Source organism: Pinus tabuliformis, chromosome 5_2, assembly GCF_031772625.1.
Source record: "Pinus tabuliformis cultivar Carrire ecotype Pingquan chromosome 5_2, CPIR1, whole genome shotgun sequence".
NCBI lineage: Eukaryota > Viridiplantae > Streptophyta > Pinopsida > Pinales > Pinaceae > Pinus > Pinus tabuliformis.
In genome coordinates this window covers 166,596,431-166,668,519 of record NC_142306.1, presented here as the reverse complement: position 1 = coordinate 166,668,519, position 72,089 = coordinate 166,596,431, and positions in this window count along the sequence as shown.

Below are 72,089 nucleotides of genomic sequence, written 5' to 3'. Positions count from 1 at the left end.
GTGTGCATGTGAAAAAGAACCATACATGTGGGTACTAACTACTTTTAATTATTTAAGAGAGAACGACTTTGTTGGATTAGTGATTATAACTACATTCCCTTCATTGTTAATAGTGTAAGAATCTATTCTAGTATCATGAAAGTGTAACCATATACACATTGATGTAGCTACCCATCTCAATTAGTTAGCTAGAACGATGGAAAATGGCCAACTTAGAAATTCTATCTGGCCTCATGGACTTATTGTTTTCTATTTTGTAGATGTGTTTGTTGTTCTGACTTGATTGTTTTCTATTATTTGGTAGATGTGTTTGTTGCATCTACTTGATTGTTGTTTTCCATTATTTTGTAGATGTGTTTGTTGTTTTGTTGCATCCTATGTCTCCTATTAAATTGTTTAAAGCTATGATCATATTTTGTTTAGATTTTAAATTTGTTGAAGCTTGAATCTTACCTCTGGATTGATTGGATATAGTATAAGTCTATTTTTAGGTGTTGGTGCAAGATGGTGAACAATGTAAATATGTTATTCATTTCATCATGGAGGGTAATGTTTACAGAGTTATGGAAGACATTGAAGCTTAATTATCATTCCTATTCTATATATATTATTATTTTTTTACTTGCATGGAATTTTACAATAATTTTGTAAAATTTATGATGATTTCTTGCACATCCCCTTCCGGATTTGGTTATTGGATTCACCAAGGGTTTAAGTTCATTTAGTCAATGAACTATTACAATGTCTATTATTGAACATTACTAGATTATTTCTTATTTAATGAAACATGTAGAGTTTAGTTTTAACCTTTTATAAAACACACATAAGCAATACTCATTCATTTTCCTTCCAGCTAGTTATGAAAATATTCCTTAATCGCTTATAAACACTAGGCCTGCTACAATCTTTACTTCTATTCATTTAAATTACATAGTCACAATGTTATTTATTGTTTATTTTCTTATATATTTAAAAATTCATGACCTATTTGTACATTTGTTAACTTTTAGTCTAGGACTCTATGGTTACAGGTAATCGGGAAACCATATCTTGTTCTTTGTGATTTATTACATGGAATCTAGGACTAGCTTTTTGAACACCCATGTGGATAAATTCCCTAGAGGGATTTAGAGGTTTAACCTAGGTTTAAATCCCAACCTCACCCTTGCAATGTAATATGTCTTTACTAAATTTTAATTATATATTCAGAGACAAATCAACACCCTTCCCTTTTTTAAGAACATTTTTTTTTATCAATCACTTACATTGTATTACAGGTTCTAACAAAAATAGAGACACAAGTCCCCTAAATCCACTTTCTTTTCTTCAAAATTTACTTAACAAAAGGATTTTCCTTATTAAAATGTGTACCACCTGTAACACATGTACTATTCTCTTCTCCTGATAGTTGCAACCACAAAATTAGCAAGAAGACGTCTATTATGGAAATTTTCATTATTAACTTGAAATCTCAGAATTCTTCTTACCTCATATGGAGTTACCTATCAGGTATTCTTTCATAAATAGGCTAGAGGCTTCCTTCCCAACCTTGAATTGTCATGCACAAAAAATGCCCCCCCGAGCTTTCCCTCCAAATTTTAGCTAAAACTAGGAAGATGATTGGAGTTTGTATCATCCACACCCTATGCATTGTCTTGCAGACCTTTTTCTTGGGTTTACTAGTCTTTCTCTCCCACTGGTAAGGGTTAGTCAGATATTTTATATATCTCCTGTTGGGAGCGGGATCCCCCAAGAGTAGTTTTCGGGCTAAAAGCCCATGATTGAGTTAAATTTTGTAATAAAATAGTAAAGTCTCTGCATTTTGTGGTCATAGAGAGCGAAGGTGTTATGTGTCATAAAGGGTAGTCCACCCTTAGTTTTGTAAAGTAAAGTCGACTGTAAGAGATCTACCCATGGTCCATGGACCATGGGATTGTATAAAAGGAGCTAAGCTCTAAGTAGTTTTATAGATATACAATGATGGATAATGTAAGAGAGTCATAGCTTGGAAGCAAGAAGTTTAAGTCTTGGGTTGTAGCGTAGGTAGAGGCTCTACAGGTGAGTGCCAGAGGCCTAGAGTAGAAGTTCGCAGCTGAGTGCGCGAACCCTTGCAGCTGTGCGCGCAGGGTGGACAAAGTCTGTAAACACTTGGAAGATATTAATTTTTTTCCCGTAAGAAAAAATTGTAATTTTATTCAAAATTGATAAAATTACATTTTGTAGATGCCTGGGGCATATTCAGATGGTTGTTCCTATATTAACAGGCAGCGAGCAAAGAAAAATACACAAAATAACAGGTGACTGTTCCTGTAATGACAGGAAGCTACAGAAATAGAGAAAATAAAAGAGAATAAGAAAGCTGATCCAACATGATTAAATTTTCCTACCCTTCTTCTTCTCCACACGTCGCCAACCACCAGTGTCCGGGGTGGAAGTAATAATGGTTAGCTGATTTTCCATTGGGATCAGTTGAAGTTCTTTGTCCGATTCTAAGCCCTCTGATCCATGGGTTCGTTTGATGCCGCTTATTTCCATTTGTGGCTCTTGTTGCAGATTTGTATAGTGTGTTCCCAAGTGAGTAGTTGGGGGAATCTCTCCCTGTGTATATGTCTGTCCCATTTGATATTCAGGTTCTGTCTGGGTCTCTGTAGGTTCCTCATTTATATCTTCTTCTTCCAATGGTTCAGTGTGCTGCCAGCCCTTAGGCTTTTTATGCTGTTTCTTAGTTCTCCTGGGGTCCTTTCGAGCAGCTGGACAATCATATTGGAGGTGCCCTGTTTGCATGCATCCCCAGCACCGGAACGCTGTGTTTTCATAGTCTAGTTGTTGTATCCATTGTGAATTATTGAAGTTCAGTGTGATGTGGTCAGGTAGTCTCTGACTCAAATCCACTTCTACACATATTCTGGCGAATGTGAATATTCCCCTGATAGCTCTGTCTTCGTCCATTTTTAGGCATTTCCCCAGGGTATTCCTGATTGCAGCTAATACTTTTTGATGCCAAAAGTGTAGAGGAAGGCCATGTAGCCTTACCCACACAGGCATTGTTGAGACTTTCATTGTGTTGGCGTCGAAATTAGAAAACCAGGGGGTGAGAAATAGGCCAGCATTGCCCCAGAACCAAGGCCCTTGTTTGATGATGCTGTCTCGTTCTTGTTCTGTGTTGAATCTAACTATGAAGTACCCTTTGGGACATAGGTAAATTTCACAGTTTGTGGTCCATGTTGTATAGATCCACTGGTGCAGGGCATCTGATTTTGGCCAGAAACCATTAAATCTACAAATGACTGCAGTTTTAGACAAATCAGAGTATAGACTGGTTACCTCTGGCATGGAGACTAGTAGCGTTGGTGGATCTGGTTTTTGTTCAACAATGTAGGGTCCTGGTAGCTCTGATGGTGGAGCTGCTTTGTTCTTCATTTTCTCCCCCCCTCTCACTGCATCCCGAAAGGAGCTTGCATTTTTTGAGCTAGTTCCGGTGCTTCCACCTCTCAGTTGGAGATTAAGAATAATGGTTGAATCCTTGGCAATGCCGTAGTGCTGTAGGGTTTGGTTGTCCTGCAGACTGTAGCCTGAATATATGAGGTTTTGATGTTGTGCTGGGGTTCCAAGGTGACTCTGGATCTCTTTTTTTAGCGCATGGATGCATGTTCCTTTACTGAGCTGCATGCAGAAGTGTTTGCCCCCAATCGATTTGATGAAGATCTGGATCGGGCCTGCGTCCTTGCGGAGTAGATCAATCCTAAGGAGACCTCGTTTTGTTGTATCTGGCTGTTCCTCTTTGAATCCAGATGGATCTACCCTATCCAAATCCTGGTTCGCTAGTTTGTAAGTCGGATCTGGCGTGAGGTAGGCATATCCAGGGTTTAACCCTCGTCCCACTGTATACGAGAACCCGCTGCCTCCAAACAGCCGTTTTCCGGGTGCTGCCTTGGCAGTCACCGTTACCAAATTAGGTTTCTTGAATGCGCAGTGTAATGGGTGGCTGAACTGTTTCGCGTCCCAGATCGGATGGGCTTTCGCTGGCCAGAGTTCTTGGGTACTTGGATCTGGGCGTTTTCTTTGTTTGTTGGGTAGATCCAGTCCAGATCTGGAATGTTTGTATCTGTTCACAGCACGGGGTGGCAGATCCACTGCATGCAATTCAGCGCTAGATCCAGTGGGAAAACCAACAGCTTCTTCAAGTTTTGCATTGTTCAATTCAGTAACAAGCTTTGCAACTAAGAACTTCCCAGTGCCCGCCATAGTGACAGCTCCGCGGCAGCCATTGCCCTCGGCTTGAGCAGTTCTCTGAATTTGGGCAAATAAACAATGTCTGGTACCCTTATTGAACACGGGATCTAGGCGACGCAATCCATCCAACTCAGATCAAACCGATGACGATGCCTTGGAACCGAATGCAGTCTTCCTGCAACCATTATGGACTGTCACAGAGCTGGGGCTGTTTGCCATGGCCGCCATTGCCTGATTCGCTGTAGGAATTTTTATTAATTTGGCAATATACTAAGTTAATTTTTTTATTGATGCAAAATGTTGATTGTCTTGGAATATATTAATAAAGAGAGATATGCTGCAATTTATTTGTCTTTGTTCTGTTGATAAATCTGGATATTTTATGAATTTCCTTTATTGTGCTTATGTGATACACGAATGAATGTAATTATGTTGAATAATTGGACATAATTACAATTATCTGTTTACGTGGTGTTAATTATAATTATTTGATAAAATAAGAAAGCCACTTAGATTAATTAGGGAATTTGCACGGCACGCTGCCATAGTAGCGCGAACGTACCTGAGCAGTAGGTTAGGGCTGCGCGAAGTTCGATCATACACTTTCGCGGAGGTATTGAAGGCTGGAATAGAGGGCTAGTCTTGCAAGCCGTAGAGCGAAGCAACCTGTGCGAAGGCAGGGATAGAGGGAATCAAATGACATCACAACCATCTCAGGGTGCAGAAACTTGGTTCCAGCATACCCCCATACTTCTTTGGGTGAGACTTCAGTCCGCGCTCTGCAGGCTGATGCCGAAAGGGCTAGTAGTGTAGGGATTTGTTTGGCTAATTAACACTGAAACTGGGTCAGGCCCCCTCAAGCCAACAAATGGTTCTATTGCCGGGACTGAAATCTGCATAAGAGATGTGTGATGTTGTATCACTGGAATCCAACTAAGAAAGAGAGTGGAGACTAGTTGGATAGGAAGATCTACGAATTCACGGCACAGGAGAACAGAAACCCGCAACTGACAAAGGAACAGTGGTTGGACAGATACCTATACATGGATATCTATGAGATGTTTTTCTTCTCCTTCCCAATTGAGCTATACGAGTGGATCGCGAAGCTAGAAAATAGCCAAGGAAGGTGGAAACTTGACGGTCCTATTATGTGGACCCCAGAGCTAATACAAAAATTGGAAGCATCGGAGGATAAGATCAACCATGCTGTCAATCATTGGCTCGATCATGTCATAGGAAGATTTGTGACTGAATTCGTGGTTGACACCTCAGTCAGCTACAAAGAGGCGGAGCGGCACTTTTTCAAAGGATCGTGAGGTAAGTATGTGAAATATTTGAATACTTGGATTAAAATGCTATTGTGCAAAAAATGAGTTATGCAACTACCTTGATGTTCGGAACTACACAAAGCGGAAAAAATTACATGAATGAAGGAAAAAAGGGTCCGGAGTGTAGTCCATTGATTTCACCTCCACGAGGTGACAAGGAAGAGATAGTGAAGGTTTCTCCGCGAAGTGTTATTCAGTTAATAAGACAAGGATTCTTGCGAATACCACCTCTGCCCACACCACCTTCGACTTCACCACCATCACCTCCAACTTCACCCGTACCACCTCCAACTCCACTGCAGTTCAGTATGGAAAATACAGTGAAGTTTCCTTTGGGAAATGAAGACCCAAACCAATTCTGGTTGATTGAGAGGGCTATATGGGAAGCTCAAGTTGTTACAGATGATCATATAAAGAAGGCGACACTGGTTAGTGCTCTGTAAGATCATGCGCTAACCTGGTATATTAAGTACTCTAATGATAACTCGAATGCTAGAGTAGCAGACATCGAGTCAACACTGAATAGAGAATTTAGTAGGCCTAAATTTGAGGCGCAGTCAATTGTGGGATTCAAAGAAATCGCGATGCAACCAGGTGAGATGCCTTCGGAACTAAATCAGAGGTTGAAGTGTACAATACGTGAAGCCAACATGAATTTGATAGATGGACAACATCACGAGTGGTTTGTGGCTTCGCTACTACCACATTCAAGGGATGCGCTATCGCAGCAGAAGATAACAACTCAGGCGGAGGCCTTGGAGATTGTGATGAGACTGCATGAAACTCCGCTATAAGATCCAAACCTAGGGGTTCAGCAGATCCATGTGCAGTTGAAGAATCTATGCCTTGAGATGCAAAGTCTAAAGTGGGATAGGACGGTTCGACCAGAGGTGCGCGAGGAGGTATGGTGCTTGAAATGAAAGAGTTAAGGTCATAACAAAGACCATTGCCTGGTATTTGCAAACTATATTGCAGGAGGAGGAATGATGCCTTTAAGGCTAGAATCTAAAGCAAGATTGAGCGCGGGGCTGCACTATGGTGCACTATTTGTCAGGTAGCAGGAAAAAATGCCACAGATCACTCTCATTTGCTGCAGAAGTTTGTACAGACACCGCAACAGCTATTCTGCAACTTTTGTAGGTTGATAGGGCATGATGAGTGTAATCACAGGAGCTATGAATTGATGATGGATAGAAATCCTGCCTATAGGGTTCAGGCCGAAATGAGGCACCTTGGCCAGAACACAGGGATGGCACGGACATGATTTTAAGGGTGCGGAAGAGGCCAAGGAGGAGGAGGACCTGGTATAGGTCGGGGACAATTGATTTGCTACAATTGCGGAGGACCAGGACATTATGCCTACAATTGCACTAGCCCAACAAGTCCATCGTGCAAGTATTGCATGTCGTTTGACCATGAAATGGAATATTTTCCTACGCTGATAGCTAGGATACATGACAAAGGGACGCTACCACCTCCACCGACTCAGAACCTATAGATGATGAGGTTTGAGTCACGTGAAGAGGATCAAAATGTAAATGTAGTTCTCAGAAGTGGAAATGCAACAGAAGATGACAAGGGGAAACAACCTGAAGACAGTACATGGGTTCGCAAAGCTCTGCTAAAGGAGACTAGGTTCGATTTGGAGCGTGCACATGAAACCTTCATGGAAGCTAAGAAGAGCTTCGCTGAGGCCTCCACCTCAGGAAGCAAGGATAATCTTGAGCAGGAGATGGACCCCTCTATGCTCACAACTTTCCTGGAGACCTGTATGAAGTTACTGCATGATAGTAAGGCTATGAAAGGGTTACAATAGCTCATCAATAGATGCATTGGAACCACGCCCGGTGAGCTGCGCGTAGTACAAAAGATTGGAAAGCATAAAACAAGGATGGGATGAGAGATGAGACTGACCGCGCAAATAGGAGAGTATGAAATGGATCAGGTTATTTTGGACTTGGGGTCAAATGCGAATGTCCTACCAAATTAGACTTGGGAACGGATGGGGAGACCCACGTTGCAATGGTATCTGATTCATCTAAGGATGGAGAATCAGCAAAAGATCATCCCCATGGGATGGTTGCAGGGGGTGACCATGGATATTGAAGGTGCAAGCACGTTGGATGACTTTGAAGTAATAGAGAGAATGGATGACAACAATCCCTATCCTACGCTCCTAGGAATTGACTGGGCTACTTATATGAACGGGGTAATCAATATGAAGAAGCTAAAGATGATCTTTGAGAAGAAATTGTTGCATGTAATAGTACCCCTCGATCCTGCTGAAGGATTGCACTATATTAAACCAGTCCACGATTATGAGAGTGATGACGATTTGGATTGTATCTATAAGATAACAACGTGAGACCAATATTGGGTGAATCCAACCACGGATGGATGGATTACATGGGATCACGAGAGTTCCTTCACTTCGGACTCTGATGAAGAGATAGAACACTGGCAGAATCAATTACATGAAGTAACTATGCTGAATTGAAACATGATGACCTGATCATTGCATTTAGTGTCATCGGAGGTAAGAAATATGCCTACTTATGATGGCCTGAATGAGGTAGATATCCTTTTGGAATCTGGATGCATTTGAAAGAGAGGTACTAGAAAAGTAGCACTTCCAAGCGTTGGACTAGGCACTGCGCGCTATGCCCGCAAGATAGTGGGGTACGCATAAGGGAAGCTTTGACAATTGGTGTGAATGTAGGAGAATGATGAAAAATTGCTTCGAGAAGCTGAAGATGTGAATGACAAACAAGTATGATGGGAAGGATGATCCGTGTGTGCATTTGGCCAAATGGGCCTAGGCTTATGGAGAAAATCCCCAACCTAAGTGGGTTCAATTATTTTGTCATACCCTAGATATCGTCCCAACGAATTGGTATGTAGAAACTGAGCTCTACCATGGGACAGGTGAATGGGATATCCTGCACGAGGGATTCATGAGGACATTCAGTTTTGAAGACAGGTTTGATAGTATTGATGAAGCGCTACAAGAGGTGAAAGCAGCAATCTCTAAGATACCATAGGATCCTTTAGACCTGATTCAGCCTAAATGGGCTACTCAACTGAGTCACGCACTAGAATGTTATAATATAACTGCTGAGGAAGAGGATGAGGATCCAAGAAATATTAACATTCCCGAAACAGAGGTCACCATGTGGTTGAGGGACTGCAGATAGAAAACCCTGATATAACCGTGTCGTTGAAAATGAAACAAGTAAACATTGGTACAGAGGTAGAACCCTAATTTGTGAAGATTAGAGACTATTGGGATGATACGATGGTGGATAAGGTCACTGAATTTCTCCACGAATACCAAGATTTATTCCCTACCAAGTTCACGGATCTGAAGGGGATAATCGGGGACCTCGGAATGATGAAGATTATGTTGAAGCCCGCCGCGAAGCTGGTGAAGAAAATACCTTACCATCTCAATCCAAAATATAAGGAGAAGGTCCGCTTAGAGCTAGATAAGATGCTCGTGGCAGGCATCATTGAGCCTGTGGAAGAATCTGACTGGGTAAGTCTAATGGTGGTACAAGAAAAGAAGCAAAAGGATGAAATAAGGATATGCGTGGATCTTAGAAAGCTGAATGACGCTTGTGTACATGATCCTTTCCCGACTCCATTTTCTGATGAAGTGTTGGACAATGTAGGTGGCCAGGAAGCATATTCCTTCACTGATGGGTTCTTGGGATACCACTAGATCAAAATCACCGGAGTATAGGAGCAAGACAACCTTTGCGACTGAGTGGGGTTGTTTTTAGTACACTGTAATGCCGTTTGGATTGAAGAATGTGCATGCGATCTTCTCGAGCATAATTGTGGCTGCATTGAAGGAATTTATTCATAAGTTCCTGGAAGTATATTTTTATGACTGGACTGTGGTTGGACTAGTTAAACGCCATGTAGCAAGCTTGCACTTGACGCTGGATACTTGTCGAAGATACCAGATCATGCTCAATCTCAAGAAGTTTTTGTTTTGTGTTCCTTTTGGGAACTTGTTGGAGCATGTGGTTTGCAGACAGGGATTGATGGTAGACCCCACAAAGATCACGGTGTTACTAAACTTGGAAGCGCCAAAGAGTGTGAAATAGTTGCGTGCTACCTTGGGACATACGAGATATTACAGAAAGTTTATTAAAGGCTATGCCTAGATCACCGCGCCTATGGAGAAATTGTTGAAGAAGGATGTCACATTCTGTTGGAATGATGATTGTAGGAAGAGCTTGGATATATTGAAAGAAAAGATGGTCACCGCACCGATCCTAGTCTTCCCAGATTGGAAGAAAGAGTTTCATGTACATGTCGATGCGTCATGTATATCGTTGGGAGAAGTATTGACACAGGCTGGAAGAGAAGGCTTAGATCATCCTCTTGCATTCGTAAGTCGACGATTATCCAAAGCAGAGAAGAACTATTCCACCACTAAGTGCGAAGGGCTATCTATGGTGTATGCGCTCCAGAAGTATAGGCACTACTTACTGGGCGGCCATTTTAAGATGTATACAAATCAATCCATACTAAAGTACCTAGTCAATAAGCCTTTGTTGCGGGGGGGGGGGGGGAGAATCTGCAGGTGGCTCTTATTGTTCCAAGAGTATGATTTTGAAGTTGTTGTGAAGCCTGGATGACTGAACGCAGGACCAAACCATCTTTCGCGCATCGAAACAGGGGAAGAGCCCACTATTTTGGAGGAGAGATTGCCTGATGAATAGCTATTTATAGTACACATCACAGATGGTCATTTTGAGGATATAGTACATTTCCTAACAACAGGTACTGCACTAGAAAGATACACTATCCAGTAGAAAAAGGAATTAGTGGTGCGCGCGACAGATTTCTCTATCATTGTTGGGCACCTGTATAAGATGGGGACTGATGAGATATTGTGACGGTATGTACCTGAGTTTGAAAGAAATAAATCCTTGTGAACGCTCATGGGGGGGTCGCAAGAGGACATTATGCAGGGAGAGAGACCGCGCAGAAGATTATATGTGTAGGATTGTGGTGGCCAACCCTCCATCAGGACTCAAAATCATATTGCAAGGCGTGTGATGTGTGTCAAAGGAATGGCAAGCCATCGTGGAGGGATGAGATGCCTTTGAATCCACAAATGATATTGCAACCCTTCGAGAAGTGGGTGATAGGTACATTATCACTGTGACGGAGTATTTGACTCGTTGGGTGGAGACACAACCTGTGAAGGATTGCATAAGTGAAACCGCTACAAAATTCCTCTTTGAGCATGTATTGATGTGATTTGGTTGTCCAAAGATCTTGATGAGTGATCACTGTTTGAGTTGATCAGCGCATTAACAGAGGAATTTTAGGTATATCACTAGAAGAGCACACCTTATCACCCGCAGGCTAACGGGACGGTGGAAGAATTCAACAAAGTGCTCAAAAATGCGCTGACCAAGGTTTGTAATGCTCAATGAAGCGATTGGGACCTACACATACCTGCAGTACTATGGGCTTATCGAACGACATGCAAGAAGTTGACTGGACAAACCCCTTTTAGGCTTGTCTATAGTGTTGAAATGGTAATGCCCATGGAATATATTGTTCCTAGCCTGCACATAGCAGTGCTCACAGGTATGATAGATTGCGGAGCCCTAGAGGAGAGGATCAGACAACTGGATGAATTGGAGGAAGAATGATTTTTAGCAGGATTTCACCAACAAGTCCAAAAGCAACACAAAAAGGCATGACATGATTGACACATTAAACTGCACTCATTTAAGCTAAATGACCTAGTTTTGTTATATGATAGTAAGTTTGATAAATTTCCATGGAAGTTCAAGATGCATTGGCTAGGGCCTTATGTCATTAAGGAAATTATTGATGGAGGAGCGGTTCAGCTGGTCAAATTAAATGGAGAACTCTTCCCAGGAAAGGTGAATGGCAGTCACTTCAAGCCATTCACCGATGGTCTGACCATGTGACTAGATGAAGGTAGCACAGTCTTAGTGCTCTAGGCAACTGAACGGAGGCATGGGACTATAAACGACACTGCCCGGGTTGGGGAGCTATGTGATTGGAAGATGGTGCGAGGCAAGGGAGTGTCACTAGGTCCGCAACAACGGGGAGGGAGCTACGCTACCCAGGGAGAAATCGCACAGGTCAGCCAGAAAGTGACCATTGCGGTCACTATTCATGAAAAGACGGCAGGAGTGAGGCTAAATGGAGTGGGCGACCGACATTTAAGACGAAATTTATGGCTTAGATCCTTGAAAATCTGTTGCCAATTCAGCATTAATGAACCGATTTTGGGGGTAATGGTCAAATTTGAATTCAAAATGCCCTATAAATTACAAATGGTTGTCTAGCAAGAAACACTTGCCATTTTGAGAATTGAGTTGTTGAGCTCTGAAGCGCATATGAATCGTGAGCAATATAAGCTTTTGATAGCTACTGGGGTATTTGAGACTTTGCCGACGGACACAGAGGAATTCTTGCATAAGATCATGTCCGTGCCCCCAGAGGTTATAAATACCGAGCAAGTAGTAGAGGAGCTGACACGTGAAATGGACATAGAAGCAGAAGTATCTACTCTAGAAGTAGCCAAATTATTGGCAGAGGTCCCTAAGTCACCGAGAATGTGGAGACCGAAGCCAACCCCAACCAAGGAAGCCGGGAAGGACAAGAATGGCAAGTATCCTACCATACTGGTGCACACCTCGCCAAGAAGAAACTTGCCAAAGCCCACTACACATGAGAAGGGTAAGGCCATAAACCTAGAGCCAAAGGAGGAGGACAATGAAGACATCCTGATGGACAATGAGGATATTGGAGCTGAAGTGGAGGAGGTTGAAGCCCAGGGTGTAGACCCTATTACACGGTTGCCGGAGTATGTCCCTCTGCGCAAGCCTAAGTCCAAGGTCCCAAAGGACATTGATGAGAGTAAGACTCCCCTGCAAACCCCTCTACTACTGGACGAAATTGCTTTTGACGAACCGTGTTTAGCACGGGTGCCGATACTAAAGCTAGAAGACTGGGACTTGGCAGACCACGAGAAGTTCCCGCACCTGGCAACCGAGCAACTGATGCACCACATCATAGACACAAATACAAGAATGACCACATTTGAGTCACACAAGTGGCTCAAAGGAGTAGATAAGGCAAGGTTGCTCAACCTGCTTTGGGTGTCGCACTATAACCGAACCCCGGTGACAATTTTGGTCATCAAGCAGCTACTGTGCTTGGTGCATGATGGGTCTCTGTGGCTAGAGGAGCCAATACCCATCACAAACAGTTTGATTCATCGAATAATGCACCTACCATACAGAGGTGAGAATTCAGCGATGATCTTTGGCAGTAAGGGTGGCGAACAGGCGCTCACAAAGTCAGTGAAGGAGAAATTTAAGTTGATAAAGAAGCCGTGTGGGCATGCTATCTCCAGCATCTGCAACCCCGCTGTGAAGGTAGCAATGCAGATCCTTACAGGGAAGGTGATGTGGAAGTTCCACCGATGAGGTGCTGGTGCCTGACATTGTGCTCGCACAACAGTGCATGGAAGGAGTCCAATTTAACTAGTCGAACTGCCTTCGCGGAGAGTTCCTGGCGAACTGCTGCGAAGCACAAGAGCAAAGCAAGACATTCCACTACACGTGGTTCTTGCTGTTGATTGTGATGGTAGCGTGAGAGCTACCAGAGGACAACTTGTTCCCTTTGGTCGCGCCAGACCTTCCCGAAGTAGCAAAGTATGCTTCGCTGTGGACGAAAAGGGATGCGTAGCAAGTTTGGGACAACAAGATCTTATTAATCTTGATGGAAATGAATATCAAGATGGACATCAATCACAAGCCATGATTTTTGCCCACAATGTACGCTAACCTGCAAAGCTATAACGAGTTCAAAGATGATTTCCATCGAGTCTTCATCATGGCACGGAAGGGCCCTGTGTAGAAGTGGTACGACTTGTTGTATCTGGCCACAGATGATGCCATTGATGTGGTACTTGATCAATGGATAGCAGAGTGACACACTACCACGGACTTGGCAGTAGGTGGAAGCAAGTCCACTACAAAGAAGAAGAAGGAGGAGGCCAAGCTGAAGATGGCGCTGCTGGTCAAGAAGAGGAAAAAGGAGGTTGTTGAAAAGGCCCAGGCGAAACAGGTAGGAAAGGAGGCAGGAAAACAAACAGGTGGCACAAAGTGGGGCTTTGACAAAGGTGCGCGGTCGCCTTCACCTGAGACCAAAGAGGAAGACACAGAGTAACACGGCGTGGACCCTCAGGAGATGTCCATCTGCATTAAGCACCCAAGAGAACTGGAAAAGGGTGGGTCCAGAAAGAAATCCAAGGCAACCAAGACCTCGTTGGACCCTAGCACATTGATGGAGGGCAACTTACATGATATCAGTGACATAGTCAGAGATGTCACCGCGGAGGCCCTGCAGCAATTTGAACAATAGCAGCAGATCAGCCTAGGGGCCATCCAGACCAGGTTGCAAGAGTTGCAGAACCGCATGTTGCAGGCTGATATAGTGTCTACCAACTTAGCTATTGGCACTTTAGAGGCTACCGATATGTTGCGCACAAAGGCTTCCAGTGCGATAGTGCTGCTAGATGGAGCATTGATCACAGACAATGAGGCTGACAGGCCCACTATCAGTGCCTTGAAGGGAGTTGGGCTGAAACTGGCAGCTCTTCCATGTGAAGCACTCCACCTATTGCAGGATGGAGTAATTTCAGAAATGAGGGCCTGAGAGCACCACACCCTCTAGGTGATCATCGAATAGTGGATCAACAATGAAGAGATGGCCCTACAGAGAAATGTTTCCATCGCGGTGAGACTGAGGTGAACAACTAGAGCAAGAAGATCATGTAGGTCATTGAGGAGGCATGCAGAATGGTCGCAGAGTTGGCCATTCAGGAGGAGGAGCCAGTCAAGGTCTGCATCCACAAATTGGCCACAGGGGTGTGTGAAACTTAGACTGAGATGGTGCGGGTTCATCTGGAGTTGAACCTGCAAATTACCGAGCTACAATTGAGGGCCCAACCCTCCACACCACCAGAAGTAAAGGAACAACGTGCAACCATTGTCACAGAGGCAGTTGCGACGGTGGAAAGTGTAGTAGCAGACTACATGTAGTTGTTCGAGCAATCATTTAAGGTCTTGACCAGCTTGCAGGAGGACCCAAATGTATAAAGGCTAGAGACGAAAGCGCGTGAGCTACAACAACACTACGACAAAGCTAAGGGAACAACGCGAACCATCGCACTAACACAGTGGCTAGCCAAGCTACAGGAGGCCAAGTAGCCAAGCTGTAGGAGGCCAAGTGGATGCAGCGCTGCACAAGGAAGCAGTGCTGAAGGTGCGAGTAAAGCCCTGGTTGGAAGAAGCTTACACAGTCACAAGAAATATTAAAGGCAAGCTTGGGACTCTTCAAACGACACAATAAAAGCTTCAGGTTGACAGCGCAAGAGTAGTGACCAAGAAGATAGTGGAAGATGCAAAGTAGGCGGTAGCTCAGTGCATGGCCGAGGTTGTGGTCATACGGGTCGAGCTAGACAGGCTTCGTGCGAAGATCTCCGCGCCTACTAAGTGACTCGAGGGCGAGTCACGATGTTTGTGTTAGGGGCCTATTGGGAGTGGGATCCCCCAAGGGCAGTTTTGGGGCTAAAAGCCCATGTTTGAGTTAAATTTTGTAATAAAATAGTAAAGTCTCCACATTTTATGGTCACGAAGCGCGAAGGTTTTATGTGTCATAAAGGGTAGTCCGCCCTTAGTTTTGTAAAGTAAATTCGGTTGTAAGAGATCAATAGAGCTAATCTCTAAGTAGTTTTATAGATATACAATGATGGATAATGTAAGAGAGTCATATCTTGGAAGCAAGAAGTCTAAGTCTTGGGTTGTAGCGTAGGTAGAGGCTCTACAGCTGAGTGTGCAGAGGCCTAGGGTAGAAGTCTGCAGCTGAGTGTGTGGACCCTTGCAGCTGTGTGCGCAAGGTGGAAAAAGTCTATAAACACTTGGAAGATATTAATAAAGATAGATATTCTGCAATTTATTTGTCTTTGTTCTGTTGATACATCTATATATTTTATGAATTTCATTTATTGTGCTTATGTGATGCACGAATGAATGTAATTACGTTGAATAATTGGACGCAATTACAGTTATCTATTTACACAGTGTTAATTATAATTATTTGATAAAATAAGCAAGTCACTTAGATTAATTGGGGAATCTGCACGGCACACTGCCATAGCAGTGTGAAAGTACCTGAGCAGCAGGTTAGGGCTGCGTGAAGGTCGATCATACACTTTCACGAAGGTATTGAAGGCTGAAATAGAGGGCTAGTCCTGCAAGCCCTAGAGCAAAGCAACCTGCGTGAAGGAAGGGATATAGGGAATAAAACGAAATCACAACCATTTTAGGGTGCGGAAACTTGGTTCCAACATTCCCCCATACTGCTTCGAGTGAGTCTTCGGTCCGCGCTCCGTGGGCTGATGCCGAAAGGGCCAGTAGTGTAGGGATTTGTTTGGCTAATTAATGTTGAACCTAGGTCAGCCCCCCTCAAGCCAACATCTCCAATAGTATCTTATCCAGACTTCATGAAAAGGTATTTTTTTCTTTCCCTCCCACCTTGGTATTAATGGGGTGGTATGAAATTTCTCTTTTTCTTAGAAAGGTTGAAGTTTCTTTTTTCCTTCTTTTTTTCCTTTCTCCCTTCCAATCAATAGAAGCAAGAGAGTTTTTTTCATTTTTTTCTTTCTTTTTTTCATGTTTTTCTTCCTCCTACCTTCTTAGGCATAACTACTTCAATTGTTTTCTCAGAATCTTAAGAGGTTAATCTCTCATGTTAGCGTATAAGGTATTTATGAGATAATTAATTATTTTAACATAAATTCTCATTATCATTTTTTTCTTTATTTTAGAAAATAAAATAATAATTAAGCGCATGCCTTCTTCCATTTAGCTGAAATAAAAAGAAAAATCATAAAAATATATAAGAGTCATAAAATAAGTCTTTTCAAGGTATCACATATCCTTTTGGCTCTTGGTAAATTAGAGTGAAAATAGATATAGGTTGGTTATATATATATATTCTTACATAAGAATATTGTTTGCACTTGTATGCAACGGTAAATTTACTATTTTGCCTTTGCTTGGTAGATTAGAAGTTAAGATGAATCTAGGTTTGTTTAATTATTAATTCACTATAACTAGAACTACAATTATTTTATTTTAATTTAATTTAATTTATTTTTGAGTGAGCTAAAATGTTCAATGGACATGACAACATCTCTTACATACTTATTTTCTTTTTATTTTATTTTGTCTTATTTTTACTAAGTAAAAGTGTTTAACAAGACATCACAACATCTCTTACATAGTAAGCTAGAGTGTCTAAGAATTACTATTATTATTATTACTAGCAATTGCACAACATGTTTCAAAGGAAATGTCGTAACACTGTAGCATAGGAAAAAGTAGCAAAAATGGTTTGTGTGATCTTCTTCATGTTACAGTTAAATTTATATTGTACTAGATATCATGCCAATCCCTTATTCTACACATTGGAAACAAAGTAAGTAATAGTTAATTAAATTCATCCCTACTGTTAGGTCTAACCATGCAAATTGTGGATTTTTCTGTTGTTTCTTCCTCGGGCATTTACTCCCATGGCTTTGAAAGATGTCTTCTACATTAAAGATGCCATAAAAGAAGTAAAAAAAGCATAGTAAAGCATACAGATGAAGAGGCAGAGAATTGCGTAAAGGTGAGTAGAAATAATGAACATGAAGATAAAATGAAATTTGTTCATTCCTAGTTTCACTGGGTGTATATAAAGTAGAATGAGTCTTGAGCCTTATCTCCTCTAGCTGTTGGATGACAACCTTAAAATCTATTCTCACCAATGGAGAAGGTGTACAACAACCCATGGCAAGTTGAAGTGCTAAAATTAATCCATCATGTACATGACTTCTCAATCCCCTCAAGATGTCAACATCAAACAAATCCAACATATTCTCCTCCAATACATCAGTCTTCACAATAGAAGGAAAATCGACAAATTCATCAAAGCTCTCATTCTTACCTCGTTTCTTGCGAATGAGTATTTGTAACAGGAGAATACCAATATATATATATATATATATATATATATATATGACTTGGTATTGGTCCTCTTCATCTTCTAGATCTTAGGATACTTGTAGCCCTAAAGTGTAACTGCATTCATCATCTGAGTAGCATATGACAGAGTCATTAACAGGCATATACTATAATCAATCAGATGTAACACATAATTTTCATCCATCAAAACATTCTTGAATTTGAGGTTGCCATGAATGATGGTTGTTTCAAGTCTGGTGTGAAGGTGGGAAAGTCGTCTTGCTGCTCCAAGAAAAATCTTGTTCTTGCGAGCCCAACTCAATGAAGGTCTCCCACCTTGAGCATATGCAAAAGAAAAGATATGTTTTCATCAGTAATACTAAGTAAGGACCCAACCCACATACCTACAAGATGAGGATTTCTCTAAATGAATAAGAGAGCATTGCAAAGACTTCATATTGAATCTAGAGCCCAACTTATATGTATGTGAGATGTAAAATCCTCTCTCAAAATTATGAGAGCGATAGTGAGAGGTGGTGTGATTATCTTGTGTAAGGATTAATCCAACTTTACTTGTATTAGGAATTCAAGTATGAACTCTGGCATTGGTAAGTATGAACTTGAGAGAAATTTACTCATGAACTTTAATCTCAAGAAATATGATACCAATAACTTTGGACTTGGGAACTATGAGAAAACTTAAACCAATGAGAAATTAAAAATGACATATATATCATTCTCTTTTCCACTATGAATTCAAACACCTATTTTCAGGTATCAAATTTTCCACTCTACCTACAGTAATTTCTTCATCCTTTCCTTAATATTCACCACTTGCAGAAATGGAAAGCTAAAACTCCTTCACCCTTCTTCATCTCCTCTGTTGTTGAATCAACGTTGTTTGAAATGAGGTGAGGTAGAAATTATTTACAATTTTTTCTATCACTTGCAATAAAGTGGCTCAATGAGGCATTTAGAATTCAAGGCAGTATTACGTTGAGGAACCGAGGGGTGAAACTCCCTTGTTTACCCTTGGAATATTGGACATGTAGACTTTTGTCCAAGACTGGGAATGCCATCGGTCATTTTATCTATGTGGATCCAAAATGCCTGGGGGCCAAAGACAAACATGTGGCTTGGATTTTGGTTGAATTGGGTTTCTATGGAGGTCTTCCAGGATAAATTGATTTGGCTTGGGGTTAGTTGGTACATAGACAATGTCTTGACTATTGGTGCATTCCTTTCCGTTGCCTCCTTTGTTACCATATGAGACATCTACTTGAAAATTTCCCTCGAAGATTTTCTCATGGCAAGGTACATCGATGATGAGGTGGTTCAAGACGTGGGTGCCATATTGTTGACAATCCTAGTCAATTGGTGACAATAGGTACTGATTTTTCCTCCAATGGATCTCATGTATATTTTTATATTTATACTACTTCTCCCTCCACTTCTCATCGCCCTTCTCCGGCTCTTGATTCACCCCCCCATGAGAATGATGCGGCTCCACCACTTGGGATGTTGACGCATTTATTATTTCCACCTTTTGTTATTCCCCCACCTCGAGTTTCTACCCCCCTCCCTCTTGCTCCCTTACCCCCTCACCTGGTTTCTCCACCTTTGCCAATAAGCTCTCAGACCTTAGAAATCCCTTTGATCCCACGTCGCCCAGACACTGCCACTATACAATTACCCCCTCCTCATGTTGATTCCTCTTTCTCTCCTCTCTAGATACCATCCCCCCGCTCTCCCCCCCACCCCCCTTCAAACCCGACTATGGACCTCTCCCCTCACAACTCTGTTGGAGGTGACATTGAATTTCTTATGGTCAATCCAACCATAGATCTGGTGGAGGGGTTCTTGCCATCTAAAACCCTAGTCGTTGACCAAGTAACTCCATTTCTTAGCCTCTGTTGGACTTCACAATATTCCCATTACTTCTTATTACTCTCAAGCCCTTGAAGCAGACATGCCCGATTTTTCAGCTTTAGGATGAAATCCCTCTCTTTGAATAGGCGAGGCTTGGGGGACCATTCTAAACTTTTATCCCTCATGCATCTTTTTGGCTCTATCTCCCCTTTCATGATTTTGTTGCAAGAAACCATGGTTGTCTCTAATAAGTTTTTCTCTTATTTTTGTAATATATTTCCAGATTGGTACATGGTAGCAGTAGATTCATGTGGTCTCTCAAGAAGCATGGTTTCCCTCTGGGATCCCATATGGGCCTCTTTGTTTGCATTTTTTTTTTTTCGGTATCTTATTGACTGGACATATTAGGGGGCTTCTGGTTTGGATACATTTTCTGAATTTATATGCTCCTTACAAAGACAGGGAAACCTTTTGGTAGCGTATGAAGGATTGTGATGTTTTAAAGATCGGTTCACTGATAATCGCCGAAGATTTTAATGCTACAATGTTGAGGGAGGAATGTTGGGGGGCCAGATGCAAAAGAACTCCTTTGGATGATCATCTATAGTTCCTTTTTAACTCCAACCATATTTTGGATATCCAGCCTCTCCCACTGACCCCTACTTTGCACAATGGTAGATCGGGTGTCGATCATATTAGTAAAAGACTAGATTGTTTCTTAGTCTATGGGAACCTTGTGAAGAGTTTGGGAAATATGAAATCTTGGGTTGTGAGGTCCCATATTTCCTATTTTCCTACAAGGGTGATTAGAGAAATCTCTTGTGGGAATCCCTTTTAAATATAACAAGACTTGGTTGGAAGATGGGGGTTTCAATGGTTTGGTTAATAATTTAAACATATGTGCAGGAGGATGTTCTTTCCTCGATGGATTATTTCCCTTAAAAATTACAATCTCTAAAGAGTTGGGTTAGAACTTGGGAAAGGGAGAAAAATAATTCTCTTTCCCTATAACTTAAGGCCGTCATTCTAGATATTGAGGATCTAAGCCACTTATGGGATCAGGGAGCCCCTTCGGAGAATATGTGAGATAGGATCAAAGTTCTAGAAAACAGGAAGATATAGATCCTCCAAATACAAGAATCTACTTGGAGACTGAAGAGCAGGGCACTCTGGCTTCGAGAGGGAGACAAAAACACAAAATATTTTCATAAATATGCGAATCACAAGAAGAATGTTAACACTCTCTGGCAAATTCGGGGAAGGAATGGGGATATGGTGTACTCGACTGAGGATATTCAAAAGGAATTTATTCATTATTTTGAGACTTTCTTCCAAGCCCGTGACGACGTCAACATTGACGATAAAATCTGGGGTACGTTGGATTACCCCCTCATGTTCAATGGGGATGAAAATGAGGCACTATTATGTCTTATTACAATTGATGAAATCCTTCGGGTGTTAAAGTCCTTTTACAACAATAAATGTCTTGGTCCGGATAGCTGAACGGTGGAGTTTTTTCCACACTTTTTTGACTTATCGGGCATGGAACTTTTGAACTTAGTTAAGAAATCGAGGATCTTAGGTCATGTCTCTGGCCCTATTAATTCATCATTTATCGCCCCGATTCTGAAAGTTTGAGTCTCTTCTTCCTTTCTTGACTTATGCCCCATCTCACTTTGTAATATCACCTACAAACTCATTTCAAAAATTATTGTGGATCACATGAAGGGTACTCTTTTGGTGTTCATTTCTCGATAACATTTTGGTTTCTTACACAATCAGCTGATCCACGATACTATGGCCACTGCTCAAGAAACTATACATTCAATTCACTCCAAGAAGTTACAGGCCTTAGTTATGAAAGTGGACTTGAAGAAGGCATATGATTGTGTTTATTGGGCCTTCTTGTGCCTCAACCTGATGAATATTAGTTGCTCTGTTCATAATATTGAATGGATTATGGCATGTGTGTTAAATTCTCACTTTGCTATATTTGTTTTTTAAAAGAAACGGGTAGAATTTTCATTATATAGACTGGAAAAGGGCCAGGTACCATACAAAATTTAGGAATGTTCTTTCTGCAATTTTCATCAGTTTACATTGGATAGGGACCTTCTTGCTACCGATATTATTTACATATTTTCTTATATAAAAACTATAACTATAGACTCTATAGAAAACACCACTATATTTTATACATTGACATAACATATATATAAAAAAAGATAAATTCTTCTAGTTGCTACCAGGCTCGGCTTCTTCACCTGCGGCATCAACCACAAAAGTGGTCAATTCCTCTGCGACATCCTCTTCTTCATCCAGGACCTGTACAACAGCAGCAACCTCAAGAGTAGCAATGTTTAATGGTCGTAGCATCCCCAACCCCCAAAAATTACTTTAAGACCCCAACAGTCGCATTTTCCACCTTGTGTTTTGATTTTTTTCAACCTTTTGTTGAATACTCAACACATCTATGCACATGCCTTCCATAGTTTTCTATAGTAATTCCATATTTTTGCCCAATCCAGTTAATTGGGCATAAAAAAAAAACTGTGTTTTCATTAATTTCCTTGAGAATATCATTTAGTACTTGTTTACAAGATATCTCCACCAGGTTCTCAACGCTTCCAAGCCCCGAACCATGGCTACACTCCAAACTACCATGCCTTGAACCTCCCCCACTTCCATTTCGCATGTAGGCCATATTTGCAACAATACGCCTCTGAACAATAATAATATTTTGATTAACTAACCGAAGCCAGCTGCAATATATAATAGCTTGATCAATCCCAACATTCCTCCCGATCTTATCTTTCATAAATGCAAGACGATTCAGAGTCTTGTCAATGCCAATTCCCTCCATATTTCCCACTGCCAGAAATAACCAAGATCTTAATGCAATGGTACCTTCTTCCCTAGGAGGAATAATTATATTACATATTCCAGTGAGAAACCAAAACCTCAATGCCCACTTGTCCTTGTACATGATTTGCATTCCAACGACACCACACCTGTGCCTTAACTCACAACCTACCATCCCTGCTTCCAAGGCACTGCGAAGGGACCTCGGGGAGCTAGCCTTCTTAACTACCATCTTAATACTCTGATGACCCGTACCTCTATAGTACAACGCCAGCCTGTTGCAACCAATCAGGGGATGTGACATGAGGAGTTGTTTTGATTTATACATAATCAACCTTGTTCTAATAACACCCCCATGTTGGCTTGACCATCCACCATATGGTTATTGGCACACAACACGTGGAACAAATAAACCTTATCAATTTTTTTTAACAAATAAATAATTCTTTCCATGATTGAGGAGGTTTCATCATCGAGGAGATTGGCGTTCTCGAGGAGCTTTACACATTTTTGGATAATCATCATGGAGTCGCCAACTATAGACAAAATTTTGATACCATTAGCCAAACTTATTTTCAGACCTTGCTAAAGGGAGAGAGGGCTTCTGCTTGATTATTTGTCATAGTGCCAAGACCCCAAGCATACTTTACTTCTGTTTTTTCTTCGAGGTTGATAATTACCCCTCCCACTCCAGCCTCCCCGGGGTTACCTTTCAAAGCTCCATCAAAATACAGTTGATTGTTCCCAACTTTCCTTTTCCATTCAATAAATTCATCACCTTTTAGTCTGATACAGAAGGACGAAGGTTCATAAGACCTTAAGCAAGGAGCTTTGAGGTTGGGGGAGGAGATCCTGAGCCAATATTTTTCAGAACTAGTCATCATTCATATCTGAAGCATCAAAGCCCCGCGAAGATATGACCTCAAAGAGAAGCATCATTCCTTTTATTACAGTAGTTTCATAGGTATGTCACTGATTTTGAAAGATATCCTGGTTGCGACACAACCATATAAACCAACACATATATTTAGGAATTTCCATCCAACATCGCCTTAACAAAGGGTTTGGGGAGCAAGGATATTTATATTTCTAGTGAATAAACATGTCACTCCAATCATCTGCAATTTGGGGAATGGAAGCCAAAGGCGCTAGAGAATAGTTCCAAGCATCCACAGTAAAGGAATAGTAGCAGAATAAATGCTTGATGGATTCCTCCGCATTTCCACACAAAACACATTGGGAGGGACCACTGATTTTCCTCTTCTTTAAGTTCTTTGTCGTAAGGATTTTCTCATGGACCAATTCCCAGCAGAAAATGTTTACCTTAGGAAGACCATCGTCATTCCAGGTTTCTGCCCATAATTTAGAAGGAAGGCGGGGAGGGAATTTTTATTAAAAGAGCATATCCATCTTTAACGCAATACTTTTTGGCTTTTTCTCCCAACCAAACACGCCTGTCTAGTTTGGTATTGATTATTGGAGAAATCCCATTAATAATTTCGATAAGAAGATGCCAAAACATGAGAAGGTGATCGGTCAGTTCCAGAAGGAGTCATCCACACCACAAGCACATATCATCCTAGTAGGATATATGCATAATATGGGAGAACCCATTCTCAACCAACCAGCCAAAGAAAGCAGGGTCAATGCCTTTCACACATTCAAATCAAATAATAATGTGTTTCCCGTTCCATGGAAGCCAGCCAAGATGGTTCAAATTGAAGAAGGATGAGGCTTTGCACAGCCTCCAAATTTTTTATCCTTTCCCTTCCCATGATTCATCCTCCGATCTAATGAGGTGATTTTTGTGGAAATATTTCCTTATAAAGGCCTTTTTCCACCACTCATTGGAGTCTGAGAGGAGCCTCCAAACCATTTTAGCCCCCAATGCCAGATTCATTAGTTCAGGGTCATTTACTACCAATCCTCCCAAATTCTTAGGTTGCTTAACCAAATTCCAATTTACTAGGTGTAATTTATGTTCGTTGGCCTTAGCTCCTTGCCACAATAATTTTATTATGAGCTTGCTTCTTTATTGATTGATGTAGTATGGTGCTAAGAGACCAGCACCCAAATAAACCAGAAGGGAGGATAGAACAAATTTAATTAGGGTAACTCTCCCGAAAAATTGAGCCATCTAACTCCCCATGAGTGCACCCTGTTCCTTATTTTTTGAAGTACATTTTCCCAATCTTCCCTTGAGGCTTGTTTTAGAGATATAGGAATCCTAAGATATTTGAAGGAGGAACAATGAATGTCCATAGGGATGCCTAGCATCTAACCTATAGCATTTAGTGTTTCCCCTTAGTAAGTCCATCCAAATAATTGACATTTCAAATTGTTGATCAATCCCCCTGAGAGATGAAGAAACCCATCTAGAATTTTTTTGAATCTAGCAATGATCACCAATGAGGCTCCTCTGATCAGTAGAGTATCATCGATGAACTGAGAGTGATTAATTCCCCTGAAATTTCTTGCAATATTAAGACCCAGAAGGGATGAATCCAACCCCAAAACTTGCAATTTACTACTTAGAGCTTCAACCATGATTATATAAAGAAGAGGCGATAGTGGGCATCCTTGGCAAAGACCTCTTGAGGAAGCAAAGAAGGGGGTAGGATGCCCATTGATAAGAGGGGTGATCCAGGGAGAACCAATACAATATTTAATCCAAGAGATGAATTCATTGCTAAATCCTAACTTTTCCATGACAAGGAAGAGGAAGGAGTGATTTAACTGATCAAACACATTTTCCATATCCAATTTGATGATCATTCCAACTTCTCCCTCTTCTTTTCTTGAATGCATTGCTTCCTGTACTAGGATGATATTATCTAGGATGTTCCGATGTTGCATGAACCCTCCTTGGTTCTCATAGATAATGGAGGGAAGCAAGGGTTTAATTCTATTGGCAATGATTTTCGTCAAGATTTTATAGGAAGAGTTGCAAAGCGAAATAGGGTGAAATCTAGAGAAGGAGGTGGGATTGGCTTCTTTTGGAATCAGGGCGAGAAAGGAAGAATTGGTGCAACCCCCCAGTTTATTTTTAACTCTAATATAGTTCAACATTTTAATGAGATCTTTTTTGATGACATTCTAGAATAAATGATAAAAACTGATAGAAAACCATATGGACCTGGAGCCTTCTCAAGTTCCAAATGCCATATTGCACTTCAAACTTCTTCTTTAGAAATTACACCAGAGAGAGACACATTAGAAAGCAGAGAGACAACCTAGGGCAAATCCCAAAGGAAACTAGGGGCGCCATCTAAAGAAATGCAATCCGAATTGAGAAGAGTTTTGAAGTGATTATATGCCTCCATTTTAATTTCTGATGAGGTGTTGACTGTTTGCCCACCCACAACCTTTATTTCCCTGATTCTATTCCTGTTCTCTCGAGCCATTGCTTGTTTGTGGAAGTAGGAAGTGTTAGAGTCCCCAGCTTTCAACCAAATACTGCGAGATTTAAGCCTCCACAAATTTTCCTCTTGCCTGCTAAGATTGAATATTTGAGTGGAGAGGTATTTTTCCTTTTGAATATGTGATTCTTAAATATGATTTTTTTCCATCATATTGTAATGTTCTTCTAGTTCTAGTTCTTGGACATTCTCTTTTCCCTTTCTCCTCAAATCTTTCTTGACATTGTTTAGCTTAGATTCCCAAACAAAGTTGGGTGAGCCCTGAATTTGGCGAGTCCAAGCTTGCTTTATCATATTCCCAACCTCTTCATCTTGGCACCAATCTACATTAAATTTGAAGGGAAATGGCCCAAGATTTTCAACCTTTTCCATAGAAATCATGATAGGGTGATGATCTGAGTCTCCCTGAGATTCGATAGACGAGGAGCAGTCCAAACCATTGAGAAGCCAGTTGCTATGTAGAAAAAACCTATCCAGATGAGCAACAATATAATGATCACCAACCCATCTATTAGACCATGTGTATTTCCTGATCTTAGGTTTGATATCAATTAGATCCCATCGTTCCATAATTTCCTCCATTATGTCTCTAAAAGGATCCCTGATCGCAGACCCTCCTCTTTTTTCTGTCATATTTAGTACTATGTTGAAATCCCCTCCCATTATACTATTAATGTGATAATTCCTTTCCTTTAACACCTCTAATGAGGCCCAAAAATCTGCCTTGTCACTATATAACATTGGACCATAGATATTTATGAAGGGTATTCTTTCCCTTGTCTCCTTATCCTCCAAAAGAACCATTATCCAATATCTGGTCTTAATTTCATCAATGAGAGTAAATTTCTCATTCAAATAAAATATGCTTAGCCCTCGTGAAGCTCCCCTTGAGGATTGAGTTGACCCTGAGCTGTCTCTCCAAGTTTAGCTACTATAATTATCTCTGCTTATTCTAACTTTGTTTCTTGAAGAAATACTAGTGATGGAGATTATTGTTTTATTATGTTTCTAACTGCTAGGTTTTTAGCAAGGTTTCCTAGCCCCCATTTGTTCCAAGATATTACTTTCATTACTTGTGAGTGGAGGGGGAGCGACCACCATCCTTTCCTTCCTTGTTTGTCTTTTTCCCTTTCAAAATTTTTGAAATGACTGTTTGATTCCCAAACTTTTTATTTAGTTTTGCTTCCCTTTCTCTCTGTGTCCTTTTGTTTGGTCTCCCAACTTTCTTGGTGGGGTCAGTTTCCTGGCTCCTACAATCATCAGCCCAAGATAGAGTTTGGGATAAATTTCGAGTGACAATACGATCTTTGTGCTGGCTACTCAGAGGTGCATCAGTGACAGGTGTAGACTTTGGCAGAGTAACTTCACCCCTACCCTCCTTTGGACTATTTTCAGATACCAATTCTCATTATTCTCTTTCCTGAGACTCCACAATTGTGTGATGTGGAGCCTCCAGCTCCATATCCTCATCACTCAGCACTTTGAACAGGTTCGAGGAGGACAAAACCATATTGTTGACCGACATACTATGAGGTTTTAACATCGAACCTTTACCTTTCATATATTTTTTAGGTTTTTTCCACTGCTCCTCCTGAGCATCCAAAACTTCAAAATTTTTATCATTCCCAACTTTGGTGTAGTCTCTGGAAAAATGGCCATAGTCATGACTGTGTCTGCATTTAAATGGGATTTTTTCATAGTCTAAGACTTTTATGTGCTTCCATTCTCCCAAGTTTAGATTGATTTCAGCTGGAAGTCCCTTTTCCAAGTCTACTTCCACACAAATTTTAGCATAGGAAAATTGTGAGCCTTTTGGTTTAGACTTATCCAGGTATTTCCCCACTCCATTACCGATAGCCCGAAGACGTTTGTTGCTCTAGCAGGAGATAGGAATTTGAGGAAGATTGACCCAAAATGGAATGGCAGTAGGAATGTCCTCATCAAGGTTGAAATCAAGGGTCCATTTATTTAAATACATCCCTCTAGAGCCAAAGAAATATGGTCCATTATGAAAAATGACCTCCTTATCCTCCTTGTTTTCAAATAAAAATATGAAGAAGCCATTGCCAAACAGTGAAGAGAGAAATCTAACCCTTCATCATGGGAGTCCAGGTTTTCTTAATCCAAGCCTCCATAGATCTAGGTGAGGGCCACATACCTATGAATTTCCCAATTAATTCTCTCTTAGAGTAAGCTAGGGAGGTGCGATGAGCTCCAACTGACAAGGAGACGTCTTTCACCTCAATATTCTTCTTAACGAACTTGGAAGCAGAAGACACAGCAAGTCACACACGCTTTAGGAGGGAGGCCACCAGAGTCTGAAAAGTGGCGTCGACATCTACAAGGGGAGGGGCAAGGGGATCCCCTCCACAACGACCATTTGGGGAGCTTGCAAGAGTTCAAACCAAAGCTCCTGCCAGAATCATCAGAGCATGAGTCTTTTGTCCACACTTTTCTATAATGGTTAATGGGTACCCTTCTACTTTTTTGAAAGCCCAGCAGGGGTGCACCAAGGGTGATCGGTCTCACCCTTATTGTTTATTCTAGTGATGGATAGCCTGAGCATCAAGATTAATGTGACTCAAACAATGGGCCTTTTCAGTGGTATTCGGTTGGGTAATGGTATTGAGATTACTCACAATTTTTTTGTGGATGACATACTCACCTTTTGTATGGTGTCCAGGGTGCAATAGATGGTACTTCACGATATTCTAAATCTTTTTGGAGTGGCCTCAGGTATGTTGGCGAATGAGGACAAGTCCTACATTTTGCACTAATATGGTGATCGAGAGGAGATTAATAGTATCATTCAAATGTTTAATTTTCATTCTCAGCCCTTATGTGATGGATTCACTTACCTTTGTTTTAGACTCAATCCAAATAACTACAGTTGTGCAGATTTTCTATGGCTTCTTGATAAATTTCAACACAAACTTAATGGGTGGGCTCACCATTGGCTGACACTTGGTGGTAGATACATTTTAGCACAGGTTGTATTACAACAATTCGCTATGTATTGGGCACATCTTTATATTCTCCCTTTGGCCATCATTAATAAAATCAAGAGCATTATGGTGCATTTCATTTGGTCGTGATAAAAAACTATATCGAAATTTCATCTCATTAAATGGGATAAGATCTCCATTCCAAAGGATTATGGAGGTTGGGGAATTTTAGATGTTAGAATTTTTGGATGGGCTCTTATTATCAAATCACTTTGGCGAGGCCTTTTTAGGGAGGGGATCTAGCGGGATATCATTATCACAAAATATCTTCATAAGAAAGAGGCAGAGAACTGGACATATTGGCTTCAAATATGGATCCTAGATTTGGAAATGCTTATGTAAAGTGAAGGAAATATTTCTTCAGAGAATTATCTGGTATTTTGGCAAAGGGAATCATATCATCATTGACATTGACAATATTCAGGGTGTGGAGGGTGCTCATTCTTTGTCAGAGGATCTTTTGAGGAGTTTACACACTAGAGGTATTTTTCATTTGGATCAAGCTATTTCTTGATGGTATGGAATTTTTCCTGTCAAGAAATTGACTAGGGAGGTTGGTCTGGATGGTCCCCGAGCTGTAGAATGGGAGGCTTATACACAAATTCTCAGAAATGCGGGTCTTTGTAGATCTGAGGAAGGGGACCATATCACTTGGGCTGGAAAGTTGGAGTCAAACATGGTGGATTTTGTGGATACATACAAGTATCTAATCTATTCTCTCCTTTCTCTTAACCATCCTAGCTGGTTCTACAAGGTTTGGAAATTAAATTCTCCTATTAATATTATCCTCTATACATGGCTAGTGTGGTAGAACAAAACACTCACTTTCACCAATGTAGCTATAACATCTTGCATAGTCTCAACTATAGAGAAATAGTATGGGATATTTATATGCTTTTTGTTTGCATAAAAGGTTGGGTTCCTAGCCAAAAAAATGACATTGTTATTATTACATTGATGCTCTCTATTGACCCCCTTACATGCATGAGTAATTTCCATATGCTCTATCATTATAGCGGACAAAATGACGCAACTTATCTTTGACTCATCCAAATTACTTCTCCACCTAAAAATTGAAACACATATATACTCAAATGTCTCCTTCTATCTACATTCCATACTTAGTTAGGATCCACACACCCCTATATACCCATTGAGTGTGGTTCCTTTGAAATTTCATTGTTATATTAAATAGGATATTTAGAACCACCTCATAAGTACCTAAACATTCTCCAATTTTCACATCTAGAATTAGCCATGAATAGACTAAAAGCTCCCATTACTTAGGTAATGTCTTGTCTAGTACAAACCATAACAAAGATCAAACTAATAATTGCATTAGAATATGGAATAGAAGTCATATCCTCCATATTTGTGGATGTTGTAGGAAATTTCTCAAATGAAAGTTTATTTCCCATAGAATTGGGAACACTTATGCTTTACAATATTCCATGCAAAATAATGGTGGCGCATAATTTACATCATTTTCCTTTCTATTTTCTTTATATATCACAATATCCATTTATGAGATATATTTTTGGAGCACCTAAGTCGTTCATATCAAATTGTGTTGAAATCTAAGACTTGAAATTATAAATCACATTCTCACTACAACTAAAAGGATAACATATAATCTACATATAGAGTGATAGCAAGGAAATGACCACCACTCTATTTTAATATGTAGAATGATATAATTTGGATATTAAAAATGATGATCCTAACTCAAAATAATCAAACTTTTGGTACCACTTAATAGGGCATTTCTTAGGACTATATAGAGACTTTTTAATTTGCAAACCAATTACTCTTTACCTTTGTCAAGATGGTGTTTTTGTTGTGTCATATACATCCCCTGTTTCAAGCCACCATGGAAGAATGTTGTTTTCAAGCATCCACCCATTCTATCTTTAAATCAAAATATTATGCTATAGACAGTAGGAACCTCAAAGATGTTAACTTAGCAACTAGAGAATATATCTCACCGTTGAGTCTCTCTCTTCAACTTGAGAATATCCTTTCGCAAACAACCTTTCCCTATGATTTTCAAGATTTCCATATAAATCGATCTTGTTTTTGAACACCTGTTTACATACAATGGGTTTTTGTCCATCAAGCAATGGTCCAAGTCCTATGTATCATTATTTCTAAGTGCATCCATTTCCTCATCCACAACTCTTAGACTACTTATATTCCATGTCTATTGCATATTTTATAGTCACAGGCCAATTAGTGTTAGAAAATAAAGAAAATGTGTATGAAATTAGAAAAACTATAACTCTACGTATCTATTTTCCTTCTTTATCTGGTGGACCTCCTCAAAGATTCAAGTGGGGTTTCTTCTTCCTCTTCTAAATTCTCTGGACCCCCTCCTCATCAAGTCCATCATGAACTTCTTGTTCATTTTTTTTGCTAATCTTTCTTGGTTTTGAGTGGCCATGGAACCATCAACTTCTTCTCATCCTATTCTAGCGGGAGAAGGCTTAACTTTTGTAAAAATATCATCGTACTATACAAAATATTTTAGGTCATAAAATCCCAAATTCTTTAGTCAACAAAGATATTGTTTCACAACCTTGTTATAAAGTTTTGACCTATTCTCCTTAAGAATATGGGCATTTTTCTCACAAACAAAGTTATCAAGATGTTGAAGTGGAGGGTTCTTTCCCATCCATACATCCATAAGGTCTTTCCCACAAGAGATTATGTGGCTAGCTTGTGCTTTTGCTTCATGATTATGGTACAACACTTGCTGGTTACAGATAACAACTTGGACAAATTGCTTCATTCCTTATTTTGCCAACAGAAAGATCCACAGGGCTCCTATCTACAAATATGTTGTTTGGGTTTTGAAATTACCCACCTCTGATGTTGGTTTTTTTTGGTTCTTACCTAATGTAAGCCTTATGCTATTTCACACTCTTGTTTTTTTGGTTTAGTTTGTGGATGATCTTTGTGGTTGTAGTGTTGCTATCTCGCTTGTAAATAAAATATAAATACACAATCTCTTATACTAAGAAAAATCTCTTACATCAATTCACATAAAAAAGATATTATTTTTATATTATTTTTGTTAGTATAACATATATTTTTTACTAATATTATTGTTAATATTATAATTTTTAATATTAAGATTAATTATTATTACTTAAGCTTTTTTTTGGTAGGTAAGCACCCACAGAGGATTTGAACCAGTGACCTATCCCAAAAGGCCATCAATCCAAACCCCCATAGACTATTATTACTTGAACTTAAAATTAATAATAAAACAATAATGTGATATCAAAATTATTTTAAGTCAATTTTCTAAACAATTATTTTAACAAAAGAAATAACTTATAATATAAACCATTTTAAAAGGTAAATCAAACGCATAAAACCATAATGTTTGAACTTTTTACCCTTAAATATAAAATCAAACCCTAAAAACTTAATGAAACCAAAACCCTAATTTTAATAGTTTAACATTTCTTTACCATTCTGTAATTTAAAATTTTAATTAGTTTAATATTTCTTTACCATTCTGTAATTTACAATTTTTAATTAATTTACTTTTCTTTAAAATATTTCCATTTACAATTTTAAATCAATTTATAATTTTTTTGGAATCCATGATATCGAGATCCTGTCGAGTGCCTACCAATAACCACAACGGTGACTTCTCTTTGTTGCTGGTGAAGTCCCTGTGCATGGCCGTTGGTGTTCTGGAATTGTAACAAATTGAATCGAAGTTTTTTGTGGGGGTAATAATCTAGGTGCACTATGCTATAGCAGTCACAGTCTTCTTCAAACGTTGGACGAGTGAAAATAAAACCCTAACGTGACATGAGCGACCTCATTACAAGCCTACCACCTAGTAAGAAACCTATTTCATTTTGGGTTCGTTGTTTTTCTCCAATTGTTTTCTCGCAACTGCAAATTAGAATGGGAGTATGCAGCTTGCGATTCCCTTGTTCATGTGCTTTATGAAGTTGAGAACAAGTAGATCGTTGGAATTGAGGTTGATTGAAGGAAAGGACAGATAGTCAAAGAGTTAGGAACCCATTCTATAATTTTACAATCTATCCACCAGAGAATCAGTATTTTATTTATGGAATGTTAGATCCATTTGCAGAGAAACTTCATCAACAAAGGCATATTGTGATTATAAATCACTATTTATGCAGTGGTTGATTTGGATGCATATTGAGTGGTGACAAAAAGTGGAATGAAATCACAGAGAGGTGTCAGTGTGGGGATTCTGTAGTGGAAGGCGGTAGCCTGCAAACAAGAATTTAGTTAATGGAAGAAGGGCTGAATTTCAGGTTACAGAACATGTGTATAAATTAATATTGTCGTGGAGGGACTAATGTAAAATATGTAATGGAGAATGACATTACAAAAGGTTTAATGCAGTTCACAACATCATGATGTGAATATTGAAGCCCAACCTTGATAATGAGGAGCGATTCTAGATCTAGTTCACCATTATCTACACCCATTGAACATTGGTTGCAAATCTGGATAACAGATTGGTACGACCAATGATCATTTATACAATATATTGGTACATCCAAATCATTTAGACAAATAGAGTGAGAAGCGATGGCATAATCATATATAATTTCATAAAGCATATAAGCGTCCTGTAGTTTTTTGCGCGATAATTTTGCTCCTTCGGAGTGCAAACTTGGAATGTTCGGCTGGAGACTCTCCCATTTCTTTTTCATCATTGGCTGTTGTAATTTTTGGCTCATACCTGTGATCAATGCTAACGTTTCTTCCGTGTTTGTTTGGCACAACTGGTAAGAGAATGTCCACCAACTATGGATGAAAATGTTGCTACTTTTCAATCGCGTGATTCGATACAAATTGAAGAGTTTCGTGCTCAGCTAATGTCTTACATCTGAACATCAAATATTGACTTTATTGAATTCCAATATTAATAATAAACATAAAGCATGGGACACCAAGGAGAATATGAATGGGAAGTCGTTATGTTGGGTATTTTTTGCTGGGGAAATACCAAAATCAATTTTCAAACACACACACAGAGACAATGCTCTGTTTTACTTTACTCCAGGATCTTTTTGTGCACAGGAAGACTCAAAATTTTTTTTTACTGAGAGACAGAGTATTTCACCACCATAAAAACATTCTATTCATTAAAACCTAATACAAAGATTTATCACTGTAAAATCCTTTTTATATTCACTGCTGTGAAAAAAAACAACTTACTGCTGTAATAAAAGTTTACATAACTTTACTGCTGTGAAAAACAAAATTACACAGGCTTACAAAATTCGCTCCACCATTTTCTTTATGCACTGCTTGTGCAAAACCACACATGGTTTTTGCTATTCCAGAAATTACATCACCTGGTTCTTCTCATTTTACACACTGCTGTGTGTTTTTCTTTTTACTGCACCATCAATCTTTTATTACGCTGCTGTGAACTCCCTCTGTCTCCTCCCATGTGCGATACATGTAAATAAAAGTCAACACACACAAAAAAATACGAGCTCCTCTTCTTGTATTACATTGCATTAAAAAAACGACCATACCTATCTTTAAATGCTACATACCTATTACTTAAAGAAACCTACGAGCTATATAAAAAAAATATATATATCGTAACGTGCCCATATTCACATTAAAAAGGCCCACCAAAATCTTGTACCAATCATTAACTCATTTACCTACGGCGGTCAACCATAAATCTTTCACTCCACGCAAAACATTGAATTGATGTGGGTCCGTATGCAGCTCCAGGTGATCAACGGCGGAGGAGAGTGGAGCAGATCCGACGGTGGATAACGATATCGGAAGGCCTCACATGAGTGAACGATATCTCCCGATGGGTCAAAGTTGCCTACGTCAAGCGAGAGCCACGTGCCAGCACCAAAACGCATCGGAGCAACGAATACGGAAACTGCTTTTCGTGGGAAGGTGGTGCGATGAGCTCTGGCCGGTTTTGTGGTTTTCATGCTGGTGGTTTTGGGCTGCGTACGTAAGCAGCGTTGAAATTACGATTTCAACACTCCCCTTTAATTTCAACAGCTGGGCATTCGGTCATACCGAGACACTTCCTCAAAAATTCAAAGCTCTTCTGATCCAATGGCTTTGTTAAGATGTCTGCTACCTGTTCTTGAGTCCTGCAATGTTCCAAGACAATTTCTCCATTGTTCACCAATTCTCTGATGTAGTGAAACCTTGTATCAATGTGTTTCGTTCTTTTATGAAACACTGAATTCTTTGACAATGCAATAGCAGAGCTATTGTCACAAAAGATCACTGTCGCTTTTGCCTGCTCTTGGCCTAAGCTTCTCAACATCCTTCTCATCCACACTGCTTGACATGCTGCTGCTGTAGCTACCACATATTCAGCCTCTGCTGTAGACAATGCTACAATGGACTGCTTCTTAGAAGCCCATGAAATGGCTCCTGAACCCATATTAAAAACATAACCGGAAGTGCTCTTCCGATCATCTACACTTCCAGCCCAATCACTGTCAGTGTATCCAACCAAATCTGAATGTTCTGAGGCATGATATAAAATTCCAAACATTTTGGTACCTTTGACATACCTCAAAATTCTCTTTGCTGCCTGCCAATGTGCCTCCTTTGGCCTCTCCATGAATCTGGAAATTAAACTAACAGCATACATTAAATCAGGCCTAGTTGCTGTTAAATACATAAGGCTGCCCACAATGCTTTTATACAAGCTAGGATCAAAATCCTTGCTGCTGTCCTCTCTGCTGAGTTTTAATCCCATTACTGTGGGAGTGATGGCTGCCTTGCATTCTTCCATGTTAAATCTGCCCAAAACTTGATTTACATATCTTGCTTGAGATATAAAAATCCCTTTTTCATTTTGATCTACTTCTATGCCTAAGAAGTATCTCAACAAACCCATGTCAGTCATTTCAAATTCATCCTTCATGACTGATTTAAAATTTTCAATGAGCTGATCATCATTACCTGTGAAAATCACATCATCAACATACAAGACAACAATTAAAATTTTACCATCTTTTTCTTTGATGTAGACGGTGGGTTCTCCTTCACATTTGTCAAATTCATTATCTAATAGATATGAATCTATCCTGCTGTACCATGCTCTTGGCGCTTGCTTCAGCCCATAAAGGGCCTTCTTCAATTTGCACACTTTGTGCTCTTCACCTTTCTTCTCATAGCCGAGAGGCTGTTCCACATAGACCTCTTCCATTAACACTCCATTTAGGAATGCTGACTTCACGTCCATTTGGTAGACTTTCCATTTGTTTTGTGCTGCTATGGACAGCACTGCTCTCACGGTTTCCATTCTTGCAACCGGTGCGAAAGTCTCCTCATAATCTCTCCCATACTGCTGCTTGTACCCTTTGACAACTAGCCTTGCCTTGTGCCTTTCAATCTTGCCTTCAGCATTGCTTTTGGTCTTGTAGACCCATTTCACACCAATGACTTCTTTGCCTTTTGGTAACTCTACCAAATCCCATGTTTTGTTTCTCTCTATGGCATTCATCTCCTCATCCATAGCTTCTATCCATTTCCTATCTTTAATTGCATCTTCGAAATGAATAGGATCATCAACATGACAATACAAGGCAAATAAGGAATTCATTCCTTCATTATAAATGTCACTTAGATTTCTAAACTTCTTACCTCGTTCACTTGGTGTGCAAGTGCTTGAAGATGCACTTGAATTTCCTCCTTGTGGTGTGCTTGGAGAAGCACTCTCATTTATCCTCAATGGTGTACCTTGCTGTCCTTGTGTTGGCCTCAATGGTGTTCCTTGCTGTCCTTGTGTTGGCGCTGCTGTTTGGGGATGTACTTCAGCCACTTCCTCTTCATCTTCATCATGAGACAAACAGTTTTTGACATTCACTGTTTTCTCTATGCTTCCATCCCAAGCTTCCTCTTCAATGAATTGAACATCCCTGCTGACAAAGAACTTCTTGGTAGATGGAATGTACAGCCTGTAGGCTTTGGATTCATCACTGTATCCAATGAAGATGCATTTCTCCCCTTTGTTGTCCAACTTCCTCCTTAGCTGATCTGGTATGTGTGCATAGGCCACACACCCAAAAACTCTCATGTGGGTGACTCCTTGCTTTCTCCCATTCCATGCCTCTTCTGGCACTTTGTTCATGACTGCTTTTGTAGGACACCTGTTCAGTATATAAACTGCACAATGTACAGCTTCAGCCCAATACTCATTTGGCAAATGCTTTGCCTTCAGCATGCTCCTCGCCATATCCATGATGGTCCTGTTCTTCCTCTCAACAACTCCATTTTGCTGCGGAGTGTACCTTGCTGTAAACTGTTTATGAATTCCATTTTCTCTACAAAATCTTAGGAATTCCTTGGAGATATACTCACCTCCTCTATCAGTTCTCAATACTTTTATGTGCAGCCCGCTTTGGTTCTCCACAAGTGCTTTGAAGTTTTGGAATTTCTCAAAGACTTCACTTTTTTTTTTGAGGAAATATATCCAAGTCTTTCTTGTAAAATCATCAATGAATGTTAGGAAATATAGGCTGCCTGCTAATGATGGAGCTTGCATTGGTCCACACAAATCTGAATGGATAATCTCTAAGGGTGCCTTTGCCCTTATGCTTTTCCCTGATGGAAAACTTTCTCTATGTTGTTTTCCCAATATGCAGCCTTCACAAAGGCTGTCCGGCTTCTCTATCAATGGCAATCCTTTCACCATTCCTTTCCTACTCAACAAATTCAGACCTCCAAAATTGAGATGTCCAAATCTCAAGTGCCACAACCAATTCTCATCCTTTGGCACGCTTTGGAAAGCCTCTTGGGTAACTGCTGCAATTTCTCCTTTGTTTTTCAAATCTGCCCGGATCCTGAGAGGGAACATCCTGTTCCTTGTCATCTTCACTTCAGCAATGCATCTTTTGCTGGGTGGTATGTCCATGATGGTGCACACATCATTTACAAAATAAACATTGTAACCCTTTTGGATAAGCTGTCCAACACTCAATAGGTTACATCTCATTCCGGGGACATAGTAGACATCTGCTATGGTTTTCCTTTCTCCTTGCTTTGTAAATATTTTTACCTCCCCTTTTCCCATAACAGACACTTTACTATCAGTTCCTAGTGTGACCTCTGATTTCAAATTCTGATTTAAGGCTGAAAAGAGGGCTATATTCCCTGTCATATGGTTGCTGCAACCTGAGTCTAAAAACCAAATTTCCTCACTGTTTGTTTCAGCCATGTTACAGGCTAACAACACATTACTTTGACTGCTGTTTTCTCTAGTAACATTTGCATTTTGTCTAGTGTTCATATCATGCTGTTTCTTTCTACAATCACTTGCATAATGTCCATACTTTTTGCAATAATAGCATTGAACATTAGATTTATCATACCTTTGTCCTTGAGCATGATATTGTCCTCCTTGTTGGCTGCTGCCTTGGCCTTGGTTCTGATTTGGATTGCTGCCTCTTCCTTGTGCATTTGATGAGCTGTTCCTTCCTCCTCTGTTCTGGCTTCTGCCTCTTCCTCTCTTGTTTCCTCTACCTTGACCTCTTCCTCTTCCAAAGGACATCTGGGTCTTGAAGGCTTGCTCTAGAGATGAGTTTTCATTCCTACTCAACCTCTGCTCATGTGTTATCAGTGATGCATGTAGCTCATCAACTGAAAATCTTGAGAGATCCTTTGTCTCTTCAATGGTGGTGACAATGGCATCAAACTTTGAGGGTAAGACCCTCAATATTTTCTCCACAATCCTTCTGTCTTCAATGGTTTCTCCATGAGTTCTCATTTGTGTGATTACACCAATCACATGAGTGAAGAATGAGTCAATGTTATCTGACTCCTTCATGTTCAGATTCTCAAAATCCTTCCTCAGCAATTGAAGTTTTGCTGTCTTCACTCTCTCCATGCCTTGATAGGCTGTCTTGAGGGTTTGCCATGCTTCATTGGCTGTCTTAGCTGCTGCTAACCTTGGAAACATACTCTGGTCTACTGCTAGATACAACAACACTCGGGCTTTTGAATCCTTCTTCCTATTGTTCTTAAGCAGATCCTTCTCTCCCTGAGTTAATGCATTGAACTCAGTTTCATCTGCTGGTTCTTCAAAGCCATCTTCAACTATTTCCCATAAGTCTTGGGAGGCAAGCAGGGCTGTCATAGTTATTGACCAATAATCATAGTTCTTCCCATTAAACTGTGGGAGCTGGGTGTTAAACAAACCCATACCAGTGCTTGTGCTCGCCATTCCTTGTATTCTGATCTATGCCACTAAATCCTTGACTGTGTGTTTAAATAGCTGACTGTTTCTTCAGCAACACAAAAAAAACTTTGTGAAATACCTGAGTATTCTCTTGACTGAGCCTTCACTTTGCTTGAGAAGTTTTACTGCTGCAACAGGTCCTTCTTTCAGCTTCTTTGTCACCTTCAAAGAGCCTAAGCCTGCTCTGATACCACTGTTGGGTATTTTTTGCTGGGGAAATACCAAAACCAATTTTCAAACACACACAGAGAGACAATGCTCTGTTTTACTTTACTCCATGATCTTTTTGTGCACAGGAAGACTCAAAAGAAAATTTTACTCAGAGACAGAGTATTTCACCACCATAAAAACATTCTATTCATTAAAACCTGATACAAAGATTTATCACTGTAAAATCCTTTGTATATTCACTGCTGTGAAAAAAAACAACTTACTGCTATAATGAAAGTTTACATAACTTTACTGCTGTGAAAAACAAAATTACACAGGCTTACAAAATTCGCTCCACCATTTTCTTTATGCACTGCTTGTGCAAAACCACACATGGTTTTTGCTATTCCAGAAATTACATCACCTGGTTCTTCTCATTTTACACACTGCTGTGTGTTTTTCTTTTTACTGCACCATCAATCTTTTATTACGCTGCTGTGAACTCCCTCTGTCTCCTCCCATGTGCGATACATGTAAATAAAAGTCAACACACACAAAAAAATACGAGCTCCTCTTCTTGTATTACATTGCATTAAAAAAACGACCATACCTATCTTTAAATGCTACATACCTATTACTTAAAGAAACCTACGAGCTATATAAAAAATATATATATATCGTAACGTGCCCATATTCACATTAAAAAGGCCCACCAAAATCTTGTACCAATCATTAACTCATTTACCTACGGCGGTCAACCATAAATCTTTCACTCCACGCAAAACATTGAATTGATGTGGGTCCGTATGCAGCTCCAGGTGATCAACGGCGGAGGAGAGTGGAGCAGATCCGACGGTGGATAACGATATCGGAAGGCCTCACATGAGTGAACGATATCTCCCGATGGGTCAAAGTTGCCTACGTCAGGCGAGAGCCACGTGCCAGCACCAAAACGCATCGGAGCAACGAATACGGAAACTGCTTTTCGTGGGAAGGTGGTGCGATGAGCTCTGGCCGGTTTTGTGGTTTTCATGCTGATGGTTTTGGGCTGCGTACGTAAGCAGCGTTGAAATTACGATTTCAACACATTACATAACCAATTTAAACAAGCCACATCTATGAGAACGACTACACATATTTCTCCGTTACAGTTCCTCTGTTACAGTTCTAGTTTGATTTATGTTATGAATTGCTCCGGGAAGAGTTTTAGTTTGATCGGCCACATGGTTGTATGGGTGGGTTTCTTTAATATTTCCTTTTCTGGTTGATTTTGATAAGTGGAAATTAACGAACGACAAGAAAACTTCTACTAATGATTTAAACAAGAGATGGGGAGTTTTAGATGTGCCAGGAATTTATTTGTGAGAATTTCATCTATCAAGATTTGTAATTAAAAAAAAATTAATATATCTATTTCCAATAAAAGAAGCCTATAGGTATTAATATAAATTAGAATTTAAATGATAAGAAATTAGTTTTCAATAATATGAAATTTGAATTTAATTTTTTAACTATCTAAATTTCCAGCCTTGAGAAATGAATGCCCAGAGCAATGGGTTGGATCTTAGTGAGTGATACTTGACCTCTTGTGATCGTGTCTACATCATTTTTATATTTTTAATAGTGAATGCATTGAACAGTTAAATAAATAGATAAATAGAGAGATTGCATACCCAACATAAAATCACATTATTTTTATTCATTTCATAAAGTTTACATATATAGGAATACAAATCATTGATTTTCAAATTTTAAAAAAGTGAATTTATGACTGGGATATGATACAACTACAACTCATAAATATAGGAAACAACAACTTCTAGATTGACACCTCAGTACTCACAATAAAACACTTGTAACTTACATGACACACAAGGAAGTGTTACTTCCAATAACCTCCCTTAATGCTTATATGTAACAAATATTAAAAAATACACATTACAACAAGATATTGCTCTTTTCCATATTTATGTGATATGGTCATTAATAGTGCTCACATCTACTATAAAATACCACGGTTTCCACTCTTTTATTCACCACATATTCGAGCTTCCCATTTCACCCATTTAAGACATAACCGCTTCTAACCATCGTTGACATACTTTGTATAATTGATACTTCTTGACCTTCCAGAGCATGACAAGTCAATTTCAATGTTGAACCATCCTATGGAACTATCACCATCTATTGAGTCCATGACCCTCGACAATCTTCATCAATTATCTAGGATAGCATTCTGGGTATAAAATGTCTTCAACAAACAATTCTACAACTTGACCTTATATAAAATAACATGTATTGATGCTCCCAAAGCATGACAAGTCACACCATCTTGACCTTATTAAGAGCAACATGTAACTAATGCTCTCGGAGCATAATGTATCACATTAATCTATTTAATAGTTGGCATGTTCTTTGTGGTTCTTTATATATATCATCTCACAAATCTCTATATATCAATCTTACACCACGTAATAGCTCTAAATACTTGTCTGTGCTATCAGATATGTGACCTTCGGATCTTGATCTCTAGAATTGTGCATGAAGCAACCAAATTATGATGATAACATCGATGGCCATTGTTCCATCTAAAGCTATTGTGGTCCAAACTTTTCTCAAGATGATTTCCCTTGACACAACTAGTATGGTTAAAGGGAATAATAGCCAAACTGCATGCTAACTCCATATCTAATGGAGCCTCTTCAATGCCCAAACTGTTGTGTTTAATGGCTCTGTAAAATTTTTGAGCAACACACATATAAATCTACATAGGGAAACAAATCTACACAAACAAGAACAAAAAATTTACTCACACAGACACTAGATCAAACACTCTATTGAACTGATTTATGTACAAACGAGTATCGTGGCTAATATTGCATGATCTTGCCCCTCTCATGAGAGATTTATCAGCGATGATGCCATGTTAGAAAATAGAGAGAGATTACACACACAACACAAAACCACACTATTTTTATTCATCTCACAAAGTTTTACTCACACAAACACTAGATCAAACACTCTATTGAACTGATCTATGTACAAATGAGTATCGTGGCTAATATTGCATGATCTTGCCCCTCTCATGAGAGATTTATCAGCTATGATGCCATGTTAGAAAATAGAGAGAGATTACACACACAACACAAAACCACACTATTTTTATTCATCTCACAAAGTTTACATATATAATAATATAAATCAGTGACTTCCACAAATCTAGATCCTAAAAAAGTTGATCTATAATTAGCACATGACACAAATACAACTCAGATTAACACTTTCACACGACACACATAGAACATTAATTCCAATATAAACATAGAGTATTGTAGCTTAATTTAATCTTATAAGTCTATAGATCCCATTATGCATACCCATTGTTTATGGTCGAGGACCCAGTACAAAGTCGTTATTGACATCAAGTTGATGGACCAATTGATTAATCTAACAGCATGCTTAGATTTTCGGTTTTGTTGGAATAGGTTAATTACTCCTATATACTTTTAGTTACTTGATAAATTATATGTTTGAGTTTAAATTTAAAAACACTAAATCATACATGTGCACGATAAGATTAACGCATCTATTATTAACATTTTTAAGTATATTTAATCATATATCGTACAACAGTTTAATCGAGTCAATTCTACTTACAAACAAGACGGGATGCGGGGCAGCTAGTCCATACCATATGCTCTTGTTAGTTGTAGCAAGAAGCGGGGCTTGAGCGTTGACTCGTACAAGTAGGTCCTCTAGCTCAGACAGGTATGGGCGAGGGTCTCACAGCACAGAACCATAGCGTTCAGTTCGACTCACCGTATGGGCGAGGGTCTCACAGCACAGAACCATAGCATTCAGTTCGACTCACCATCGAAATAGATAGCTTTTCTGAATATTTTTGTTTTATCTAAAACTAGCAACAAAACTGCATATATCTATGTCATGTTTTGGTCGCGCAGGTTACTGTATTAAACTATAAACTATAGCAATGCAATTGTCGAACTAAACTATGGCAATGCAATTGTCCAACAAAGGCTGGACACTTGAATAGAGGCAACTAATTTACGTTCACTTAGATTATATAAATATCTTATATAAAGCATGTTGTCTGTATTAGTGGCCACAAATGATTGAAACTACTTCGATTGGAAACTTCACGCGTTTATATGTTACGTGATAACAGCTGAAAAATATTTTGAATATCTCATCAAGCATGAAATGCTACTTTATGTTTATTTTTGTTCATATGCTTTAAATAAAAATGAAATGATAATTTACATTTTAAGCCAGGAAATGCTACTTTATAGCCATATTTTTTAATATTTAAAAAGAGAAAATGCTATTTTATAACCATATAACGCCTACGGCAACAAGAGTTTCCCTATCGCTTAAGAAAAGGATACTATACTATACTATGTTTTTGAAAAAATAGAGCATGTTGTATCCGCAAATCCACCTCTAGGTAAAGACCTGAGCTCTTCGTGTCTGGACAAACCCACAAAGTTAAAAAACAATTTTATTTTCGATATAATTTTAGTAGTTTGTTCTTAACAGCGAGCATCTCCCATTCACTGATCTTAGGATTTGATGCATATAATTAGATAAGCGTTTTCACTGATCTTAGGATTTGATGCATGTAATTAGATAAGCGTTGAGGCAAAGGCTTGCCAGATAGGAACCTTTGAAACAAAATTAATTCCCTTTCAAGCTGGGCATAGGGAACCATGTGCGCTTCACCTCTCACTGTCACATAAACAAGATGTTTATATGCTTCAGTCCATCCACCTACCTGTCCATCAACAATTTCAATAGCACATTCATTGATGTCACTGCCATATAACATATTTGAAATCACTGCCATATATATTTGACCATGCAATAAGCCAACAAGAAGTCGCTGCAATTTATAACAATGATATATTTGACCATACAATAAGCCAAGGGGAAGCCACTGCCGTATGACAATAATATATTGGACCATGCAATAAGCCAAGAGGAAGCCACTACCAGATAACAATGATATATTAAGTTGGCAAACAAATTTGAAAAGATCACAAGAGAAAATAGCTGCAAAACATTCTCCATAATATGTTTTCTTTTGAATAGCTGCAAGACATTCTCCATAATATATTAATATGCAATAGATAACACACTCTCCATGATATAAATTTCCAGGAATGAAGGTTGCTCCATAATGAACGCTGCTCAACGCTCTCCAAGCTCAACGTTGCCAATCAAGCATTGAACACTGCAATTATATATGAATAAAAGTCTGCAATCAAGCATTAAACGCTGCAATTAAGTACTGAACGCTGTAATTATATATAGATAAAAGACTTGAACCACCAATCAAGCATTGAACACTGCATAATGCCAAGAAGGGTGGTATAATATATGAACACTCTTCGTAATGCAAAGAACTTAATGCTCTGACTCTCCATAATATTAAAGGATGCTGGCATATTAAAGATATGGAATATTAATTTTATTCTCTCCAATGCATATTAAAGTTTTAGCAAATTAAAGATTTAGCAATTGTTTGTTGCAGCCAGATATGAGTTCTTAGCGAAGGCGAAGAAACGAGCTTGGTAAATCGTCTCGTGGCGAAGAAACATGCAGAATACCCGACGCGTGTCAAATTATCATGTTTTTCCAGAGCATAACACCTGTGCACATAACTTATTGGCTGCATGTTTTTCTAGATCATATGACTTGAGCACATAAATCATTGGGTGCATGCACAGATAGTGTAACATGTCAAACCGGCTTTAACTCCGTGATTTCTATGCCCAGGTATCGGCTTCAGTAAGACCAATGAACTGTCTGTCGCGTTGCCATTATCGCCTTCACTGTAAGTTGTCGGTCGCACTGCCATTATCGCCGTCACTGTAAGCAACCTATTCTCAGCGTATCATCGCTGTAAGCAACCTATTCTCAGCGTATCATGCAGGCCGAGGGCACAAGTATGATGTTGCAGCTGTAACTGAATGCAGGGCCATTTGTTGAGAGGGATTTAGTTTCTGTGCAATTTTAATCCTGTTGTAGCCCATAATTTGGCTATTTTCGAGCCAGAATTGCCCAATTTTGAGGGATTTTCACTACGATTGGACATAGGCGGTGAGCTCGGTTGAATTCTGATGGAAAATAATGGTGAGCTCCTGCATGGAAAATAATTCAGGGTTTAAAGGATTTAGTGGTGCAGCACATTGAGGCAGGGTGTTAATCTTAGTGCTGCGGATTTATATTCAAATTCAAATTCAGGATATACATTATTGATACCTTACCTTAGTTTGATGGAACTTGGAATGATGTTGTGTTACTGTGTGATTTTCAGGTTTATGACAGGAATCAAACATGGGGAGACACGGAATTCAAGTATGGACTTGTACGTTGTCGCTTGGCATGGAATTGACAATCAGGTAGTGTTCTTTTTTTTTGTGGGTCTTCGTGGCTTTTTAATTTTGATTGTTCTGTGAACAGATCAAGAATCCCTGATTCTCACTCAACCGCCTGCCTGGAATACACGAAGCATACGTGATTCGCCGGGAAATACCACGACGGCCCAGGAAACCTGGTTCATCCCAACTGCAGGTAGAGATCAAGAATAATTGATTCAATTGATTCGCCTGGAAATAACATGATGCCCAGTAAACCTGGTTCAGCCCAATTGCATGTAGGTTTCTTTCCTAGTTTTTTAGAGTCCATCTTGAATGATACTAGTTTGGATCCAATTCAATCCAGCTAAAATCAACCTTCCAATTCAATATGCAGGGTCTCCCTCTATTTTTTATTTTTTCTCAGCAGATAAGATAAAGATTATATTTCCTTATTTGTTGGCTACTCTAAAGAAACGTAGTTCTGCTTCTTCATTTTCTGTTTCTTGAATTAAAATAGCTGAATTAAAGAAACCTCCATTACAACTATGTTTCCTCTGAACTGCTTTCAAAGAAATAACTGAATTAAAGAAACCTCCATTACAACTATGTTTCCTCTGAACTGCTCTCAAAGAAATAGCTGAATTAAAGAAACCTCATTACAACTACATTTAGTTTGAGCTCCTCTCAAAGAAAAACCCAGTCCTTACATCTCAGCTTTAAAGTGTGTCTTCTGGATTTAGATTCCAATGCCGGGAGTAAGCCCATTTCTGCCTGCATTAACCTCTTTATTGCATATTGCCAATCCCCTTTCATACGATACAAGTCCATAGTCTAGGTTACGCAGGAGTCTGATATTACATGACAGGTTCAGGTGATTGTTCTGAACGCGAATATGCGCTGCCATGAATGTCGCGACAGAGTCTCCAAAGTGCTCTCCAAAATGGACAGTATGTTAAATTTCCATCACATTCTGCACATTGACATTAAATCTGGTAAATGAAAAGATTCTGCACAAATCTGGTAACTTGACTATCCTGCACAACCTGCACAAAGGTGAGTATTTTGATTCCATAATGGAAATTGATTTTGCATGAAACGACAGATTCTTACTTGTTTCTTTACTGTTTTGCAGCCCAGACGGAAATGTTGTAAGCATTAAGCAGGCTGATTACCACGACCGCCTTCACAAGATCACTCTGCTTCACCTTGAGACGCCCCACGTAGGAAGACAACGACGAAACGCAGAGCTGTGGGTACGACAGAAAATGTAATAACAGTTCTTAGGGATAAACCTGAATCGGAACTGAGCCGAATTAAGGCAGGCCAGTTTCACTGGCGAGGAACAGCATTGCGGAAGAGGGCAGCCATCAACTTCCAGCATCCGGGAAGCGGTCTTCTTATTGAATTGTCGAACTTCCGTTTCATGCATCACCAGTCTTCTTGTCGAATTGTCAAAGCCGGCAGCCAAAAAGCTGGCAGCTATTGCACCACATGGCAAGTTCAAATTCAATGCACAAGAGCAACTAGAACATGCGAATTTGCTTAGCACTATAGCATTTAATATTTGTTAAAATACGAAACTAATGCTAGCATTAGTTTCCATTATATTTTCATTACTTTCAAATTTCCAAAATGAATACAGATAACATATGATTTTTGCCTCTCGGCCTCGGGAAGAGGCCAAATAAGATGGCAAAACGATGAACTTTGGTTTATTAAAATAGTAAAACTATATGACCGTAAGAACTTTGGTTTATAAGTGGCAGGGACTAAGCACAAACCGGTAAACTAATGTCATAACATCGCAAACCGATTACTATAGTCCCTGGCCATTGCTATTGCCAGATGGCAGGGACTAATAAGTAGCTCTATTATGTTATTACAAAGTAGCAACTCTAATTTGTTATTCTGTAATTTCCTCATGTTTTCATCACCGTGGTATGACAGCTTATGAATTGAAAAATCCACGAATTCAGAACTTCATGAATCCCCTGGTTGTTAAAAGAAGAAACAACTATTATTTGCCGATAGACACTACTGGTTTACCGAGGTGCCTCAACTGCCATTACAGTGCCACGAACGACCACTGGCTTGCAGAAGCGACAACCAGGAGGAAGGTGCAGCGGTTTTACAATTTCAAAAGTGTTGATAGAATGGAACTGCTGTCATATGTCGTTCATTAGAGTAGAAAGGCTTTGCCCAGAGCCATGTATTGATAGGCATGCAACTAAAGGAAAAGATCTACATAGAATGGAAACGCATGAAACACATAGTCAAGGTCTGTGGGCCGAAATCTCCTGGTAATTTATTACATAAACAGAGCTCTTGCGTAGGGAAGAAGTCAGGTTTCTGAAAGTGATAAAAATAATATAGGTAGCTAAACGGGGTATAGATTTAAAATAAGAGGTGCGCTTGAGTTCCACTACCATACAAACCGCCAAAATTACTATTGTTCCACTTAGTTTCTTGTCTTAGGTTTGCTTTTCATAAGATACTTAGATTTTGGCTATTTAGAGAATGTGTTAGATGGAGAGTTAGTGAATTTTTTTAAACAAGTGTATAAAAACTATAAAATGATTCTTTAAAAAAGATAAATTTAAAAGAAGAATAGAAAAGAAATAAAAGATAAAACAGGAAAGAGGGATATTTATAATGTATAGTATTCACATAGTTATAATTTTTGTTTTTCACGAGCATGGATTTTTTCACTAATTCATATAAGCCACCATCTATTTTCATTACTAAAAAGTACGAGTTTTATTTTGGGTCATTAAGATGATAACTAGATTACTAATAGATGAGGGTGAAAATCCGAAGTTGAGTTATATCTTGGTGAAAATTGCTTATGAAAAATTTGTGATTGCATTTCTTGACCTATTTAATTTTTTTAGCGGAATGATTAAATCTAACTTTAGAAATTTTGGTCATTTAACTTAACGATAATGGCGAATTCCGTGCAACAAATTTTTGGCCAAAGGGTGGAAATCCGACCACTAGTCTTTTCGGTCGAATTTTTTTTCCAGTCGTACAAAATGTTTAGGGCGAAAAGTTTTTTAGCCCGAACAAATTATTATATATATCCGAGTGGTGAGCTCTATTCAGTTTCTTTCACATTGTTTACAATTTTATGTTTGGAATTATCAGTTGGCACTGTTGTGAATTCGTCGTAAGAATTTTTGGCATTAGAGGTAATGTTTAGTCTGTCGAAATTCAATTTTTTTTGTTTCGCTATTGTATTGTATACAATTTTGTGTTTTGAATTACGAGTTGGCACTGTTAAGAATTTGTTGCATTGTTGTGAATTGGTAGTTGGTGCAGGTGTCTTTGGTGCTAGAGGTATTGTCTCATTTCTAATGAGGTTCATGGTCGTTGTTGCAGGTGTCTTTGGTGTCAGAGGTAATGTTTCATTTCTGTTATGAATTTGTTGCACTTTTGCGAATTGGTCATTGCTATAGGTGTCTTCAAAGTTGGAGGTAATGTTTTGAATGTCTATTGAGGTTCAAACTTTTCCTATTGTGTTCGTTGTTACATTGTATACAATTTTGTGTTTTGAATTATACGTTGGTACTGTGAATTCATTGTTGTTGCAAATGCCTTTGGTGCTGGAGTCAATGTTTCATCTCCGTTGAGGTTCAACCTTTTTATTTTTTTCCTATTGTGTTATTTCTACTGACTTTTAATGTTGTTGCATTGTTACATACAGTTTTGTGTTTCAAATTATTGTTTGGCACTGTTGTGAATTCACCATTGTTGTGGGTTCCTTTAGGGCTAGAGGTAATGTTTCATGTCTATTGAGGTTCAATTTTTTCTCATTGTGTTATTTCTATTAAGTTTGGGCATTGTTGCATTGTATATAATTTTGTGTTTGGAATTACCACTTATCACTATTGTGAATTAGTTGCACTATTGTGAATTCATTGTTGTTTCAAGTGTCTTTGGCATTGGAGTTAATGTTTCATGTTTGTTCAGGTTCAAAATTTCCCCATTATGTTATTTCTATTGACTTTTGGCACTATTGCATTGTACAAAAAACTTGTATATAGTTTTGTGTTTCGAATTATCGATTGGCACTGTTGTGAATTTATTGCATTGTTTTGAATTCTTCGTTGTTGCAAATTCTTCCTTGTTTTCTTTGGCACTGGAGGTAATGTTTCATGTATGTTGAAGTTCAAATTTTTCCCATTGTGTTCTTTCTATTCACTTTTGGCACTATTGCTATTCTCTTTTACAGAGCTATGTGGCGCATGATGAATTCTTGTAGGTTTTTTAGGCGGTGCAGGCTCATTTTCATAAGTATGTTTGGCAGTGGAGGCATTGTTGTAGGTCTATTGGACAATGGAGGTTTGTTTAGCACTAGAGGTAATGTTGCAAGTCTATTGAGGTTTATATTTTTCACACTGGATGGATTTGTACTTTCATATTGACTTTGGTCATGAATTTGTTTTTGCATGTTGGCATCAGAGGAATTCTTTGAAGTATGTCACGCGGTGGAGGTCTACTTGCTGCATCCTCGTGTCAACCAAAATTAACTGCATATAAAAAAATTAGGTATGCAATATGCAACCAATGTTTGAGGAATGTGTATGTAACATGTGTATTTGAATGTTTCCTTAGTTTAGATCCATCTTAATTACGGATCTACTAATCCAAGCATCTCTCTGAGATGAAAATATCTTAATATGAAAAGGGATTCGATCCATCTAGGTAGATCCATAATTACAATGGATTAACCCTCCTTTAAAGAGGCTATATTCCACATGAATATCATGGGCAATAACATGGGATCTCATAGACATGGAGCTCTAAAATCACGAGTAACTTGACCAAATCAAGTTTACCTTAACTACCCAACAAAAATTAATGAAAAATAATAATAAGGTAGAATTTTTATTTTAACATAGGGTTATTTTTATTTTTATTTGAATTTTACCTTAACTATCCAACAAAAATTGATTAAAAAAATAACATTTCTATTTTAAAGTGGAGTTATTTTTATTTTTATTTTATTTTATTTGACCAAGTCAAAATGTTTAAAGGATATCAAAACATCTCTTGCATACTAGGCCTCTCACGTCAATTATAAAAGATTTTTCATTATGAATAGTTTTTTCTTCTTCAGTCTAATAAATCACTTTAACCAAGATAAAATATGATAAAATATTGTTGAAATAGTTTTGGTGTCTTCATATATTGATGTTTCTACCATATAAAAAGTGAATGAAACATCTTGGAATGAACCCAACAATTTCTAACTTAACATTAATTTAATAATAATATAATAATAACAACAACAATAACAATAATAAATTAATGACTTTCATATATTAATTTGGAATTTTAATACGATAATTTTTTTTCGTTGAAAGTAAATTTATGATCCATTCAAATTCAAAGTATATGATAAAAAACTCAAACTCATAATTTTTTTGTTAGGCTGGGATTAATTTGTTTAGAAAATTTATTTTTATTTTTTGAAGAAAGATATACTTACACATCACTCCCATTCTTGATTGTAAAATTCTCATACAATTATTTTTCCATTTTATAAGATAAAATAAAAATTAAACAAAGTCTTTTGGTAGAAATCACATGATGAACCACACTTGTTGGTTCGAAACCCATACGCCAAAAAATTCTCTCATGTGATTTCTACTGAAAGACTTTGTTTAATTCATTATGGATCGCAGAAGCAATACAAAAAATAAAAATTATTTAAAAGATTATATTATTTTGTCTGCTTGGAGTAGCTCAATTGGCAATGGCTATGGAATGAAGTCTCACCAAACCAGAAATCTTAGGTTCAAATTTTGTGCTACCCCTCCCCCGATCAAAATGAGAAAATAAACACTATAAAGATATAATTCTACAAAACTTACAAAAAAAAAATTATATTCCTTTTAAATTTAAAATTTTCAAATATAAATTTGAACGCTAAATGCATTTATATATTCAAAACAAACCATAATATCTCCAAAATCTATCAAAAGGGAAACAACTATATTAGCATCACATCCGTCGCTTGGATAATATAGTGTCAACCCACTCTTATTAGTGAAACCTGTTCTGATATCATGTTATTTCCATGTACATGGTCAAAGAAATAATGTCACACAGCTCACGACGGGACTGTCCATTGAAGAGTGCGTGAAGCTATAGTATTCAACATGGATTGTGTTGAAATGATAATTTCAACTGCAACAATACTTTTCCCTTGCGACGCGATCTCATCGCAAATCGCAAATCGCATTCATGACCATTGTCTCCATGTGTTCTCTTGAATTTTTTTCCGACGCGATGATGCGATATTATCGCATATCGCAAATCGCGCTCACAACCTGTTGCCCTGCTACGTTCTTTGTTTTCCTGCGAAGCGATCCTGCAATGCGATGCGATCGCAGATCGCAAATTTTTGCCATTGCACGATAAAGCCCTCCACTCTGCATCCGCCGATTGCAATATGGCGATGCGATATCATCGTACATCGCACCATTCGCCGTCCATTCATTTTTAATCCAACGGCCATTATTTATTCCCGCCTTGAACACGCCTCCATCATACTGTCTTTATGTCTTAACCTGTTTTGTGTTTCCAAAGAAGAAAGAACGCCTGATTCAGCGTTCTGCGTCATTACTTCTCAACAACCACATTTAACATGAAAGTATGGCCGAGAAGGAAAGGACCTGCCTCGAGCAGTTCAACGCATTTATCAGTTATGGAGTTCCACTCCACCTACTCGAGAAGTACAACAGAATATCAGAAAAGATCAGTTTTTGTTCATCAAGAGCAACGAACTGCAGCAGAGACTCCATCAGGGAGTTAAAGCGGTTGGTGGTCATTTTTGACTTTCTCACGCATAACCTGGTAGATATAAAGTTTTTTAGTCAGTAGTAGAGTTAGTAAGGAATGTGAAAAAGCACAGCAGTGCATCTGTAACACGCAGCAGCGCGTGAATGAAAAAGAAAGCCGCAACAGCAAAATAGCATAGAGAGTAGACACAGCAGTGTGTGAATTTTTTTTGTAAATCCCTCTGTGAGAGAGGAAGAACCATATTTTGTAACAGCGGTCTTTTAATGAATACAAGTTTTTATGTGTGTGTATAAAACTCTGTGTTCTAGAAACATTTTTTTTTTGTTTCGCTGCGTTAAGATCCTGTGTGGTAAAAACAGAGTATTATTCTCTGGTTTTATTTGTGTTTTGGAATTTATCAGAAAATTCCCAACAGTGGTATCAGAGTGTTGTTCTCTGGTCTTTTGTGTTTGAAATCACCTGTGAAATTTCCAACAAGTGGTATCAGAGCTAGTCCAGGCCCTTTGAAGGTGTCAAAGAAGCTGAAGGAAGAATTTTCTTGCTGCAGCAGCTTCTCCAACAGAGTGGAGACTCAATCAAAAATCCAAGGTATTCCTCAAGCCAGTTATTTAAATACTTGACTGTATATTTGAAGTATAGTTGAAAGTGAAAGAATGGCTGGCACCAGTACCAGCAATAGCATGGGTATGCAGCTCCCACTATTTGATGGCAAAAATTATGACTATTGGGCAATAACAATGAAAGCCTTGTTTGCTTCCCAAGACTTATGGGAAATAGTTGAAGATGGTTTTAGAGAACCAGCAGATGAAAATGAGTTTAATAATCTAACTCAGGCAAAGAAGGATCTGTTGAAAAGCTACAAGAAGAAGGATTCAAAAGCCCTCTTCTTCTTGTATCAAGCAGTGCATGGAAGCGTGTTTCCAAGGATAGCAACAACCAAGACATCCAAAGAAGCATGGTAAACTCTCAAGACAGCCTATCATGGCATGGAGAAAGTGAAGATAGCTAAACTACAGTTGCTGAGGAGAGATTTTGAGAACCTGTGCATGAAGGAGTCAGACAATATTGACTCATTCTTCACACATGTGATTGGTTTGGTCACACAAATAAGGACTCATGGAGAAGTTCTTGAAGAAAGGAGGATTGTGGAGAAACTATTGAGGAGCCTACCCTCAAAGTTCCATGTGATTGTCACCACCATAAAAGAGACAAAGGATCTCACAAAGTTTTCAGTTGATGAACTTCACGCATCACTGATAACATATGAGCAGAGGTTGAGTAGAAATGAAAACTCATCTCTAGAGTAAGCCTTCAAGACCTAGATGTCCTTTGGAAGAGGAAGAGGTCAAGGCAGAGGAAACAAGAAAGGAAGAGGCAGAAGCCAAAACAGAGGTGGAAGAAACAGTCCAGCAAACGCTCAAGGAAGAGGCAGCAATCCAAGTCAGAACCAAGGCCAAGGCAGCAGCCAACAAAGTGAACAACATCACGCTCAAGGACAAAGGTATGAAAAATCCAATGTCCAATGCTATTATTGTAAAAAATATGGGCATTATGCCAGTGACTGTAGGAAGAAACAACATGATATGAATAATAGATCTAGTGCAAATATCACTAGAGAAAATATCAGCCAAGATAATGTGTTGTTAGCTTGTAATATCGCTGAAACAAACAATGAAGATATATAGTTTCTAGATTCCGGTTGTAGTAACCATATGACAGGAAACATAGCCTTGTTTTTTGCTTTAGATCAGAGTGTGAAATCACAAGTCACACTTGGGACTGATAGTAAAATTTCTGTTATGGGAAAAGGAGAAGTAAAAATATTTACAATGAAAGGAGAAAAGAAAACCATAGCAGATGTCTATTATGTTCCTAGAATGAGATGTAACCTCTTGAGTATTGGACAGCTTGTTCAAAAAGGTTATAATGTTTTCTTTGTGAATGATGTATGCACCATCATGGATAGAGCACCCAACAAAAGATGTATTGCTGAAGTGAAGATGACAAGGAACAGGATGTTCCCTCTCAGAATAAGGGCAGATTTGAAAAATAAAGAAGTAATTGCAGCAATTACCCAAGAGGCTTTCCAAAGACAACCAAAAGATGAAAATTGGTTGTGGCACTTGAGATTTGGACATCTCAACTTTGGAGGTCTTAATTTGTTGAGTAGAAAAAGAATGGTAAGAGGATTACCATTGATAGAGAAACCAGACAGCATTTGTGAAGGTTGTATATTGGGAAAACAACACAGAGAAAGTTTTCCATCAGGGAAAAGCATAAGGGCAAAAGCACCCTTAGAAATTGTCCACTCAGATTTATGTGGACCGATGCAAACTCCATCACTTGCAGGCAGTCTCTATATTTTAACATTCATTGATGATTTCACAAGAAAAACTTGGGCTTATTTTCTGAAGAACAAAAGTGAAGTGTTTGAAAATTTTCAAAATTTCAAAGCACTTGTGGAAAATCAAATTGGACTGTGCATCAAAGTTTTGAGAACTGATAGAGGTGGTGAGTATATTTCCAAGGAATTTCTACAGTTTTGTAGAGAAAATGGAATACACAAGCAATTTATAGCAAGGTACACTCCGCAGCAAAATGGAGTTGCTGAAAGGAAGAACAGGACAATCATGGATATGACGAGGAGCATGTTGAAGGCAAAGCATTTACCAAATGAGTATTGGGCTGAAGCTGTACATTGTGCAGTATATATTTTGAATAGGTGTCCTACAAAAGCAGTGATGAACAAAGTGCCAGAAGAAGCATGGAGTGGGAGAAAGCAAGGAGTCACCCACATGAAAGTTTTTGGATGTGTGGCTTATGCACACATTCCAGATCAGCTAAGGAGGAAGTTGGATAGCAAAGGGGAGAAATGTATTTTCATTGGATACAGTGAGAAATCCAAAGCTTACAGGTTGTATATCCCATCTACCAAAAAGTTTTTTGTGAGCAGAGATGTTCAATTCATTGAGGAGGTAGCTTGAGATGGAAGCATAGAGAAAACAGTGAATGTTAAAAACTGTTTGTCTCATGATGAAGATGATGAGGACATGACTGAAATGCATCCCCAAACAGCAACGCCAACACAAGGGCAGCAAGAGACACCCTTGAGGAGAAATGAAAGTGCTTCTCCAAGCACACCACAAGGAGGAAATTCAAGTGCTTCCTCAAGCATTTGCACACCAAATGAAAGAGGTAAGAAATTCAGAAATTGAAGTGACATTTATAATGAAGGTATGAATTCTTTGTTTGCTTTATATTGTCATGTTGATGACCCTGTTTATTTCGAAGATGCAATCAATGATAAGAAATGGATAGAAGCTATGGATGAGGAGATGAATGCCATAGAAAGAAACAAGACATGGGATTTGGTTGAGCTACCAAAAGGTAAAGAAGTCATTGGAGTTAAATGGGTCTATAAGACCAAGAGCAATGTTGAAGGCAAGATAGAAAGGCACAAGGCAAGACTTGTTGTCAAGGGTTACAAGCAGCAATATGGGAGAGATTATGAGCCGGTTGCAAGAATGGAAATCGTGAAAGCAGTGCTGTCCATAGCAGCACAAAACAAGTGGAAAGTTTACCAAATGGACGTGAAGTCAGCATTTCCAAATGGAGTGTTAATGGAAGAGGTTTACATTGAGCAACCTCCAAGCTATGAAAAGAAAGGCTATGAGCACAAAGTATGCAGATTGAAGAAAGCTCTTTATGGGCTGAAGCAAGCGCCAAGAGCATGGTATAGTAGGATAGATTCCTATCTACTGGAAAATGAATTTGCAAAGTGTGAGGGAGAACCCACCGTCTACATCAAAGAAAAGGATGGTAAAATTTTAATTGTAGTGTTGTATGTTGATGATGTGATTTTTACAGGTAATGATGACTACCTCATTAAAAATTTCAAATCAGTCATGAAAGAAGAATTTGAGATGACTGACATGGGTTTGCTGAGATACTTCTTAGGAATAGAAGTAGATCAAAATGAAAATGGAATTTTTATTTCGCAGGCAAAATATGTAAATGAAGTGTTGGGCAGATTTAATATGCAAGACAACAAGGCAGCAATCACTCCCACAGTGATGGGATTAAAACTCAGCAAAGAGGACAACAACAAGGATTTTGATCCTAGCGTGTACAAGAGCATAGTTGGTAGCCTCATGTATTTGACAGCAACTAGACCGGATATTATGTTTGCTGTTAGTTTAATTTCCAGATTCATGGAGAGGCCGAAAGAAGCACATTGGCAGACAGCAAAAATAATTCTGAGGTATGTTAAAAGTACAAAAAGGTTTGGCATCTTATATACCTTTTCAGAAAGTTCAGATTTAGTTGGATACACCGATAGTGATTGGGCTGGAAGTGTGGATCATCGGAAAAGCACATCCGGTTATCTATTTCACATGGGTTCAGGAGCAATTTCATGGACTTCTAAGAAATAGCCCATTGTGGCGTTGTCTACAGCAGAGGCAGAATACGTGGCAGCTACAGCAGCAGCATGTCAAGCAGTTTGGATGAGAAGAATGCTAAGGAGCTTAGGCCAAGAGCAAGCAAAAGAAACTGTTATTTTTTGTGACAATAGCTCAGCTATTGCGCTGTCCAAGAATTCTGTGTTTCACAAGCGAATGAAACACATTGATACAAAGTTCCATTACATTAGGGAACTGGTGAACAACGGAGAAATTGTTTACAACATTGCAGCACTCAGGAATAGGTTGCAGACATTCTGACCAAGCTTTTGGGACAGAAAAGTTTTGAGTATTTGAGGAAATGTCTGGGTATGACTGATAACCCAGCAGTTGAAATTAAAGGGGAGTGTTGAAATGATAATTTCAACTGCAGCAATATTTTTCCCTTGTGACGCGATCTCATCGCAGATCGCAAATCGCATTCATGACCATTGTCTCTGTGTGTTCTCTTGAATTTTTTCCCGACGCGACGATGCGATATTATCGCATATCGCAAATCGCGTTCACAACCTGTTGCCCCGCTAAGTTCTTTGTTTTCCTGCGAAGCGATCCTGCGATGCGATGCGATCGCAGATTGCAAACTTTTGCCATTGCACGATAAAGCCCTCCACTCTGCATCCGCCAATTGTGATATGGCGATGCGATATCATCGTACATCGCACCATTCGCCGTCCATTCATTTTTAATCCAACGGCCATTATTTATTCCCGCCTTGAACACGCTTCCGTCATACTGTCTTTATGTCTTAACATGTTTTGTGTTTCCAAAGAAGAAAGAACGCCTGATTCAGCATTCTACGTCATTACTTCTCAACAACCACATTTAACATGAAAGTATGGCCAAGAAGGAAAGGACTTGCCTCGAGCAGTTCAACACATTTATCAGTTATGGAGTTCCACTCCACCTGCTCGAGAAGTACAACAGAATATCAAAAAAGATCAGTTTTTGTTCATCAAGAGCAGCAGACTGCAGCAGAGACTCCATCAGAGAGTTAAAGCAGTTGGTGGTCATTTTTGACTTTCTCACGCATAACCTGGTAGATATAAAGTTTTTCAGTCAGTAGTAGAGTTAGTAAGGAATGTGAAAAAGCACAGCAGTGCATCTGTAACACGCAGCAGCGCGTGAATGAAAAAGAAAGCCGCATCAGCGAAATAGCATAGAGAGTAGACACAGCAGTGTGTGAATTTTTTTTGTAAATCCCTCTGTGAGAGAGGAAGAACCATATTTTGTAACAGCAGTGTTTTAGTGAATACAAGTTTTTATGTGTGTGTATAAAAATCTGTGTTCTGGAAACATTTTTTTGTTCCGCTGCGTTAAGATCCTATGTGGTAAAAACAGAGTATTATTCTCTGGTTTTATTTGTGTTTTGGAATTTATCAGAAAATTCCCAACAATGGTATCAGAGCGTTGTTCTCTGGTCTTTTGTGTTTGAAATCACCTGTGAAATTTCCAACTGCTGGGAATGTTTATTTTCGATATAAAATGGATGCTCAATGTTGAAGGTGGCGTGGATGAGGCTGGTCATCCTACATATGCTCTTATTGGCCGTGGCACTGCTGATCATCCTGCCAAAGTACAGCGGATCCCATTAAAGAGGTTATAGACCAGCTCAAAATCGTGGACGCCATTAAAGAACTAGGTGGCACAGTCAAGGGGAGCTTGCTCTCATTTTTAAAGTTAGAATCTTGTAAGCTGGCTATCTGGGAATTCTGTTTCCCATTTTGTAATTCTCATATATTCAATTTTGTTGTTTTTAATTAGTTTATTTTCATTATTCTAATTTCTAGGCTTTTATGTAAGTGTGTAAAACATAAGTTAGTTAAGATATTTTAACCTTAAATTCTATTATTTAGATAATATTTTATAACATTGTTATCCGAATAGCAGAAACTCACATCATAATTATTTTATTTACATGATATTTCATTTCGTCAATACCAAACACTCGCATCATAATTATTTTATTTACATGATATTTCATATCGTCAATACCAAACACTCACATCATAATTATTTTACCTGAGATTTCATCGCGTTGGTTTTTTCAAAAGAAAGATTGTTACATTTGCAAAATTGCTCTTTCACGAAGCCTAATTTCACCGGAGAAAAAACACCGAAAAGAGAACAATGAGGTACAAGTCCAGCTAGCTATCAACCGTAAAAAAACAGAGCAATGTCTGATAGATCCGGTAAAGGAACATCCAGAGATATCAATAGAACCTTATAGAAGCTTAGCGGATGCAATAATGGACATCCAGAGATATCAATAGAAGCTCAGCAGATGCAATAATGGGAGACTGCTTCATTACAGTCTCACTGTCCGATAGTAGAGTACAGGAGTCAACTATTGAACAACCATATTCGAGGACATCTACTACCTTTCGTGAAAGATTGGTGACTAGAATCTGTGTAGAGATTGATTTAGATATTGTTTTTTGAGGAGATCTCAACCTCCTCCATAACCTTCTCACGGGGAAACACAATGAGAGAAGCTCGATATAAATTGGCATAAGATTCTAATTAAGATAGGATTTTCGAATAATATCGATCATTTTCATGCGTTGACCATTTCGTTATTCCTCACAACCACAATTATGTGCTTGTGCATCAGACAGAGAATATATGGATGAATGAATCAATTACATCTATTTGTATAGAATCTTTTTGTTGTTTAGTTTTTTTTTTTTTTTAATTCACAAATAACGCTATAGATTTGTTAGAAATTGTAATTATTTCTACATGTGCAAAGTTAGTTAAACATAGAGAGCCAGTTTATTGAGTGATTGAGTGTTTGAGTGTTGAGTCTAAATCATAGACTATTTTATTGTATGGTTGGATTTGATTGCATGTCAAAATATTTTATAACGAATCATTAATTGAAAAAGGATAAATACCTTCCACAGAATTCATTGTAATCATCAATAGAAAAGCGACCACTCTTATTTTATGTTTTAATTCATGCTTTGTCTCTTCCACTTTTCCAATAAATTGATATTAGAGCAATTTTGAAACGGAAAGATGACGCACCGTGCATGTGCGAGTAATAAAATAGTCAGAAGTTTCTCCACCACTGTAGCCTAGCTCGTTCGGTTTGTAAACAGCATAGATAATTTCTCCACCGTTGTAGCCTAGCTCGTTTGGTTTGTAACCAGCATAGATAATTTCTCCACAGTTGTAGCCGAGCTCGTTGAACACCCATCGCCTGGGAAATTGAGTAGTCAACATGCAAGCACGCTGATTCCCTACAATTATGGTTGCGTTAGAGGAATAATCGCTGGCATAATGTTTGAGATTTGACGGCAAGCAAAGTCACGTGGGCTTTTTTCATTGAAGGTTTTTATTGAAAAGTTTTTTTTAATTAAAAGTTCGTTTTATAAATGGGAAGGAGCACTACACGATTTGATAAAAGGGTTTCCTAAAGTTTGTTAAAAGATTTTTTTTTGAAAATAAAAGGATTTGAGAAAAGATTATGAAGGGTGCTTTAAAGTTCGAGGAATTTCAAATATATTTTTGAGATTTTCATGAAGTGGGGTTTTTTCATTAATTTTTTTATTGGAAGTGTGTTTAGAATTTTGTAAATTTCGGTTTATAAAAATATTTTGTTTATTTTGTCGAGTATGATAATTTTTTTGGTGAAGATTGTGTTTTAAACAAAGGAAAGACCGTAGTGTGGGTTGCAAAGTGGACTGAAGCATATGAGGAAAAGAAATTGAAAAGAAGAGGCAAAAATTGTTGCCATGGTTAGAGAGGTTCAGGTCACAGTCGAGGAACTGAGAAGTCTAGCAGAAGACAAAGAAGAAATCGAGGGTGATTGGTATAGCTTTGATCTGCTACCACCTCCTATGTTTACAGGTGAATATTTTGATCATTGAGTTATCAAGATGCTAATTTTTCTTAGAGCTAAAGAGTTAATTGAGTATGAATCTAACAACCCATATGACGAAGTATGCGATGTTTTAGCATTGATTTTATAAAACAAACATTAGATGAGAAATGTTTGTGTAAGGTAGCAAAAGCTACAACTTCCAAGGAATCATGGAAGTGCTTGGAAGCAGAGTTTGGTGCAAGGGGGAGTGACATGCAGCAAGTTATGTCACAATCAAAGAAGTCAACCGCAGATCTGAGAGTAGATGAGCAAGACTTTGAGAGGAAAACAGAGTTTGGAGAACCCCACTCAAAAGTGGATGATGGTTGTCAAAACCATAAAATTGAAACCCATTATGCAAGCATACACATAGATCAAGAAGATGCAACAAAGATTTCAGAGAGAGAAGCAAGAACCTCTGTGTGTGAAACAGAGCAAGAGCAAATAAATGCTCAAGAACTCCACTGCAATGTGGATGATATAGATGATGGTGAATCCCACTATGATGAGACACATGTGGATGATGATTGCAAAGTGATATGTGAATTGGTGAATCCAGCCGAAACTGATGGATTTAGTGAAGTTGAAATTGTCAATAAAATTGACAATGAACACATGCATGCTCAGATATCCCACCATAGTGTGGATGATAATTATGTTGATGATATGTGTGGTTTCTTTTTTGAAATAGGGATCGATTGTGACAATATGGTAAGCACAATGTTTGATGAAGCATTGAAGGGTGAAGGTGCCACTATAGAAGCAAGATATGACGCAGTTGGAATAGCTCATGAAACAGTATGTCATCTAACAAAAATTGATGATCAAGAACACGATAAAGTGATTGAAGAGTTTTTTATGAGAATATTCAGTAACAACATAATAGTGGAAGACAACCTCCATGCAGTTGAAAAGAAGGTAGATGTAGAGCAGGAAGCTCTCATTGAAGAGAGTCATATTAAAGATGTTTTTAACATTGTTTTTGAATATGCAGGTGTTCAGAATAGCATGGGCAAAGAAGTTGAAAGCAAGGTTTTTAATAAGTTTCATGCAGATTTGAAGCTCATTGAAGAATGGATTCAAAAACCAATAGGACAAATTGAAGCGAGTCAAACTCATGAATATAAAGCACAAGAAGAAAAGCAAAGAAGACAGTTTGAAGATGCAATGTTTTGGCAGCAGTCCATGGTTGAACGAATATTTGAAGAGGAAGGTATACAAGATAAGATCCAACTATTTTTTAGAACAAGTTCAAAACAAGTCAAAGAAAAATTTCAGCAGCAACAAGTGAATAAAGCCTACAACAAGAAAGTTCAATAGAGAATGAAACAATTTCGAGGATTTAAAATTTGGAACAAGAGAAAAAGAAAATCCAAAATTGCAAAAGTCTTGAGTCATTGTAAGCCTACCTGAGACATAGACCAACAGACATGTTTATGTGATGCTTAACTCATGTTGAGTCATATGGTGTAATTAAGGGGGAGTGTTAGAAATTGTAATTACTCCCGCATTTTGAATTAGCTAAACATAGAGAGTCATTTAACAGAGTGATTGAATGATTGAGTGTTGCTTAAAGTCGAGTTAAGTCATAGATGACTTTTAGTGTGTGGTTGGATGTGATTGCATGTCAAGATATTTTAGGCGAGTCGTTAGTTGGTAAAGGATGAATACCCTTCACAGGGTTCATTGTAATCATCATGTTTTGTGTGATCAATAGAAGAGCAACAAGTCATGTTTTGTGTGATCAATAGAAGAGCAACAACTCGTGTTTTATGTGTGTTAATTTCTGCTTTGTCTTTTCCGCCTAAGTTAATTTAGATCAAAATTCAAATTTATTGATAATATACCCGTATATCTTAAATACAAATCTAACATGAACTGAGAGAGATCTAATTTCTTCAAGTGCAAATGTTTTTATGAGTGGACATTATTTAAATGTTTTATATAGTTATTTTTTTAGATTTAAAAATAATAATATTTTGGCAGATATAAGCAAAATTTTAACTTTGATGATGGAATGAGAACTTTACACATTATACTGGGTTGTAAATTGAGCCTCTCAGCTCAACAACTGAATATAAAAATAATGTGAAAGTTATTTTAAATTAATTTGAGCATCTGGAGCTTGTAACCTCAATCAAAATTGTAGAATAAAATCTTTATTATAAAAAATCATTGTGATAAATATTCAAAAACCTCAATCAAAATTGTAGAATAAAATCTTTATTTTAAAAAATCATTGTGATAAATGTTCAAAAATAGGTTAACGAGAAGCTAAGTAGTAATATGAAAATTATTTATTAATAACAACACAATGTGAATAAAAGTATGAAAAAAACATAATCAATAATGTATAAGGAGTATCTATCTATTCTACGGAATATGTAGAAGTAATAGAAATAAGTCGTTTATTTCAGAGAACCACTAGCAGGGTACTAGTGAAATGAATGAACATAACATTTTTTTTTTAGTTTTGTTTTTAATCATCTTTGAAGCACTATTATATATAATTAAAAATGATTCGTTTCAATCTCAGATCTATTAGGCATTGAGAGAAATAAAAACCCATGAGAGAAATAAAAACCATGAGATGTAGAGATAAAAATGCTTATTAGACATATTTGAATGGGAAAAACAAATTTTATATGTATTCCAGTACAATGCAAAACAACCTTTTATCCCTTAAAGTCCCTCGTAATTGCCTCATAATTAAAAATATTGTGGGAACTCAAAATCTGTTATTTTCCCTAGGTACTATTGTGTCTATCTCTGTGTCTATATCTATTAAGAGGGAACGATTTTAACATACAAGGTTTATGAAGCAGGAGATACACCAATATGATTTCAGTTGTAACATTCAAACGAATTTCATTCAAAGTAGACCGAAGGTTTTGGGGTTTATATGAATACAAAAACTTTGAGGGAAAGTTGGGTTTTTCTTTTCAACGGGCTTCTCTCGATTACCTAGATGCTCCTACCGTGAACTGTGAAATTTTAATCCCATAAAATTCCAAAGGAAAAACATTAAAAAAAAAAAACAAAGCCTGCAAAATACATGAGCCTGTGCAAAACTAGTAGATGGGTTTGAGAGAATACCTAATCAGCTTGCTACCTGGCTATACCTAATCAGCTTCCTACTTGGCTTATCTTTAATGTAGGGCCTGGGGCCTGATTGAACTCAAGCTAATGCAATACCAGGAGTCAAGAGCATTGTACAAATTACACTGTTACATAATACAACTTTCCTCTTGCGTTTTTGCATTGTTAAAGCTACCAGCATTATAATTATGACTGCTATCATTGCAACCGCCTCCATTATACTTGATTTATTGCTATCAATGTAATCGCCTCCATTATACTTGATTTATTGCCTCCATTATAGTTGAAACACTGGTTGTGATTTATTGCCTCCATTATAGTTGAAACATTGGTTGTGTACTTTAGAGTCTGTAATATGTACTTCAACGATTTTAGAAATGAGAAGACTACAAGTGCAAATTGCAACCAGACAAGGTGTAACCGTAAGGCATTTTGTGATATTAATTAATTTTTTTTTTTAAAAACCAATAAAAATAAAAATTAACTATTTTTTCACTTTCAATTTTGGCTCACACTTCCACAGGCCATGATTTTTTTGGACTTTCTAATGCTTGAATTTGGTGGAAAAATTTGAGGTGAAATCTTGATTTGTGTTATTTAAATTAGTTTTTTGGCTGTATATATGGATTCAGCACCTGGAAAATCATTAGGGCACTTCGATTGCACAGGATTACCCATCAAACTTGTGATTTCAATAAATTCTTATGAGATTTTGAAAAATTTAACCGAAAAAAGCCACTATAAAAACTTCCAAAAAATAACACTAAAAACAACTCCCTCTGCAAATTAACATGGAATAGTGATGGAATTTAGTTAGGCGGCTATCAACTGCAAACATTAAATTTGGATGGCAAATAATTAAAGGCAACCATATAATATGAGTATGTATGAATATGGAGTGAAGCGCTATCGTCGAACGAAACAGAACGACACATACATCTACTAAATTGACAACAATCAAGGCCCTGCGGGGCCCGACAGAACTACTCAATTGACCATTCACCAACGCTATCCCTAACCAATATATGCTAATGACAATAACCAAAATATATGGGCACGAGTTTTACCGGAATCGAATCACAGAAGGTGAGCATTTATTGATAATAAAGGCTTTGGATATGAACTTTGAAGACGCTAATATTTTTGCCCTTGAACAGGAGAATACGGTTGAAATGTGTCCTTGAATAATGCAACTTTATAAATGACTAATAAATGTAGATGGGCATCCAACCATAACAACAATCATGATAGCACTTGCTTCTGATCCTCCGTTCTCTACCATCGGCCTTCTGCAACGACTCATCCTATGACAGACAACTAGAGGCCAGAACTTGGCGAAAAACATGGTAGGTATCTCAAACTTGGCAGGTGAAACTTTGTAGATTTGAATTTATGTTTATATATTTTAGAATTTGACAGTCAGAAGGCGGTCAATTATTTGATTTATTTTGTCAAATTATAGTAAGGAAGTAATTGTTTGAGTTCTTTTTGTTAAACTTTTAGAATCTGCAATGGATATAAAGATGGTTATGTAGTCATTCCATTAAATTGGAGGATGCAAATCAGAGGAGAGTAATAGGGGTTATAGATATTTTTATTTTTGTTATTCATATTGTACATATTTTGGCAAATTATTTTTCAAATTACCATACTACACCTATGTTGGATATAAATATCAACTTAATATCATTTTATTTTTATCTAATTATTAAAATGTAAAAACAATGTCAATATGGTGCTTAATATTTATTTTATACTGACTATATAAATGGCTGAATCTTTCACCCAATATAAAATACCCCTTCATAAAAATTCATGCATAAAAAAAGACATCAACTAGATTCCAGTTTTAAACCTGAGGCTGTAGCCATTTTGAGCTTCCCGGAGTTTTCTTTCTTCCATTTGCAGAAACCCCCTAACAGCACTAAAATTGCTGCTGTAAAACCGAAACGAGGAAAACAATCACAGGAAATGCAAGAAATTGTAAAACCAAACTTGTACACTAAGGTCTCCTACACCAGACTACTTGCTGTAATACTGCAACCAGAGGAAAACAGTCACAAGGCATACCGGAAATTTTAAAACCAAACATTGTGCATTAATGGAAGTCAGATTTCTTTGAAGTATAACGTGAACATTTTGAAAGATAAAACAATAAAATTGATAGAAAGTAAATTATGTAGAATTGTAATGATTATTGGGTAACTTTATGTAGATTGCATATTCCTGAGTTAACTATTTGGACTCTTAGCTATGCACCATATTTTTAGGATAACCAAACCTACAATTAACCTAAACTAGATAATAATTAATAAGTCCCGCTTCATCATTTATTTCAATTTCAGCATCTTAATAAGTTTCGCTTTACCACTCTCAGGTGCCTTTATCATTACAATTGAAACTTATCTTGACGAATGAAACAATACCATACCGAGCGCACAGATTATATCAAAGTATCATTCACGCAGTACTTTTTCGAATTAAAAAAAATTATGTAACGAACATGTGTAATTTTTAATATTTAATTTTTTTAATAGGAATATTTTTAAATTATGAACAAGTTATCTATGTTAGTAGATTTATTTTAAGTATGGATATAACATGAGTCAAGAAAGATTAAATTTTTAGACATGCAAATTTTTTTATAGTGTAAAACGCAATGTGTTATTTTTCATTGTTTAAATTACATTTTTGAATGTTAAATAGAGTATATAGGACCAAATAAATTTTTTAACCGTAAAAAATGAAGTTTTCATCATATATACATATTTTTTTTAAAACTAGTTTAGATCCATCTTATGTACGGATTATCTAATATGAGTACAGATCTAATTTCTTGACATGCAAAATTTTTTACAATGTAAAATACAATGTGTTATTTTTCATTCTTTAAATTGTATTTTTGAATGTTGAATATAATATATATAAGACCAAATAAACTTTTTAACCATAAAAACTTAATTTTCATGATATATAGATAAAAAAATTTAAATGATATATAATATATACACAATTGACATTAAAATATTTTATATAACATGTAGTATTTTATGACACAAATTGAAATGGGTTTTTTATTATTAACACATTTTTAAGTATATGTCAATATTAATTCATATTAAAATATTTTACCAATAACAAAATTATAAGATTTAAACATTTTACTCACACATTTTTTTACTTCTAGTTACTTTACAACATATTCAATATTTTTATTATAGCGGACATTATTTTTCTATTTAGAACATAATTTTTAACTTTTCTTTCTATTTTAAAGGGGAACTAACAAACAAACTTACACATCCCCAATGATATATAATACAAACTTACACATCCCCTCATGTTGGGTTGTAAAATGAATATACGCAATTGACATTAAAATATTTTACATAATATGTAGACATTTTATGACGCAAATTAAAATGGTTTTTTTATTACTAGCATAGATCCATCTTAAATATGGATCTAACATGAGCCAGAGAGATCCAATTTGAGTAGTCATTGTTGAAATGTTTTGTATAGTTATTTAATTTATTTTTTAGATTAAAAAAAAAAATTATAGATCCATCTTAAATATGGATCTAACATGAGGCAGAGGGATCCAATTTGAGTAGTCATTGTTGAAATGTTTTGTATAGTTATTTAATTTATTTTTTAGATTTAAAAAAAAAATTATAGATCCATCTTAAATATGGATCTAACATGAGCCAGAGGGATCCAATTTGAGTAGTCATTGTTGAAATGTTTTGTATAGTTATTTAATTTCTTTTTTAGATTAAAAAAAAAAAAATTAGCACACATCATACTGGGTTGTAAAATGAGTCTCTTGGCTCAATTAACATATCTTTAAGTATATATCAATATTAATTTGTATTAAAATATTTTATCAATAACCAAATTATAAGATTTAAAGATCTTACTTACACAGTTCATATATCAATTTTTCAGTTAATCAATTTAACAAGGATAATAGAAAGAACTACTTTTAAGATAAATTTCATCCTATTAAGAATATTTTAGAATGCTTTGTAGAGATTAAATCTATATCATCTATCAAATAATTATTAATAATTAAATTAAAATTCCAAAAATTCTATTTCAAAATAGATAGACCTATGAATATAATAACAAATACTAACTCACTTGAGAATGTCTCGCTTGGTCTTATTTAAAAACCAACATAGATCTATCTTATGTAGAGATTTAACATGAGCAGAGAGGGATCACTTATTTAAAAACCAACATAGATCTATCTTATGTAGAGATTTAACATGAGCAGAGAGGGATCAAATTTCGCAAACTTCTTTACAATGTAAAATACAATGTGTTATTTTTCATTCTTTAAATTGACATTAAAATATTTTACATAACATGTAGTCATTTTATGATGCAATTTTTTTATTTTTTTTTAAATTTTTTTAACATATTTTTAAGTATATGTCAATATTAATTAGTATAACAATTTTCCCCTCAAAAAAAAATTCCAAACGATTTCGCGCGCGCTGCTGTTCTGGAGACGCCTGTAGGTTGCCGCCGACAAGTTCTTGGACGCTGCCATGAGCGGTCCCGGGGGTGGGGAGTCTGCTCCCACCCCTCCTCTATCCACCGCAGATGCCTTCAGAAGGCTGTTAACACAGAAAGGGAAGAAGCACCAGCACGTTGAAGTGCCGAAATTCATTAAAAAGCTTGACGAAATTCCAGAGATAGCTCTCCCAGAGGAGCAATCGATTAAAATCGCTCTAGCATTGTCTGACAGAGGCCTGGTAGGGCAGTTTATGGGCCGATGGCCGTCCACTAAGACCACGGACGATTGGATACAACGAAACTGGAGACCGCAGCTGGAAAATAATGTGATTTGTTATGCTGTAGGGCGAGGCTATTTCATTTTTGAATTTACCACCAAGGAAGATCGCGACCTGGTTTTCAGAAACGGGCCGTACTTTATGGGAAATCAGGGACTGTATCTCAATAAATGGAGTCCTGATTTTGATCCATCCGTTGATGTCCCCAAGGAGGCGCCGGTCTGGGTTCGTTTACCCAATCTCCCTCTTCACTGTTGGAGCTATCAATCTCTGCAGAAGATCGGTAATGGGCTGGGTCGATTCATTGACAAAGCTGATCACAAGGGCCAATATACTTGTGCCAGAATCTGCGTAGAAGTCGATCTGGAAGCCGGGCTACCAGAAGCGATTAAACTCAAAGTTGGAGAATGGCAGCACTACCAGAAGTTGGACTACGAGCAGCTGCCTTTCAAATGTCGAACTTGTCATGAGCATGGACACTTCCAGAGAAACTGCCCAAAAGCCCCATCAGGGAACACAGTTGAAGAAGAAGGATGGAAAGAAATCAGAAAGGGAAAGGCTATCCCAAAGCCTCCCGGACAGAAAACTACCGCCCCATCGGGAAATCCTCACATCAACCCAAAAGCCGCTGCTGCCTCTAAAGACGGATCTCCATCTGGAGAAAGGATGGATGATAAGGAGAACCAAGAAGAAACCGGAAATATGGAGAAACAAGGGAAAACAAATGAAGTAGAATCAACAGTTCCCACACCCGAGGAGTGTCAGAGAGGAAATGAAGGCAATGAAGAACACATTAGTCTAGCCTCAGACTCTGAAGGCGATTCAGAAGAGAGAGATTCTGAATCTGACAATTCGTTGGCCACTCCAATCAAGACGACTAGAGGGCGGAAATCCAAGAAGAAACAGAGAGAGGAAGAAACTTACAAAGATGTCCTCCAGGGATCCCAAAAAACTCTCAAATCAATGATGAATACCAGATCTGGACGCAAAAGCAACAAGGCTCCAATGGGAGCCTCCTCTCCCCTCAAAAGTAAATAATGAAATACGTCTCCTGGAACTGCAGAGGTTTAGGCAGCAGGTCGAAAGAGGAAGCCCTGAAGGATTTAGTGAAAATATACTCGCCTGAAATCCTCCTCATCCAGGAGACAAAGCTGGAGGATCTTTCCCTCCTCAAATCTAGTAAAGTTTTTTGGAACAAAGGCCATGGAAAAGCGGTCAGTGCAAGAGGTGCCTCTGGTGGAATAGCCACCTTCTGGAACAGCACCATATATGACTTTATTCAAGAAAAAAGCAGCCCTCACTGGCTCTTCACTCAGCTACTCCACAAGGATTCTGGTCAGCAAGTAAGTATGTTTAATGTTTATGCTCCTGTTTTGTCAAGTGAGAAAAAAATCTGCTGGAATTCGCTTCATTCATTTCTTTTAGAGCAAAACCCCGAGAATATCATAATTGCAGGTGACCTTAATGTCACCCTTGATATTGATGAGAAAAAGGGAGGTTCCATTGTCAGGGATCCTGCCAGAGAATGGGTTGAAGACATCATGCTGGGCTGGGACCTGGAGGATATTAAACCTTCTTCAGGAAAATTCACTTGGTCCAATAAAAGAACAGGCCCCAATCATATTGTTGCCCGCCTGGACAGATTTCTTGTCCATTCTTCCTTCCTAACCAGCGGTCTTATGGCATCCTCTAAAATTCTCCCAAATCTCACCTCTGACCATAAGCCAATTCTTCTCGAGCTTTCCCTTGACTGCAATCTTGGCCCCATCCCTTTTCGGTTCAGCCCTTTGTGGATCCAGCAAGAAGGCTTTCAAGATGTGGTCTCCGACTCTTGGAATAGGCCCGTCCAAGGTTCTCCTTTCTTTGTGTGGGAAGAGAAAATCAGGATTCTAAAAAGAAATCTAAAAGACTGGGCTAAAAGACTGCAATCCCCCACATCCAAAAGAAAAGAAAATACAAATAGGCTTGCTGCCCATCAACTAGAAATGGAGCAAAATCCTGTTTCTCAAAGTATGCTACTAAAAGAAGTCGAGCTCCAAAAAGAGGTTCATAGATCAAGCAGGGAGGAGGAAGAGTTTTGGCGGCAGAAGTCTAGGATGCTCTGGCTGAAATCCGGCGATAAGAACACCAGCTTTTTTCATAAGCAAGCGGAAGCCCGAAAGAACTTCAAATCAGTCTCAGAGATTCAGCACCAAAATACTGTGATCAAGGATTTCGAAGGCATCAAGAGAGCTGCATACTCCTTCTTCCAAGACCTGTATTCGGCTCCTGAAGAACCAGATATTGATCCCCACTCTTATCCGATCAATTTAATTCCCAATTGTGTCAAGGAATCGGATAACGATATGCTGACAGCTCCGATTAGTATGGAAGAGCTTGAGGAGGCACTGAACAACATGGAGCCTGATAAAGCCCCAGGGCCAGATGGGTTCTCTGTCAGGTTCTTTTTGACTTGCTGGTCAATAATAAAAAAAGATCTACTGAGGATGGTCAGAAAATCCCAGAATTGTGTAAAGATAGGTGGTGGCATCAACTCAGCCTTCCTAGCTCTGATCCCAAAAGAGAAAGGCGCATCTGACTTTAGTAGATTTAGGCCAATATCATTGTGCAATTCCAGCTATAAGTTGGTCTCCAAAATAATAGCCAACAGGCTGAAAAACATCTTGCCAGACATCATCCCTGAAAATCAAGGCGGTTTCATAAAAGGCAGAAAGATTTTGGATAATATTGTGCTGGTCCAAGAAGCAGTCCACTCTAGTTGCCAAAGAAAGGAGAAAGGCATGGTGATTAAGCTCGACTTGGCTAACGCATTTGACAGGGTGAGACATGAATTTCTGTTTGCTGTGATGAAGAAGCTAGGCTTTTCAACAAACTTCATCAACTGGGTGAAAGCCTGTATTGCCTCGCCTTGGATTGCGCCCTTGGTTAATGGCCGTTCTACTGATTTCTTCCAAGCTTCTAGGGGCCTGAGACAGGGATGCCCATTGTCTCCGCTCCTATATGCTGTCCAAGCCTCGGTGTTAAGTTTCCAACTAGATCATAATCAGCAAATTCAAACACTGCCTGGCCTCAGAACTACTCACAAGGTGAAAGACATTAATCATGCCCAATTTGCTGACGACACTCTGCTGCTTGGAGGAGCCAGCTTGATTTCTGCCAGACATTTCAAGAGGGAACTGGACATTTACAGGCTGATCTCGGGCAGCAAAATCAATTATAGAAAATGCTCTATCTATGGCTGGAATTGCTCGACTAAAGAACTGTCTGACATAGCAAGACTTTTAGAAATGGAAGGAATCCGAAATTGGGAGTCATTTAAATATCTCGGGATACCAATCTTCAAAACTAAGCCTAAAGTTGCTCACTGGCTGCCGCTGCTTGACAAAATAAAGAATAGAATCCAAGCCTGGGGTGCCTCATGGTTGAACAATGCAGGGAAAGTCATCCTCATGAAATCGGTCCTAATAAGCATGCCTCTTTTCCAAAACTCAAT